Genomic DNA, 69,771 nt, shown 5'->3' on the forward strand with positions numbered 1-69,771 from the left:
TCTGTTGATGAAGACTGTGTCTGATGGTCCAAAGCTCCAAGGTAAGCAAGTAAGTGGACTTTGAGTTGAGACTGTTTTGTCATCTATTATGAACTCATTTTAGATAATACACCAAAATTTTGGTCTAACCTCTGCTGACTGAAAACTTAAAGTACAAGGCTGGTGATTTTCTATGTTTTTCTTATTGTCAACAAATCTCATGTTTGGAGCCAAACCAACGATGAACTGATCTACTAACAAGTATTATGTGTGTATCCAAAGACTGATATATCTTATTTCTCCGTTGTTATTAAAAACACATCAGTGAGTCACACCGCTGCACTGGGTGACATGTTCCTTTGCCACTGGACAGTGAAGACAGTGGATACCGTAGCTTGTTTAGAAATGTCTCCAAAGAATAACAACAGCTTCCTCATTCAAGTGTGTGTCCAAACTTTTGACTACTGGTACTGTATATAAATATATAAATTTTCTAATAGTTCTAAAGCTGAGGTTAATACAATCTTGCGACCAGTTCTTGACCTTTTACCAAAGGACAAATGAAAAAGTTAAGATATTTTCAACAAAAGAGGAATAAAAAATTAATATTGTACCCATTCCTGTCTCTATCTACTTCTTTGGATCTTGTTCAAAGGAGTTTTGTGCTTGTTGATAGTAGAGACACTGCTGAGCCTTTTTTACAATGGCAACAGCAGCGTCTCCACTGTCAATCTAAACTCAATCAGAGAAGTTCCCCTCCACTGAAAAACATGTTTTGCTTATTGATATGTACTTGGATTCAGTAACTTCTTTTATGCCTTGATTTACTGTACATACTGGCATATTCTGCATACAGATCTGTCTGTCACAGTACATGGGAAGGGCGGTATGGAAAAGCAGATGCTTCCTATCCTCCAGACCACATTAAATAACCAAACTTTAAGTTTTTGCCCCTGTGAGTTTCCTGCACAGTGAAATGAGTTAACTCAAAAAGAAAGATGAACGGCATTAAAACGGTTTAAATGTGAAAGACTGTCTGTCATGGCTGCCATCAACTAGTGTCAGGTTAAATCTGCTGCTCATTGCCACAGTACTTAGTGACTGAAATCCTACAGCTGTAAGCAACATGAACTTTGTCCTGCTAGAATGTCATCATACGGGTTCTGTCAGACAATTGTGCCTGTTGTTGACAGATTTAAAGATGCTCAAAGACAATTATCGATGTGGTAACAGGAAACTAAACACATGAAGGGATTATTTAGGATAGGTAGGAATGTCATAGAGACATCAAACCAAAACCGACTTATTCGTCTCATCAAGACCTACAAATCATACGCTGATATAGCCTGTCAATATAAGACTTTGCCTCAATTTTGGCCCTCGAACAAATGCTATCTCCTCTGAGGGCGTTAATGGTATCGGCTTCAAACTTAAATACATGACTTACGACACTGTGCTGAAATAAAGTTGTTAAAAACTTTGTAATAACTCGAACGGTTTGGATTTTATAAGCCCTGAAAGTTGCAGTGCCACATCACACCACATGTACCCCTTACAATGTGAAAGAATGGGGGAGGCATGGACTTTGTGTCAAACAGAGGCTTCTGACATCTAAACTATGAGTCTGACTACTTTCAAACCTGTATCAATGGATTCGTGACTAAAAAATGTGATTTTTAATGTAAGATTTGACCAAAGTCATTGGATTTATGAGGAGATTTCACAAGAAGAGTGACATTCTCCCCTCCAACTAAGAGGGAGAGACAGAGAATAGGAGGTGGGGTGGGTGTGGGGGTTGAATGCAGCTCATTTTTTTAGGACACAGCAGAAAGGTCTATATACATGCAGTACATTATATATAAACTTTGTATGAAGTTTGGTGTTATTATCCTTTATTTTACAATAATTATGAGTCTTATATGTATTATTCAGTAGTGGGGATGACCTATGACAGTGACAGTTTAGTGATAAAGTGCTGCAGAAAAATGAAATCATAACTAAAATTTGTAGCTCTGTACTGCAGTTTTTCCTTTATTAGGGCCCAAGCACCTAGCGCTTCGCTCACACTTTCCATTCAAATATATGAGTATTTGCTGCAGTATGAGCTGCAGTTACTTATTGTCTCTACACACCTGACAGTACACATTTCCATCAAACTTTGACCAGGTCATGTGGGTTAAAGGTCTTTAGTTTTCTAAAAATAGACTTGATGAAAATTAGGAAATTAATTTGTTTTACACACAAACTCATCAAGAGTTTTCAATTTACTAATTGAAATTCAAGTGAATGGGCCCAAAACTTGCATCATTTTGATGACACAGGTGTAAGCAAGACAGACATGTCTCACCCTGCAGAAAATTCTCATTCTCACACCGTTGAGATTTGATGTTTTGCCATGACAGAGGAAGTTGCTATAACTTTATTGTAAATGCTCCAGTCTGCACCAAACTTTACATGTTTGATAAGCCTGAACATGTCTACATGACAATATTCCATCAGTGATGCAAACTAGCTGAATAGCGCCCCCCACAAAATTTCAGCAAAGCAGCCCCAGCGGCAGGCAAAATAGTGGACAAAGGAAGTGATGTTTATCTCCGTCTTGCACTGTCTGAAAACAGCCTGGGTCTGAAGACATCTACATGCCCGTGACAGAAGCCCTTCGATTGCACCGCAGCCTGACGTGCGCGGAGGCATGAGGGCCTGTTCAACGCTGCTTACAGCTTTATTTTTTTCTCCTCTTTCACTAAAAAAATGTATTTTGCATATTTTTCCTCCATCTGGATGTCTGAACTTCCCTGTGTAGAAGAATGTATGTGCAGAGTTTGATGCTAAGAATTCTGTTTTCACATTCATCTACTGAAGTTGAGTTGGAACGTTTCTCGTAGCTCACCTTGTGTGTGTGTGTGTGTATATATATATATATACAATACTGTGCAAAAGTATTAGGCACTAAAAGTGAAGTGAGGATGCTTTAAGGATGCGTTAGGGTTTAGAGCCTCAGGGTTAGATAATTTGTCAGTATGTTTTGTTTTCGGGGAATGAGGAAATATTCAAAGAACAATTTGATGGACCATAAAAACATCAATTTCATGGGTGTGCTAGTTGATCCATCCAAGTTCAAACCTGGCTAGTCCTGTTCTTAACAGGAAAAAAATACCTAACCATGTAATCAAAGTAATTAAGTGCTCCCAAGTCCCGACTGACAAAAAAACAAAACAAAACAAAAAAACGTGGTGCAGGCACGAAAGATACTTCCAATCGAAATACATCAGTTTGAAAGTCGTGCCGTGATACTGGGTTATTGTGTTGTACAAGTGTAAGCAGCATGATCTTTGTCGTGCTAGAATGGCATCTTGCAGGTGTTTTCAGACTGCATTTGTGCTTGTCATGTTGATAGATTTGGCCCACATAACTGATCCATTTAAGTAACTTTCAATCTAAGGTGCTTATTAATGTGACAACATTAAATAAATACAGGGAGGTGTTCTATTTTATTCTATTGTACACTAGAGAAGTTAAAATTCCCCTCCGCTAAAGAATGTGTTTTGCTTGTTTCTTCACTCTTATGTTTGCACTTCCTTGTGCAGATTGATGTACGTGCAAACTTCAATACTGGAAGGAAAATGTTTCTCCGTGCTCACCTTAAACCTCAGTTTAAGGAGTGAACTTACAAGCCTGATTTTCAGATATTCCAACTAGTTTGGAAGCCAGTCGTGTCTGGTCAAGGTCTAAAATGCAACTTTCACGTGTGTGATGTGGAAACTTGAGACCATACATGATTATAATCTTGTGTCTCATAGAAAAAAAAAATATATCAGACACAAATAAACATTCAAAGCAGAGTAACTTTACGTGTTAAAACATCTTTAATTTGTTAGGGAGCAAACAGAATGTGCTTTAAATGCATATAAAACCATCAAGAATATATACAGATTTTTCACTCTAAATAAACTATTGAACTATTAATAATGTGGAGTTTATTATTGCCTAGAAGCAGGGCTTTTTAATTAGAGTGTAACTCCAGTCAAAGTTGTAAGATTTCAAGAAAATGGAACTCAAGCTGTGATTTCCTCGTTCCGATGTCGGCAACATGTATGACGTGAAACCTGTTGGGGGTCAGCCCTGTGTTCCCTCATGAATGTTTTTTCACATCCAGATTAGGCCCCATGTTCCCTCTGCATCACAGCTGGCCCTTCCATAACAGGCCCAAAGGTTGGGGGTTAGGGTTAGGGGTTAGGGTTTAGAGCGTTGGGGTTATATAAGATCAGTATGTTTTGTTTTCGGGGAATGAGGAAATATTCAAAGAACAATTTGATGGACCATGAAAACATCAATTTCATGGGTGAGCTAGTTGATCCGTCCAAGTTCACACCTGGCTAGTCTTGTTCTTAACAGGAAAGAAATATTAAACCATGTAATCAAAGTAACTTAATCATTTTAAGTCTGTGAGGTATGATTGTACTTTGTGCACATATCTGTGACGTCCAGCCACCGCCCTGACCTTCATGCCTTTTTATGCTGCGCGATAGAAAGGTCGCACAGGTTGGTAGTTTTCAGTTCAACTGCAGAAACTGTCAGTGTGAGAATGAAGATCTCTGTGTTTTTCCCGCTGTTGTTGCTGGTCTGCTCTGTCTCCACAGATCCGATTAAGAAGAAGGCAGATAATAAACTGATTGACAACCTGCATTACGAGCCTATTCCATATCACATCCATGCTGTGCTGATAGAGATGACCACCTCATTGGCTGAACAGAAGGTGGAGATGAGACACTTACAAAAAGATAATGAAGGTACAGTATTATGTCAAAAACATTTTGTCACTTTTTATTAGTTTTGTGTTGTTGTTAAAGATTTTATTACACATTGGTAATGGTCCTATATGATATTTTTCTCTGAGAATTACATTTGAAAAAGTATTTATCTTTCTTTCAATACTTTTTTTTATGAAAAAAAGTAACAAAACTAAACTTTTCAATCCCTCCAGGATTACACTGAGTTTTCTTGTAATTATTGCAGCCAAAAATGCATTTTGCAGTGGCTTCTCTCAAAAACTGCAATACAATTCGTGATGTTTTATGTGCTCTCTCTGTGGTAAAGTTGAGGGAATTGGGAAAAATTGAAAGCAAAAGAAAACTAACTTGAAATTTGTTGGGTTTAATAGTGTCGTCTCATATTTGAGGAGTAAATGATTACGTGTTCACAACATTAGATATGACTGTTGAATGGAGGTAGTTTGTAGACTGGTGAGTGTTTTCAAATGTGTTAGTGTGTCTCTTAGAGTTTGTGTTTTTTCGTTAGCTAAGTTTATCCTGCAGGAGATCCTGAAGGCTCGTGTAGCGTAATTTTTCCGCCGCAGAGTAAATAAATTCATGAAGACCAAAAACAAGTTCAAAGCATCTTCTGACGTCTTTACTGCAGAAACAGACTTTAGACTGAAATATGTCAAGCAGCCAAGAATTACTGCTGTCACAGATGATGAAGAGCTCAAAAAGACAGTCTGAAAATTAACTGTCAGAGAAAATAAATTTGACTGCTTCCAAGGGCCTGACAGGAGATCTTGTAAGTGTGTGACTGATAGACAAGATGCGTAAATGTGGGATTTACAGTCTGCTTTAATGTAAGTATTTCACTTTTACGAAAAAAAAAAAGGCTTCAAGGATGCTTTTGCTTGGATTAATATCTCAGAGAAATTTTCCCAAAAGGACAAGTGTAAAAGTGTGTTGTATCATCAAGTTTTTTTTTTCCAAAAACAGCTGTTGGAAAATGAGGGTTGTTTTATAATCAAGGTCATTTTATATTCGGGCCAATATAAAATCAAACTTACAACATTATTTTATTTTCAGCACAGACAGAAAAGCTGAAAGAACTGGACAAACTGCAGACTGAGGTGGACAAGCTGAAGCAACAGCTGCAAGGTATTGTGTGGAAATCATCATGGCTCTGATCATCTCTATAGACTACTGTATCTGTCCTCTGAAATTAGTGATTTGAAGTTAGTAAATGTGAAGTTAGCTGCCCTCTCCAAGAGAAGAGGAGGCAAAATATATAAAATGTTATTAAATCAAGAGCACAAATAATTATTAGTATTATTTTCCAATGATAACTCTCTGGCTCTGTAGAAAACTGTAGTTGCAATAATTTTATTTCATCCTGTCACCTAAAAATCAAGAGCTAATTATGTGATTATCTAGGGAGAACAATTTCAAAACAACTTTGCTGTCTGTTATAACGAAATAATTAACTTTTGATCTCCAGAAAGTTAATTAAATAACATTGTTGCAATCATGGCAGTTTTTTGGCTTACGCACTAATGATCGATTTAACTGTCAAACATTATTTTCACTCAAGATAAATGTTTGAGATAAATGTCAAAAGATACATTTCAGATAAATGTGTTTGTTTAAGACTTGTTCCAAGTTTTGTTCTTAACAGATGCTCGTAATGTTAAAAACTACATAAATAGTGGACAGCATGAAAATAATACTTCACATTGTTCTCTCTCTCTCAGCCCGGCAGGTGGCTTTCTCAGCCGCTCTAGTAGCTGAAGGTTCAAAAACTCTCGGCCCCTATGAGACACACTAATCTGGTCTTCGAATATGTCGCCACAAACATCGGACTCGCCTACAACTCAAACACAGGTACCTGAACTCACAAACTATAATAATAAATTTTGCTTTTTGGCAATGTTGATGTCAACCTGACTGACAGATGTTGCAACATTTCCATTTAAAATAACAAAAAGCCCCCAAATGTCTCACAGGTATTTTCACTGCACCGGTGAGAGGAGCCTATCACTTTGAGTTCTACATAGGTGTACGTGGAGATAATCATCATCCTTCAGCTGGTGCGTTGGTCATGAATCAAGATCATGTTTTTAGCGCATTTTAGAAACAAACGTCACATTATGGGAGTACCTCTAATGGTGGCACACTGATCCTGGAGGTTGGAGATCGGGTGTTTATCCGTTTGAATGCTGACGCAAGGATATATGACGGTCCCGGTCACCATTGCACCTTCAATGGTCATCTGCTTTTCGCCATGTGAGAGGGAAACAATCCCTGTTTTTCATCACCTTTATGATGCATGTTTTTGTTGTCTTTAGCCAATCTTGCACTTAACTGATCTTAAATGTAATCTGATTATCTTGAAACACTGTTTCTGATTCATTTTCCTGATTATGTTTTGAATTAAAGCATAAAAAGATAATTGCAATACTTTTTGTGGACATTTCTTCATTGTTGTTGCAATTAAGATAAAGATGTACTTCTTACATCTTGTTCCATAAGCAACATACAACATTTATTAATAATCTTACAACACAAGGATCCACAGTCATTATATTTAAACATGATTTTCTCTTTGTGTAACTGATAATTTTGTGCAAATAAAGAAAAGCAAGCAAGCAATCACTTTAATTATTGATAAGGGAAGAAACCAGTCTGCAAAGATGCCTAGGCATATAAGCATGTCCAGTAGGCTTCTGACAGAATGCATAAGCTACTATTTATACACCCCTGGAGACTTTTTCTATCCCAGTTTTGGCCCACATAACTGGTCCATTTTATCAATTTTCCGTCTCAGATGTTCATCAATGTGCTCACAGGAAATAGATACAGGAAGCTGTTCCATTTTTTTCTGTTGCATACTTGTTAAAATTCCCCTCCTCTCAAGAATGTCTTTTGCTTGTTTCTTCACTCTGATGTTCGCACTTCCTTGTGCACAATGATGTATGTACAAACTTTGACACTGGAAGACTGTTCTCACATTTATCTACTGGAAGGAAAATGTTTCTCTGTGCTCACCTTCAACCCCATTTTAAAGCCTGAACTGACAAACCTGATTTTTGATATTCCAACTACAGGCAGGTGACAAATGAAAGGAAAAACCAGTACAGGTCTGAATGTTTGACCCCTACAATGAGGGGATCTGGATGCTCTGTTATGCTTTGGGGGGCATTTTGCTGGCATGGTTTGGGTCCACTTGTCCCCTTAGAGGGAAGGATCACTGCAAATCAATACAAAGTTGTTCTGAGTGATCACCTTTATCCTATGATGAATCATTTCTATCCTGATAGGAGTGGTCTCTTCCAGGATGACAATGCCCCAATTCACAGGACACGAGGGGTCACTGAATGATTTGATGAGTATGTAAATGATGTGAATCATATGCTATGACCTTCACAGTCACCAGATCTCAACCCAGCTCAACACCAACGGGAAATTTTGGACCGACGTCTTAGACAACGCTCTCCAGCACCATCATCAAAACACCAAATGAGGGAATATCTTTATGAAGAATGCTGTTCCCTCCAGTAGAGTTCAGATACTGTAGAATCAATGCCAAGGTGTATTGAAGTTGTTCTGGCAGCACATGGTGGCCCAACACCTTATTAAGACACTTTATGTTGGTTTTTCCTTTAATTTGTCACCCGTCCGTAGTTTGAAAGCCAGTTTTGTCTGGTCATGGACTAAAATACAACTGACATGTTTTATGTGGAAACTTGAGATCATAAATGACTATAATCTTGTATCTTGTAGAAAAAACATATCAGACGCAAAGGCCGGTTAAAAGCCGAGTAATTTTATGTGTTAAAACATCTTTGATTCCTTACTCTAAATAAATAATTTAATTATAAATAATGTGGAATTTATTATTGCCCAGAAGCAGGGCTTTAAATGGGAGTGTAAATCTAGTCAGTTGTAAGATTTCAAGAAAATGGAAAAGTGCTCCTGTGAGAATAAAACTGTAATTATCTGTTAATGTCGGCACCATATATGACGTGAAACTTGTCAGTATGTTTTGTTTTTCGTGGAATGAGGAAATAGTCAAGGAAAAATAATGGACTCAGATAATCATGGGTGAGCTAGTTGATCCATCCAACTTCAAACCTGGCTAGTCCTGTTCTTTATCAGGAAGAAAAAAGTAAACCATGTAATCAATGCTGAAAATCTTCATACCTCTCTATGCCACATGGTATAAATGTCGCACAGGTTTGTAGATGACAGTTCAACTGCGTAAACTGTCAGTGTGAGAATGGAGATCGCTGTGTTTTTCCCGCTGGTGTTGCTGGTCTGCTCTGTCTCCACAGATCCAATTACGAAGACGGCAGACGATAAACTGAGTGAAAACCGGCCTTACGAGCCTATTCCGTATGACATCCATGCTGTGCTGAGAGAGATGACCGCCTCATTGGCTGCACAGAAGGTGGAGATGAGGCAATTACAAAAAGATACTGAAGGTACGGTATTATGTCAAAAACATTTTGATGTTTTTTGTTGTTCTCAAAGACTTCAAGAAAATTTCATTACACAAATACAGTAATGACCCTAGTATAAGATGATATTTTCTTTGAAAATTAAGTTTGAACAAGTATCAATACTTCTTTCAATCCTTTTTTCTGAAAAAAAGAACAAAACTAAAGTTTCCAATTTCTTCTGAATTTTTGAGTTTTTTTGTAATTATTGCTTCCAAAAATGTATTTTGCAGCAGTTTTTCTCAAAAACTGTGATATAATTTGTGATGTTTTAGGTGCTCTTTTTGGGTTAAATTGAGGGAATTGGGAAAAAATTTCTGGCAATGGAAAATAACGTGAACTACTACCAATGAAGATTCATATGTAATCACCTCCTGCGTGCTGCAATGATGTTAAGTTACATGCACATGCCGAATCAGGCATCTTTTCTTTGGTATTTCTTCAATGTAATTTATCAACTACTTCTGGTTGTCAGTGGATGTCCAGGTTATGGACTGATCAAACGTCTTTTCTCAACTGACTCACCTAACAAACTGTTCATCAGTAGATGTCAAGAAGTTGGCCTGGCTGAGTATCTTTTCTCATTGTTATTATTACACTACTTGTGGACTACAATGGACGTCCAGATTATAGCTTGTCAGAACATCTAATCTCAACTAATTCTGTTCATCAGTAGACATCCAGAAATTGGCCTGGCCGAACGTCTTTTCTCAATGTCATTTATCAACTAGAAAATTCTGCAATTTCTAAAGAAATTGCGTGTGGGAGCTGCAAACCGCCAGACGCAGCCGCTGCCACTGCTGCTATTGCTACTGTTGTTGCAAATTTCTGCTACAGCAGTTATTATTCAAAATTTTGTAGTGGTACCTACAGGTGAAATTGTATCAAATACCACACACTTATTCAGCATCCCCATCTGTACAATTTTGCTGAATTTGGTCACCATGGAATGTTGAATTTAAGAGATATTTAAATTAATAGATAGTTATCTGCTTCACAGCTCCCACACAACTAATTCTGGTAGTCATGTCCAGATTATGGCCTAAATGGAGGGATGTGATATCAACCTGTTTTGTATGTCCACAGATGTCATCTGCTCAGTGGGAAGTCTTTTTTAAAAAAGAAAGTTGTTGGAAAACAAGGGCTGTTTTATAATAAGGGTCATCTTATATTCGGGCCAATATAAAATCAATCTCACAATGTTATTTTATTTTTCAGCACAGGCAGAAAAGCTGAAAGAACTGGACAAACTGAAGACTGAGCTGGACAAGCAGAAGACTGAGGTGGACAAGCAGAAGACTGAGGTGGACAAGCAGAAGACTGAAGTGGACAAGGTGAAGCAACAGCTACAAGGTATTGTGTAGAAATCATCATGGCTCTGATCATCTCTATAGACTACTGTATCTGTCCTCTTAAATTAGTCATTTGTGTGCACAGATTTATTCTGTAGACGTATTTAACAGGATAACTTCTTTGTTGTCTTATACAAACTTTCAGCTGACTAAATGTGAAGTTAGTTGCCCTCTACAAGAGAGGAGGGAAAATATATAAAATGACATTAAGTCAAGAGTACATTTTTTTCTTTTTAATAACAACTCCGCGGCTCTGTAGAAAACTGTATGTAGTTGCAATAATTCTATTCCATCATATCACCTGATGATCAAGAGCTAATTATCTTGTTACAGAGGGAGAGAAATTTCTGTTTTCTCTTTGCAGATAAAAAACAAAACAACTGTCAGTAATAACTAAGTAATTAGCTTTTGATCTCTAGAAAGTTAATTAAAAGACATTTTTGCAATCACAACAGTTTTTGGTTTACACACTAATGATCAATTTAACTGTCAAACCTTATTTTCACTAGATATAAATGTGTTTGTTTGGAGAAGTTAAGACATTTTTTGTTCTTAACATATGCTCACAATTTTAAAAAACTACCTAAAATGGGGGACAGTATAAAAAAATAATTTACATCCATCTCTCTCTCTCAGCCCGACAGGTGGCTTTCTCAGCCGCTCTGTTAGCTGAAGGTTCAGCAGTGGTCGGACCTTTTAGAAGAGACACTACTCTGGTCTTCAAATATGTCGCCACAAACATCGGACGTGCCTACAACTCAAACTCAGGTACCTGAACTCAAATACTTAATATAAATAATTATAAATAAATTTCACTTTTCGGCAGTGTTGCTGTAAACCTGACTGACAGATGTTGCAATATTTCCATTTAAAATAACAAAATCTCCAAAATGTCTCACAGGTATTTTCACTGCACCAGTGAGAGGAGCCTACCACTTTGAGTTCTACATAGGTGGATATGTAGATAATCATCATCCTACAGCTGCTGTGTTGGTGAAGAATCAAGATCATGTTTTTAGCGCATATGCGAAACAGACGTCCTATTATGCAAGTACCTCTAATGGTGCCACACTGATCCTGGAGGTTGGAGATCATGTGTTTGTGCGTATGTACGCTAACACAAAGATGTACGACGATCACAATCGCTATTGCACCTTCAGTGGTCATCTGCTTTTCGCCATGTGAGAGGGAAACAGTCCCTCTTTATCACCTTTATAATGCATGTTTTTGTTGTCTTTAACTAATCTTAATTGATCTTAATTGATCTTAATTGTAATCTGATTATCTAGAAACACTGTTTATGATTAATTTTCCTGATTCTCTGTCATTTGAATTAAAGCATAAAAAAATAATTGCAATGTTTTTTGTGGACATTTCTTTATTGTTGTTGCCTCAAATTTATATATCAACATATTGAAAGCAGAAATTCAAATGCAACTTAATATTATGGGAAAAACTGGAGTATGTTAGACTTTGGTTCATAGAATAATATTTGAAAACACTTAGAGACTGGGGGCTCTATTTCAACCACACAGTGTGGAAGGTCTTGGGCACATGGACCATGTGGGCATCTCCATGTTCACCTGCTATTTTGGTTCATGTATGTGCAGCAATACAAAGTGCAAGAGGACCAGGTGAAAATGAATATAGTTTGAAAGATGTGGTGATAAATATACTCTTAGCCAGTCACATCACTGCTCAAATAGTTCTGAAACAACTGAGCCAATCACAGTGAAGCGTGTTAATGACAGCTCAACAAATGGAAAGCTTTTCTTCAGGAAATGTTTGGATGGTTCAGAGCACTACGACATGAACACACATCACCACAAATCTGCAGACAAAGACAGATGTAGTATGTTTTTTCATCAGTTAGTTACTCAAAAAAAAAAAATATATATATATATATATATTCATATATAAATATATATACTGTATATAATAAATATATATGGTGAAGCCGTTTGATTCTATCTGACGGACACTATTTCAGCCATAATTCTAATGTATCTCACCTCATAAATGGTCCCATAGTTTAGTATTAATGTTACACAACAGCGTTTGCACTGCAGTGTATTTCAAGAATGTCTCCAGACAGTCATTTAGTGCAAAAATGCATTTCAAAGTTGATATGAAGCTTATATGAGGCTTCAGCAGTCTGAGTTAGTCATATCAAGAGGATATCTGACAAATTTGCAGTCTTTTTAGCATGGATTTGCGTGGATTTTGTCCTCCATCACTTCCATTTTAAGTGCATTATGAAGGGATCTTCTAATGGTCAGTATGAACAGGAGGAATGATTAAAGCAAGAAAAAAGGGTTTAATGTTTATTTGGGCTCCTGACTGTTGGTTTAAGACACACTTGAATAATTATGAGCCTGTCCTTTAATTACTGAGACATAATTTCCAGTAACAAAATTTGAATATTATGTCTTATTTGTAGGGCTGGACAATACTACATATGATCACATTGTGACTAAATATTGATATGAATATGTTGTGCATAGCTTTTGAGCTGTTGAGGACATTTGTGTATTTGGAAGCATGACAAAAAAAAAAATCAAGGAATATAGCTTTAAACGGACTTAATAAGGTTTTTGTACCAAGAAAAGAGAAAATAAATAAATCCAAAATTAAAAATATTTTTTAATCCGTGGCAGTGTGCTAAAAGATTTACAGGAATTAAAACTGTTATTAAATTAAAAAATTAAAAAATGATAAAATCCATTAAAGCAAAATATCCACAGCAGATATTCAGTCTTTAACATATTTAACAGTCTTTATATTTTTTTAAATAAAATATCCAAAAAAATAAATAAAAAAAGAAAAATACATTTTTACACGAGTTCAACAACAATTGTAGCTCTGAGTCTTTGGCACAGATGTTAATAATCAGCAGCCAGTGAGTTCAGTCATTATGAAACTTCCACACTTCTTATATATCAAGAGATTTAAGAGCTTCTCTGTTTTGGCGTTTCAGTTGGTGGCAAACTTACATAAGATAAATATTTGAATATTTTCAGGTTTTAAGTCTAAACACCAGGCTGCACAGATAGTTATGTATGTTTGCTACTAAGAGTAAAAGAGAAACCAGTGCAATACACATCAGTGTTTTAAAAAGGCAAACATCAATAAACTGTAAACTGTTTCTGAAAAAAGACAATACTGTGGGAAATAGTGATTATTTTCACTGTTGATTAATTTTCTGATATTTTGTAGACCTAACAATCAATTATTGAAGAAAATGGTGAAAACATAATTTCCTAAAACATGGGCTGAAATATTAAATTACAGTTTCTTGTTTTGTTTTTGGTCCAAAACACACACACAAAAAATTAATTTACCATCATAGAAGACTAAAAAACAGGAAATATTTGCATTTGAGAGGCTGGGACCAGCAAATTTTTGCTTAAAAAAAAAAAAGAAAAAAAAAAAGGGTTGATTTATCAATTATCAAAATTGTTTCACACTAATTTTCTCCGAAGTGACTCATCTATTGATCAACCAGTTGTTTCAGCTTGTGTCTCACAGCTGTTGGTTTGACATCTCAAGCTTGTTGCTTTTGGCTTTTGTTCATTTTCACTGATTCACTCGTTTTCCTGTAGAAGCAGACTGGTTGAAAAATGATTTTCAGTTTTCAGTTGATGGTTGTGTCGACGGCGCGAACTGTGCTCCCATCAACAGAAACTTAAAAGTGGGAGAAAACAACAAACTCCTGGAAATCAGGAATTCATTCATCAACACATTTTATAACTGAAAAGGAAAAAATACTGAGCTGTACTTTAATACTGACTGGTGTGAATAGTTACATAGATATAAGTGGAAACAAACTCACTCATTATATCCGAATATGTTTCCAGTATTTAACGTTTCCAGTGTGTTAGTTTGGGCCGACAGGTGTGAAAAGCCTGTTTAAAAACACACAACTGATATTTTCTATCATTACTTTTTCTGTCCTCTGATAATTTAACTTTATCGCTATTTGACATGAATATTTTCAACAACAGTTGAAAAACTTCTCCCTTAAAATTAGGGTTGCATCCGACTTTAAGGTATTCATTTTTTGATCAACTCATGGATCATTTAGTTAATACATTTCCAAAGATACTGAAAAATATCTAAGTTAGCAGAACCCAAACTGACCGTTCACACTGTGAGATAACAGGTTAAACACTCCAAGGGATTTCATTTATAATATAGAAAATAGACAAAAAGCTGAAAATCCTCACAGAAGCTGGAAATATTTGAGTATGTTTTTTTAATTACTCTGATTAATTTGTTATCAAAGTATATTCACTTTAACAATTTAATTGCTCTACTTATTCATATCTACTCAACATTTTAAATAAACCTCATTGCCATTTTCAAACTTTTGTTTGCATTTTCTGTTCATTTTAATGATCATGCAGTTGTTGGAAGTCTTCACATACTTGTATATGACGTCTATTACAGCTGAGTATCCTGTGAAAATTTGTAGTTTTCAATATCAGTGCCAATACTGATACAAGTTCCGGTTCTGATACTGAAACTATACTTTTCAATTCTTTTGGGGTATATAAACATGTTTTAACCTTCTTCTTCCTCACTGCACGAGAGTTCAATACAGAACTTTCCCCAAATAAAATAAAGTCTGAAGTTACAGTAGAAAAGCTTCCTGATGCAGATCAGGAGTCACAAGATCAAATAATGAATAAACAAGACTAAGAATCTGACCAAGCAGCTCTCAATAGTTTGCACTCATGTTATTGGTACGCAAAGTATGAAGTTCGACATCCAGCTCAATTTTTAAGTAAATTCTTAAGAGTACAGAAAAAGCAACAATAGTGCCAGAAGGCTTTTTCTCTTGAATCTTGCAGTTTGGAGTCATTCAGGGCCTACAACTGTCAGAGGAAGACGTCCATGGTCTGTGTGATTGGCTGCCGGCAGAGCGGACAGCAGCGCTGCATGACGGGTCGGCGTTGAGTCAGGATGTCGGCACAGTGCCGGCAGAGACAGAGGTGACGGCAGGGCAGCAGCAGCACCGTCTTACTCAAGTCCTGACAGATGACACACTTCTTCCTCTCCTCCTGCTCCTTCAGCAGGCTGAGCAGCTCGCCGTCAGTCGGAGGGCCGCCGCCATCCTCTGGAGCCGAGCTTGGCGGGGACGCAATAGTCCTGTTGCTGTCCCTGGCCTCGCCGCTCACTGACTCGCTGTCCTGCAGAGCGTGGCGCTGCAGAGAGTCCGGTTGGCTCAGCTCATTCGCTGGCGGCAGGTCGGCCGCAGTGGGGATGATAAAAGCACCTCTGTCTGTGTTTGGGAACCTCATCTGACTCACTTCCTGTGCAGCCCCGGTGTGTACCGCCTGATAGGCCAGAGCTGGTTCTGCTATCACTGCGTACATCCTGCGAATGGTCATCTGTACGCCACGTGTTCCCGGCAGAGCGTTGACCAAGTGGCGGCTCAGTCGTCCAGCAAGGACAGGAAGCCTGGGGTTCAGTAACAACAGAGCCAGTGAGACAATGGCCGCTGTGATGAGCAGGCCGTGTGTGTCAACCATGAAGACGGTGATGAAGACGCGGCACAGTGCTCCCAGGAAGTCCAGCAGCAGCTGGCAGGGTGTCCACAGCAGCACGGAGAAACCGACCAGACAGCTGTACAGGAAGGTCAGCAGAGTCAGAGCCAGCTCCACAACTCTATGCACAGGGCCCGCCACGGCGTCCCAGGCGCCCGCCAGCACAGACAGACAATTCTGTGTGCCGATGAGGACGATGTTGACCACAGTGTTGACGAGATAGAGGACGAGGCTGAGTGCGATGCAGACACCTTCGCACGTCTGTCGCAGGATGCAGCTTGCTGAAATCAGCCCACGGTGCAGCAAATCTTTGGTGCGCCACGCCACGTGGCAGGAGAGGTGTCCCACCATCTTGAAACTCTCAAACACTCCTCCCAGCGTCTGCAGCCAGCCCTCCAGGGTGTGCAGGGCTCCATGGGTGGCGCTGGAGACGGCCTCCGTGGCAGTGAGGAAGGGGAAAAGAGCAAAGTTACAGTATTCAACCAGAGTGGAGCCGCTCAGGGCGACCAGTGTGCTGTGGAGGGAACTGCCCACGCTGGACAGGAAGCGAAGCAGCCAGCTGAACGTCCTGACAAGCAGGTCCAGCAGCAGACCGCAGGCGTCCACACATCTCCCGACGGCAAGAGAGACCAAGTTCACTTCATCCATATTAAGCTGAAGAGAAGACAGAGTCACAAGTGGAGTTAGAGCTGCTCAGTATATCTGGCGGCACATCTGCACCAGAATAAATATTTTACACCGGAAGCAATATCAAAATTATCTTGTGTTGATTTACTTTGTGAATGTGGATAACATTTGAATGGATGAAGCTCATATCTGACTTAAACAAGTCTATGATGACCTCTGGTGGCATTTAGGTGACTCATACAGGACACAGCAACTGGGTTTAAACTAAACCACAGGTGAAGATTATACTGAAGACAACGCAGGTTTAAACCTGTTTTAAACCTTAAACTGCAGCTAAGTTGATGACAGCAAAAGCCCCTCAAAGCTCATTGTTGATGATGTTGAATTTGACATTTTGACCTTTTTTTGTGGTAGTTGACGGTTTAGAGACAGTCACAGACAAACATGAAGAGAAAAGGCATGCACCTAAGGTCATGCGGTTAACATAAGGCTAGGAAGGGAGGATACGACGGATTTTCCACATAATAAATTAGTGGAACATATGAGACATAACTTTGCCATTAGTCTTGATAAAATAACAGTTTACTGGTGAGTCAATGTGTAAACCAGTGCTCCCAATTTAAACATCAGTTTATTAATATGATGCTGAGGAAAGATCAGGGAGTGAAAATAAAACACTACATGCAGAACTTACAAATCCCAAAAAGTGTAAACTATTTACCTAAATGTATAACCTATAAATGACACGTTTTTCAGTATCAGAATTGCTTTATTACTACAAGTATGCAGCAGACAGAGAATGTGTCTTTGCTCCCACAAGCGCAACACAGAATAAAATAGAACAAAAGTAAGGTAGTAATAATAATAATAATAATAAACAAAGTGATATGTAAATTAAATGTTAAATCTACCTACAGAATGTAATAACAATAGTTTTGAAATGAGATATAAAACTCGAAATGAAATATTGACTGTACAAAGGAAATATGAACTGTGCTATGTACAAAGAAATGAAGTGTATGAAATATATAAAGGTGACAAGAGCAAAAATTAAATGTGACATGTAACGTATGTGATTAATTTATGTAACAGTGGAGGTTGTCAAATCCAGTTTGTTGACATATTATATGAGGGATGTGAAAAGTAAAGTTTGATAATATATTAATTTTGCATAAATGGCAACAGGAAAGAGGCTGCTGACCAACGTCCAATCAAATTGTAAATAAATGATCAACATATAGTACACCATTTGTTTTAAACATATTTTAAACAGGTTCTCTCTGCTCAATAATTCCCACATGTGGTGCGTTATTTTAGTGGATAGAAACTGTGGACACAAGTGACAACCAGACCATATATTTAGGTTAAATATCAGTTTAAACTTGTGCTGCTGTGTGTAGTGTGTATGCCGAATTTAAGAGACACTATTGCTGATTCAGAGGAAGCATTTAAATCACACTTTGGGTGTTTGTATACTCTCGTAAACGTAAAGTTTACACTTTTTTGAATGAAGTTTGGTGATAAAACGTCACAGCAACGTAACCGAGCTCCTTAAAAAACGCCAGTCTGTTGATAAACGGCAGACACTTACAACACCGTACAAACGTCAGTAAAGAAACTAAATCAGCAATTGTTATATCAAAATGTACATTTTATGTGTGAAGCGTTCAGTGTCTTTGTCAGCAGCGACATGCTAACGCGGCTAACGTTGCCTAGCAGACCACACCCATTAACATTAGCCAGCAAGGTAATTAAACATAAATACAAACCAAATACAAGCTGTCGGGAAAGAATCGGTTGATTTTAAGTGAACGTGACTCACCGTCGCAACATGGCGCGGAAAGCTTCAAAACTTGTACATGTTTATAGAGATACACAAGTGTTAGCCATGATTTTAGCATGTTGCCATCCTTCTTCTTCTGCTGCTTCTGCTGCTTCTTCTGCTTCTTCTTCTTCTTCTTCTTCTTCTTCTTCTTCTTCTTCTGCTTCTTCTCTTTAATGACGAGTAGCAACAAACGTTAAGGGACATTACCGCCACCCACCATGTTGGAGTTATTACCGCCAAACACCAAAATGTATTCATCCAGCTTCTCTAAAATAAATTACTAATAAACTGCTAATAAATTTCGATAATTTACCCATCAATAATGATGGAATTAAGGAATTTAGTAATGAGTTTTTAAAGGGATAATTAATGGATTGAAATAAAGTTAAAGGTGCAGTGTAAAGAATTTAGTAGTGGAACAGACTTGGCAGAAATGGAATATAGTATTCATAAGTATGTTTTAATTAGTTTATAATCATCTAAAAATAAGAATTGTTTTGTTTTCGTTACCTTAGAATGAGCCCTTTACATCTACATACGGAGTGGGTCCAATGGAGCTGGATAGGGCTCCGTCACTCAGCCTTGCAGCCAATTTTCCCTAGTGGTCACTTGCACAACGCAGATGTAAACCCAGAAGCTAAAAATTGTTTTTTGGTGTATGTGACAGGCATGGATGTAGTATATGAGCTGAGTACCGGCTCAAAAATGGTGCCCATACAATCCGATGAGAATTGCTCAGCTGGCGCATAGGCCAAAAAAGTTCTTAGCTTCTGGGTTTGCTTCCACATTGTGCTCCACTGAACATCAACTGCTGGTCCTGCCCTGCCTCGGCTCGAGGAAAGTTTTACAAATATAAAACTTCCATGGGTAAAAAATTCATAACAGAAAGAGTTATAATTGATCTTGTCTGCAGTTCAAGGTGTCCTGTTTACAGTTTTACAGACGTCTGTTTAACAACAGTGGTCTATGGGGAAAATGCTTTTTGGGCAGCAGCTTCAGTTTGTTGCAATCTGCAACCTCCCCGGCCAGATGCCACTAAAGCCTACACACTGGTACTTTAAGGGGATAATTAATGGATTGGAATAAATTTAATGGATTATTTGCACTGTCTAAGGCTTTTTTTTAAAAAAACCAAAAGCCATTAAAACGAGCCTTTAATTTCTACTTTAAAATGCCTTAATTCACTAATAAAGGGGAAATTTCCATTTTAACTGATTCTTGTTTCATAGTGTATAATAATAATAATACATTTATTCAATTGCTTTATTTTGAGGGATGGGCAAATTGCTACAACAGTAAACGACACTTAGAAACTCAACCTACTAATGTGAGTTTTTAAAAAGTCAAAAAAGCGGTGATTTCTTCTCGCTTCAGTCACTTTGTGTAGTTCATCAACATTAATGTGCACAGCAGATGAAAGTTTTTCTTTTGTTCTTTAGCTCACTTCCAACAGTTAAGTTTAGAAAAAAGATAAGCAGTACCATTATTACCATTAAACATCAAAAATTATATTTTATACACACACACACACACATATATATATATATATATATAAATTCAGTTTCTCTCAAATAAACTACTAATAATTAATAATATTCCACTATGCCAAAATTGAATAGGGGTTTTCTATACAACTATGAATCAATAACTGGAATATCCTTATGCTCATACCACATATAACAAGAACGGACAAACATGATTTAGTAACTGAGAGCTTGTATCCTCATTCATATAATCATCTTTTGATATCCTGCAAACTTCCTGGAATATTTTTGATCACATCGTTAATATTTTACCCTCTTTTCCAGATTTCTCCATCTTCTGCATCTAATGAAACTCTTACATTTCTATTTACATCCCTAAAAATATCATCCATCATGGTGTTGAAAAGGATAGGACTGTTTCCTTGAGGATTTCAATTTTCAGTATCAAAAACCTTAAAAACCAACTTTAATCCCTAAATGTACAGCCAGATAAAAGAAAACTTAAAACACCCCTTAATTTATGCTTTAAATCTTTTTTTGTCCTTGTATCACATTGTATAATAATAATAATTATTATTATTTAATATAAGGATGGACAGATTGCTGCAGCAGGAAACAACACTTAAACTCATCCTACTCATTTTTTGTGTAGTTCATCAACATTGATGTGCACAGCAGATTTATTAAAGTTTTTCATCTTTAACTTTTTAAATATACTTTATTAAGTTTTTGCACGAAAAAAATACATAAAGGTAAAGAGAACAGTTTCAATAAAATACATAATTAACAATAACAGTCATAATACAATCATCAATCTTCATCAACATAATAATACATCATCAGCAATAATAAATACAGAGCGTAAATTACAATGTTAGCAAGGTGTTTGCTTTCACTTGTTTTGCACAGAGTGAAATTATACATACATAAAGTAAGAAAACAGCTTCATTAAAACACACAACACTGACTGCCAGCAGTTACGAAAACACGTGGGCGGCGTCACAGAGTTTGGCGCGTCACAGCAGCGCTCGCGCCACCTGTCCTCTCTTACGTCCGCAAACACGCTTTAAATACAGAAGCTCTGAAGCCATGATTCATATTCGTCTTTTAACTTGTTAAAGAGAAGATCATCAAAAATGAGTGGAAGAGGCAAGGGAGGCAAAGGACTCGGTAAAGGAGGCGCCAAGCGTCACCGTAAAGTTCTCCGTGATAACATCCAGGGAATCACCAAACCCGCCATCCGCCGTCTGGCTCGCCGCGGTGGAGTCAAGCGTATCTCCGGTCTGATCTACGAGGAGACCCGGGGTGTGCTGAAGGTGTTCCTGGAGAACGTGATCCGTGATGCCGTCACCTACACCGAGCACGCTAAGAGGAAGACCGTGACCGCCATGGACGTGGTTTACGCGCTCAAGAGGCAAGGCCGCACCCTGTACGGCTTCGGAGGTTAAACCTGATCCTGACCCGCTGATACCGAAACACAAAGGCTCTTTTAAGAGCCGCCCACCTTCTCTAAGCGCTATCCTGATATTGTTAAACTATATTAGCTGTATGCAAAATAATACATAAAGTTGTCCTGCTATGCTATACAAGGTATTTTCAGTAACGCAGTTCTCTCAAGGACTCCTGGTCTTCAGATCCCAGTCTAGGTCTTCTAAACACTAGACAGCTAAACTACAACACATCACTCTGTAATCATAATGTAGCCAGAGTCTGTTTAAGTGCTCATTCATATGTGCAACCAAAATGAGAGCACACATTTGCACAGTTGTATTTATTGTTACAGCATCACAATTCATACAATTGCTGAGTTGAAATTACTTTTTTTTTGGGGGGGGGCTACTTTGCTTTCTATTTGAAGGTGACAGGTTAATACTTTATTTGTAACTCTTACTCTAATGTAGCTAGCATGCCTACATAATGAAACACACAGTTTCTGTCCAACTGTTAATGTTTATAAATTGTTTAAATAAAGGAGTGCATCCTGGATGGAATTTGTGGTTTTACTGTGGTAGCAAATCCGGTATTGAGAGTAGTGAAACTTCAGTGGTAATTCTAGTATGGTGACATCACTAGTATATACTGTAAGTGTTATACAATTTATTGATGACCTTTTTAGAGAAATGTTCTATTGCGGTTGTGATTTGGCCGATTTTAGGTGCGTAAGATGTGATTGGTTGAATCTCCCAGCTGGACGGCTCGATCCTACACTTTCTGGTGAGAGGCCAGCATGTATGAGTTTGGCCGCTGAACGGGAGCGCTTGGAAAGATTAAGTTTGCCTCCTGAAGTAGTTCACAGAATTCAGGGTGTGAGAGCTTCATCTACTACAGCCTGTTAATGCTTTCACACTGTGACCATTCACACAGGGCCTGGAGCAGGAGGTCCATGATGCAGTTTAAGTGATTTTATCTTTATTGTGTTATCTTTAGGCTACGTGTGATATACTGTATCTCTTCTAAATATACAGATTATATAACCTTATTTAAAAGCAGTTTGAAAGTATTACAATTAAATTTTGCGCTTTATTTTGAAATCCCCTACAAAGCGGAAGCCTTGTAGACACGAGACAGGAGCTTTTCTCTGATTGGGCGATTATATTCACGTTCACTCTGACCAATGAGCGAGCGCTGGCTGCTTTATATAGCCGGTTCTCATTGTACATGAACTTATTCTCTATTTTCTCGAAGATAAGGAAGAAAAATGTCTGGACGTGGAAAGGGTGCCGGTAAGGCTAGAGCAAAGGCAAAGACCCGCTCCTCCAGGGCCGGGCTTCAGTTCCCCGTCGGCCGTGTTCACAGGCTGCTGAGGAAGGGTAACTATGCCGAGCGTGTCGGTGCCGGAGCCCCCGTCTACCTGGCGGCTGTGCTGGAGTACCTGACCGCTGAGATCCTGGAGTTGGCTGGAAACGCTGCCCGCGACAACAAGAAGACCAGGATCATCCCCCGTCACCTGCAGCTGGCTGTCCGCAACGACGAGGAGCTCAACAAGCTGCTGGGCGGAGTGACCATCGCTCAGGGTGGCGTGCTGCCCAACATCCAGGCTGTCCTGCTGCCCAAGAAGACCGAGAAGCCCGCCAAGAAGTAAACCGGCTCCTCGAAACAACACAACGGCTCTTTTAAGAGCCACAACCGACATCTAAAGATCATGTTCTATCAACTGCTGGCTCATAATTATACACATTAATTTTAGTCTGAGAACGTAAAAGTTGTTGCCTCTTCAGTGATGAGGAACTGTTTTTTTGTGTATTCTATCTATTGGGACAGTATACAGTTTTTAACAAATACACTACCAGATTTAGCTTCAAACTAATTCTCATCTGCCGTCCCTTACAATTAAAATAGCTCAATAACGAACAGTACAAAGCACAGAACACGTTATATGAAATAAAAAGCTACACACAATAGCACATCACATAAAACCTACAATGTAAACTAGAAATGAATAATGCAAACTTGTCAAAGTAAAAAGATTATTTGTTAATGAGAAGACCATCTGTCACCACAGTTTTTCTGAATTTGCATTTAACTCATTTTATTGTGAAAATGTATTTGAGCAGAATAACATTTCATCTATACAATGTTATTTGAAAACAATCAATTAACAGCGAGCTTCACACTGACAGCTGAAGAACTATTAATGTTGATATTCACATCATTTCTACACTTAATTATATACAACAAATCACAGTTTCAAATACTGAAGCTATAAACACTAAATAAGCAGGAGCTTTCTCATCGGAGTGACGAAGCTACAGATTTTCACTGAACTTAATTCACATTCAGCTTTATTTATGCAGAATTATTTGTCCATATTTCAGGTTTACTCTGTTTCCTTCTATCTGAGCACCTGTAAAGCACATCTGAAATCCAAGGAACTGATATTCAGAAAGAGCAGATAAATCGTGAAGCTTGTTATGTACAGCTTTACTCATTTATACAAACAGCCTTTTCCGAACAACTGTGAATACAGTCATTTGTTTGATACCAAGACAGTATATATATATATATATTCTATATAAAATAAAATAAGTGTCCAATTTTCACAAAACATGACATGTACTCTTCCATCATTTAAAATTCCAGCATCTTCTAATATGAAAATATTTTAATTTCAGAAATTCATAACTGTATATATAACAGTATATGTATATGCAGCTCGACACAATTCTGTGTTTTAGTGTTGTGATGATTCTTAAATCCGAGTACAGCTTGCATGTTACTGTGTATTATAGGTAATATCTACTTATGCTATATATAATTCACTGTAGCCATCTATGAGTGTGATTCTGTCCATAATGCATTTTAAACTGCAGAATGAAATCTGGGACAGAATATATAAATATTGGGACAGTTATGCAATTTTGTTCTACCTTTGATCCTGCAGGAAAGTGTTTTTCATTAGACTATACAGTGATTTCAAATAAATATATGATTTAGCAGCTAAAACCTGAACATTAATCAACAGGACTTGATTTACCACAATATTATATGTGTCTGGATGTTTGGTTATCCTGTGGATAATGAGTGATATTTGGGCTGAAATCTGAGGTTAAATTTATGTATCTATATATATAGTTAAGGACCATGTTGCTTCTACTACATGACAGGTTGTACAGATATGAGTGTGTAACTATTATGAATTACTTCTCATTGAGAGCCTACTTGGGTTATTCTACCAGAGACTGTTAATGTTTACAGCTCTTTACACACTTATCCAAGCAGCCACCAACAGAAGTTTAGTCTCATCATAGCTCTGGTTATGTATTAAGACAATCTCACTGTAATATGATGAGATGATTAAACACAAATGTAAGTTAATAAGAGTAATATCAGTAGGACGTGTTGTTCTGTTAGTGAATTAGTGGCTCTTAAAAGAGCCGTTGTGGTTGGTGGATCAGCAGACAGTTTAAGCTCTCTCTCCACGGATGCGGCGAGCCAGCTGGATGTCTTTGGGCATGATGGTGACCCTCTTGGCGTGGATGGCGCACAGGTTGGTGTCCTCGAACAGACCGACCAGGTAAGCCTCGCTGGCCTCCTGCAGAGCCATGACAGCGGAGCTCTGGAAGCGCAGGTCGGTCTTGAAGTCCTGAGCGATCTCCCTCACCAGGCGCTGGAAGGGCAGCTTGCGGATCAGCAGCTCGGTGGACTTCTGGTAGCGACGGATCTCTCTCAGAGCCACGGTACCGGGCCTGTAACGGTGAGGCTTCTTGACGCCGCCGGTGGCCGGGGCGCTCTTACGGGCAGCCTTGGTGGCCAGCTGCTTTCTGGGGGCTTTGCCTCCGGTGGATTTACGAGCGGTCTGCTTGGTTCTTGCCATCGCTTCTTCTTTCTCTAATCAGGAGAAAATAATAGTGAGCAGAAGAGTCACGCTGCTCTTAAAGTGTCGGAGCGGCTGCGTAACTGTGACGCTACTTCAGACCTCCGGATCCTGATTGGTGAGCGGCTCTTCCTGGAGCTCAGCACCGCCTAGAGGAGCGACCCACCGCCTGAACCTCCGCTCCTTATTGGGGGAAAAGCTTCATAGCGGGCTGCGCTGCTGGAGCCTCTTTTCTGGTTGGTCCGGCGTCAACCGTCCCGCGCTACGCGGACATATAAAGGAGGATTTTCACCGGTTGGCTCATATTTTCTTTGAGATCAAACTCGAGAAGAACTTAAAAATGAGTGGCAGAGGAAAAACCGGAGGCAAAGCCCGCGCTAAGGCAAAGACCCGCTCCTCCAGGGCCGGGCTCCAGTTCCCCGTCGGCCGTGTTCACAGGCTGCTGCGCAAAGGCAACTATGCCGAGCGTGTCGGTGCCGGAGCCCCCGTCTACCTGGCGGCTGTGCTGGAGTACCTGACCGCTGAGATCCTGGAGCTGGCTGGAAACGCTGCCCGCGACAACAAGAAGACCAGGATCATCCCCCGTCACCTGCAGCTGGCTGTCCGCAACGACGAGGAGCTTAACAAGCTGCTTGGCGGAGTGACCATCGCTCAGGGAGGCGTGCTGCCCAACATCCAGGCTGTCCTGCTGCCCAAGAAGACCGAGAAGCCCGCCAAGAAGTAAAGCGGCTCCTCTAAATAACACAACGGCTCTTTTAAGAGCCACACACTCCTGATAAAGAACAATCATCCTCATATGATACTGTAATTAAAACATTACCTAGTACTTAATACTGTTCATGATATACACAAAATATTGATTAATGTTAATATGTAGAAATATAAACTGCATTCAAAACAGTGACTGATATTAGGTAATGTTAAACTTAAGTAACAAACACTTAACAATGGTTAATCTATATACCAGCCTATGTGAAACTTCATCATAATTGATAACCTGGAGATTTGCTGACCAGCTCCAAAAAAGTCTCTTTAAGAGACACTCAGCTCTGAAACAGTGATTCTGATCAAAACAGGTAAAATGATTGAGAAAGGAGGGTAGGTTGTACAGTAATAATAAAGTTAAATATCACATCAAGAGGAAATCATTTTGGTTTGTCTCAATTTCAGTTATTGTTACGGTGTTATCTTCATCCAACATATTAATCATACTTTAATTGTCACAATTGTCACATTGAGTTATTTTCTGTTGCTGCTCATTGCAGAACATGTTCACACTTTAGACTGGATTTAAAAAAAAAATGACATTTATATAAGAAAATGAAGAGTAAACTATTTGTCATTAAATGGTACTGAGTACGAGATTAAATGAACAGAATATGACTATGAATTGATAAAATCTTAATAACTGCAGTTACTATTTTAACTCATGATAATTTAACAAATTAATTTCATCAATTAACGTAGTTTATAGAATATGTTCTAATTGGGATGATGCTCTTTAGAGAAGTTGTGTGGCTCTTAAAAGAGCCTTTGATCAGGTTCACATGTTCAGATTGATGACAGCTCACTTCTTCTTGGGTGCTGCCTTCTTGGCTTTGGGTTTGGCCACCTTCTTTGCGGGAGCTTTCTTGGCTGCAGGAGCCTTTTTCACCACTTTCTTGGGGCTCTTGGCGGCCTTCTTGGGGCTCTTGGCTGCTTTCTTGGCCGCTGCGGGCTTCTTGACCTTCTTGGGGGATTTCTTAGCGGCTGCTGTCTTCTTGGCTGCCGCTGTCTTGGGCTTCTTAGCTGCGGGTTTCTTGGGGCTCTTGGCGGGCTTCTTGGCTTTAGGAGCGGCTTTCTTTGCGGGCTTCTTGGCCTTTGTCTCAACCTTCTTGCTCATCTTGAAGGATCCGGAGGCGCCGATCCCCTTGGTCTGGACCAGAGTCCCCTTGGCCACCAGGCTCTTAATGGCGGTCTTGACGCGGGCCTTGTTCTTCTCCACATCGTAGCCTCCGGCAGCCAGAGCCTTCTTCAGGGCGGCTGCAGACACGCCGCTCCGCTCCTTGGACGCGGCCACAGTCTTCACGATCAGCTCGCTGACGCTGGGGCCAGTCTTCTTCGGCTTGGAAACCTTCTTCTTGACGACTTTAGCCGGAGCGGCGGCTGCGGGAGCTGGAGCAACTTCGGCCATTATTTCCTCTGAGTTCAGATCCGACACGAAACAAACTGAGAGTCTGAGTTGACTGTTGGAGAGTCTGAGGCAGCAGGCTGCACTTAAACACACCATGAGAACCGTGGAGACTCAGTCCTGCTGCTGCCTTACTCTGTGCAGCGTCAATGTCTGACACTTGTGTTTTCTCTTAGTGATAAAAGACTGAAAAATCAGTGTGAGACGAGTGTTGAAGGCTGACAGTGAAGGCAGCAGATAGCGGACATGTGTCTCTTCATATTGAAGTCATGTAGAGCTCTGATGCTCTCTGCTTTTTCTTTGAGGAGCGAACAAACCTCACCTGATCACCGCCGTGGACAGCGCTGCTCAGCGTCTTTTCTCTCTCATTTCTCTCCTAAAATGCTGTAAAATACATCAGAGCTCCACCAAAAATAATTTTCCCGCTGTCTAACATGTTTGTTCACAGACTCAAAGTAAAAACATCCTTCTGTTGATCATCAGTTTGTAATAAAATGAAGCGATTCTGGTCGCAGCAAACACACTGACGAGGCTCCTGATGCAGTTTAGCCAGACTTCCTGTCAGAGCTGCTCTGTGGCTGCGAACATTTCTTCTCTTATTCCGAGGACTATTGTTAATAGAAATAATCTGCAACACTGTTCTCTGAAGTCGGTGCTATTTGTGTGTATCATACTTTCTATTAATGTTACACTAATAGAGTTTTAGCGGCACGTAACACTGAACTGTTTCACCTCACATTGTTGTAGCGTTTGCTATCACATATCAGGCAGTAGCAGCTTTAGTAGTGATTGTTTGCTGGCAAGATACTTACCCTCAATACACACTAATGCACAAAGATCAGTTTGTTAGGTCAGTTATATGTCGCAGTGTCTGATTTAACTCCTCATTACGTTCACGGCGCTGCCGCACAGCACAGAGAGAGAGGCAGATGAAGACAGATATGTTTTTAATGTAAGTTTTTAATAGAATAACGGAAGACATTACGAAGAGTTTCAATGGCCTCATTTAGGTGATAATTAATTATCCCAAGAACAACAAAGTGTTTGGATGTATTAAAGCGTTTTATGCAGTTAAGAGCATTACTGGCCAGGCCTGCAGGCATCAGATAAATAAAAAAACTATTAGTGCATCCTAATATGCTCCAACTGCATTGAGTAAAATAAACACATTATGCAATACAGATGTAAACAAAGATTTAATCCCACCACCAAAATTAAAATACTAACTTGGAAGTTATTACACCATCAAACTGATCAATAAGTGATTTAAACCACTAACCTATAAAACACTGGTATGGAATATACTACATCTATTTTTGACTAGAATCTGACATACAAACATACTGAATGTAAGTCTTTAAGTGATGTGTCTGGACGGATCTCTAAGATTTATGGTCATCTCAGGGCACTTTTCACATAGACAGTTCTCTTGAATTTACAGAGACCCAACAATTCCCCCATGAGCAGCACTTGGCGACAGCGTTAAGGAAAAACTCCCCTTTAATGGGTAGAAACCCCAAGCAAAACCCGGCTCTTGGTGGGCGGCGGATGGCCATTTAATAAAATAAATTATTTTCAATATGGTGGATTTATAAATTATAAAAAATAAATATTAATGAGAGCACAGAGGTGATAAAAAATCTAAAATTTAAGAATCTGTCAGAGCATTAGACATGTCCAGTGGCTGATATCTGTGGGGAGACTTCCTGTTAGAGCTGTTATGTTACCACAAAAAAATGTCCAATGATCTTTTGCAATGATGATGAGACACAGCAGCATCTATTAATGGACTGTTACAGAGCTCAGGAAGTCTGGGACAAACTGAAAGCTGTTGGTGTAAACTTTAATTTAGGTTATAAATCTGTTATGTATTGTATTGTTGATGATGAACTGCCATCTAAACATACTGAACTGATACAATTAATTATTTGTGTTGTATGTTCAAAATTGTGGAAAACCAGATGTGCCATGATAATACAACAGACTGTGATTGACAGTGACTCAGTCTCAGCACCTCCCCTGGAACATACTGGACTTATGAACTGACAGCACTTTATATAAAATTACTGGATTTTTTGCACTTTATTCATGTTTTTGCACTTTGGCACTGGATGCACTTTATTGTTAATGTAAATTATTTTGTTCTTGTAAATTTTAATTATGTGAAATTCAATAAAGATCTTTGGAAAAAAAAAGTAAATACGAGTATGAATTGTAGAATTAATCTGACTTATAATAATATATAACTGCAAACTGAGAACCACCACACCTGTGTTGGGTTTCTCACTAAAGTCTTGTGTTAAACCGTCAAGGCTGTGAAGCTTACAGGCCGCCTGCCTCGTGTTTGGTAATCTGCTGACAGAATCTGGAAAGCGACTCTGGTGCAGTGGTGGACAGGGCAGCGCTGCTCTCTCATAGAGTCTTTGGTGACGTGGAGTAGTCCTCCTTCAGAGACTCCATCAGGGCTGATGCATATGCTGGAGGAGATAAAAATATTTAGATCACATTCAGTGATATGATAATTAATACAATAAAGATCTTTTTTTTTTAAAAATAGTGCCACTGACTCAAATAATAAGTTATATTAAATGACTGAAATCGCTAACTGTACAACAGCTTGGCCTTGATGGGGTGAACTATCCGGGAACCTTTGCAGAACCTTGTGTAGCAAACTGTAGAACACACCTCTCCTTCACTGGTGCTCGTTACCTCTCAGCTACTATTATAGTTGTCGTGCAGTGCTGCCAGGAGAAGCAACAGATGATGCGGGTCATAAGTTGAAACTGTTTTAGATTCAGCTTTATGGCCATTTTAGAGGATGCAGTTTGTGGTGCTGTTGAACAGTAATTCTTTATACTGAGCGATGTTTCTTTTATTTGTCCATCCCATTTATATCAATGAGGGCAGGGTTGCTTTCTTAAACTGGATTTTTAGTGGCACTAATTCTTAAAAGATCACACAATAGTCACCTGCTGTACATCTCAAGAAAGGAGAAGCCAGCGTGCTTTGGTACATCCGAACATCCTTCGCCAGTGCTGTTCTGGTAGCTACACTCTCCAGTTTAAAGGCTCCTGTAGACTCTGCATAAAAAATATTTTATAAGATTTATTTACAAATATTATTTATTCATACATGATGGAGCTGCAGAATGTGATGTACTTCAATATCAACTTTGGTGTGTTGTCTTTACAAAATAACAAAAGTGATTCATAGCATTGTATATTGATAGTTAAGGACATTCTCCCGCAGATTATTTTCTGGCTGGAACACATTGGAACCAGTACAGATAAAGCATGAACCAGCACCACTGAAGATTAGACCTCTGATCATATTCAGCCTCATATTGTACACAGTATCCTGTACCTGGTTTCGGCCACTCCTTTGTTTGGTGCTTCTCCCCCCAGAGGTGGATGTGAGCAGCAGGGAAATGCAGGCATGGTTCACTTTGCTTTGCCACTTGGCCTCCATCACATCTGAATCTCTTTTAGGAGTGGAAGCCAGTACAGTCCAGTACAGGTGGTTGATGATGGCTGGCCTCCACATGCCTGCATCCAAAGCCTCCTTGGACCTGTTTCAGAACAGAAACACTATGTTGGAAAGAAAATGTTAGACATAAAAAACAGCTGACTTAAACTAAACTACAAATATCAGAGTACAAACTTTTACCTACATGCCAGGCATTAAAGAAATGGTTTGTTCCTTCTGGACACAACACTATTTAAAAAAGATGCAGGATATCAAAGGAACTGAAGTTGTTTAAATGATTTTGAGACGTCATCAGATGCTGCTGAGCAATCAGCTGGTGTTCTGACAATTTCTGCAGCCTTGTCAAAAAATGCTAGCATAGTGCAAAACCATAGTAGAGTATTTTCCATAAAACTGGCCGAATGACTTTATTAAATATGCTGCACGCCATTATAATCTAATTTCTACATTCTGCATCAAAGCCAGTGTGTATATGCAAATAAAACGCACTTACAGATCAAAAAGCGCAATGAAAAAATTATTTTTAAGATATTGCTCACCATCATCCTTAGATTGCATGTGCAGAACTGCTAAGTACCACATCTGGGTAGGTATCATATATGGAGGAACATCTACACACCTGGTTTTAATCAGCTGTTTCCTGACACCTCTACCTGCTCCTGAAGATGATTTAAAAGTTACACAGAAAGCTTGAAACTACCTGCATATCTCCTTTTTGAGAGGAACTTTTATTTTACATAACAGTGCAACGTCATATATAAACTATTATGCTGCAGGTCAATCATTAATAACTGTGTGATATAGAACAAATGCAGCTAATGTTAGATATGAGAGAAACCACCACTCATTACTGCAGCATCTCCCAAAACCTCACAGCACAGCTACATAACACTACCTGAGAGTTAAGATTACAAATGTTTTAGCTGAGCAAACAGAAAGTCACCAAGATACCAGATACTAGATACCAGGATCCTGTGTTAGATGACAGAAGTCAATAATTAACGTCATGCGTGTCAATGCTAACAGTGTTAGCTAACGTTAGCATTATCCCTCATCATCAACTGGTGGTTTTACAGGTTAATTACGCTGCCTAACAACAATAAACACACATCAGACGTTACTTCTCAGTTCAAGCCAACATGCTGACTGATTTGGAAGTTAAAAACATTAGAAACAAGGACTTACCAGAACAGTTCATGTCTTCGTGGAGCTGAGTCTCTCCGGTCGGCGCTGAGCTGCTGCTGAAGGCGGAGCTGATGAGGCAGCTGTGTTTACCGGAGGAACCGCACCAGCTATCAGCCTCACACAGTCCTGGCTTCAACATCCCATCCTGAACTTCACCATATCACAAATCACATAACCCTCCTGTCTAAAATGAGCCCGCACACAACCGTGTTCTCCCGTCAAAGAAGCAGCAGTGAAGACAGTGAAGCCTTCAACCTGCATAAAACTCAGCCAGACACGAAAACTAGCTGCTGCTTTTCCTGCGAGGAAAGTGGACTTCAGGTCCTCAGAGGCTGGGATTTGTGCTGCACAAACGCAATTATTCACGATGTTGAAAAAAATATAAAATGCAAAACAAAACGAATGATGACGGCTCAGACTCATTGGTACTTAGTACCGCACAGTGTACTGCAGCTGGGACGAGAAAGCGACTCCCTTATGTGACGTAATATGACGCGCTGTTGGGAAAAAAAAAGCTAGTTTTAAGGGCGCTGCTCAAAATGTTAACCTTTCTGTCTTAATTTCTGCCTTTATGTCTCTTAAACTAATAAAATCATACATTAATCATTCACAGGATAATTTTCATGATACGTTAACTGTAAATCCAGCAAAAAAAAAAAAAAACAACCTGCAAAATGCTCTTTAACAATGAAAATGCATATTGATAGACATGGCTGTAAATGTGCCAGCTAGTCAAGAGGACATTTTTCATTTGTTGTCCCTGGAACAAAACAATATATGAACAAATTGAACAAATAATAAGCAATATTAAAAGAGAATAGAATATTAATATTAGTTTAAAAATAGCATGTAGCACATTATACTACATTGTCAGCTCCTATTTAAAATATGTGACACAAAAAATACATAATACAAGACATGCAAAGCAAAAAATTGGGGAATAATAATATTCATAGAAAGTTAGACACTAACATGAAACATGCAAAAGAGAGGCACGGACATGAAAAGCTCAAACAGTTCATAAGATACGAAAATCACTGTGACTGAATTGAACATCAACTTGTAATAGTCAAACTAAAATAACCATTCATCATATAACAACACTTGCATGACTAAAATCAAACTTTACAAACCATCAGATTAATATAGTCATCAATCACCTTTTAATATTTAATATTATTTGATATTCACAACAAAGTAAAATGTTTCCTTACATCACTTCCTGTTTTGTCAATCATGCTGCTCTTCTGTCATGTCTTAATCTCTTATCTCGAAGTGTATTTATCAGAAGTTGACATTTATTGGTTACCTCTTTGCTTTGAGATTTAAGTTGCCTAATTTTGTTTGTGGTATTCTCATTGTGTGCGTAACACAAAATTAGGTGATAAATCATCTTTCTGTTCCCTCTGTTTGGAGAGTTTGAGATAAAGAAGTTGTTAATTACCAATTCTGATAAAAGCAGATGCTGTAAGTTTTTAGTTGCCTTTAAATCACAATGTTTGTGTTAGTTACAGATTTTGAAGTACTTTTACGTATACAATATATATATAGTGAAGTTATTGGAACTGATTTGCTGTTTTTTTGCCATAATTGCACTAAACTATTATGATGCACAGTGAATGGTGAGACAAGGAACTGTATGACATGCAGATGTTACCAATGAAGGCTCGGTGTGCATGTTATCTTTATTAATAAAGTTAAATAACATATTTTTGTTAAATCTACCATAGAGCTAATAGTTGTTGTACATGTCAATTTCTCTTTATGCTGTGCATAGTAGTAATGAAAGATAGTTTCTTATAATTGTTATATAATTTGATTTGTACTGGTTGAACTACTCTTTGCTGTTTTTCATCACTATGGCTGATAAGTTAAATTAGTGATCATTTCCTTAATAACGTCATAGGAGTATTATTATTTGCTGTTGTTTCAGATGCTAAAAAGGAAAAAAAATGCCCTTAAAAGGACTTTTGGTTTGTTGTAATGATCAGATGAAGTTAACCCTTTGCTGCGTGTTTAGTCTATGAATGTGCAGACAATGTTAAGCACTTTGTAAACAATGTTTTTACAACTATAAATGAACATATTATTACTAATATGTTTATATATATATGTTTATATATATATATATATATATATATATAATCCTGCACAAAACACAATATTTTCTGCTTGATATTACAGCAATGGGAACAACATCTGTATAGTCAATCAGAGATTATGGTCTAAATCAAAGTTAATATTTGTCTTATCGTAGTTATTGTCTGTTACTTGTTCTTGTTGTTTGTATTTTGTCTTTTCTATCTTTCTATAGATCTTCACCAAAGAAAAAAAAGACATTTATAGATTTAATATAACAATGTATCACCATCACAAAATATTAAAAAGTGAGTGGAGGTTAAATGTAGTATCAAACGTAAAAAGGTTTGTAGAACATTATATTGTTACTGATTAATTCTCTCAGTTTTGATAAAGATCACTTGACAGTTATAAAGCTGTAGTTATTGTATAAACAGTATAATATGTGAGAAATTAATGATGCAGTGAGTTAAGGAGAGATGAGCAGGAGATGCAGTTTTGCAGATGTGGTGTCTCTTAAAAGAGCCTTTTGGTGCTATTTTTGTTTGGCTGTAATTGAAAGTCACTTGTGGATGATATGTGCTGTTATTTGCTTTTGTGTCCTTGAAATGTGGTTGGGATGACCTTTTCTTGCTTACCTTACTTGTATTCTTCTTCCCTAGTGTGTGGGGGTACAGGTTGAAGATGGGTTGTGATTTATGTGTCAATAAAAATGATATAAACGTAAAATATGTATGAATAGACTATGAGTTGATTACTAACTGTAGAGACCATTTTTATACATAAGAAAAAAACAAAATTAAGTTTTTCAACTAATATAGTGAATGAGAAAACACTACATATTTACACATATTATAATCAGGATGATGCTCTTTAGATAAATTGTGTGGCTCTTAAAAGAGCCTTTGATCAGGTTCAGATGATGAGACTGATGACAGCTCACTTCTTCTTGGGTGCTGCCTTCTTGGCTTTGGGTTTGGGTTTGGCCACCTTCTTTGCAGGAGCTTTCTTAGCTGCAGGAGCCTTTTTAGCCACTTTCTTGGGGCTCTTGGCGGCCTTCTTGGGGCTCTTGGCTGCTTTCTTGGCTGCTGCGGGCTTCTTGACCTTCTTGGGGGATTTCTTTGCGGCTGCTGTCTTCTTAGCTGCCGCTGTCTTGGGCTTCTTAGCTGCGGGTTTCTTGGCTGCAGGTTTCTTGGCTTTAGGAGCAGCTTTCTTCTTCACCACTTTCTTGACCGGCTTGGCGGGTTTGGTCTCCTTGGCGAGCTTGAAGGATCCGGAGGCCCCTGTCCCTTTAGTCTGGGTCAGGGTACCTTTTGTCACCAGCTTAGTGACCGTGGTGTTGATACGTTTGTTGGCCTTCACGACATCGACGCCTTTGGTAGCCAGAATCTTCTTGAGCGCCGCCACCGACAGCCCTTTACGCTCCTTGGACTCCGCCACAGCGCCGATGATCAGCTTATTGAGGCTGGGTCCGTCCTTCTTGGGCCGGGGAGCGCTCTTCTTCTTCGGGGCTTTCGGCGCGGCTTTCGCCGGGGCCGCTGCGGGTACTTCTTCTGCCATCTTTGTGTGTGTAGTCTCTTGTTTGTCTCGCGGACAGTCTGTCCGAGCAAAGGGCACAAGGCGGGACTTATAAAGCACATGAGAACCGTGGAGAAGCAACACTCAGAGCCGCTCTGCCTGCCGCCTCAAATCAGATGAAACTTGTGTTTTCTCCTCCACATTTTGGGGGTAAAACACACAGAAAACCAACGTTTTAAAACACTTTTGTTATCGCAGTAGTGAGGAAACGTTCCTCCCTTCAGACTGAGCTCATTTTTGGCGTCCAGGACTCATTTCTTTCTTTCTGGGAGGCTTCAAACCTCGCTGATACACCGTCACTTTGTGCGGAGCGCAGCGAGTTTTCTTCACAAATCGTCTCCTAAAACGTCTTAAAGTGGTTTGTATTAAATGTGACAGTGGTGTTCTAGTAAGAAGAGAGGTCAGAGGACACAATAAACCCGAAACCAGTGTAGTGACGTGATTTATTAGTTTTTAATCAGACACGTTTTCGGTGGAGGTAAACACACGGTTACTGTCGGTGGCTCAGCTCGGTTACACAGACGGTCACTGATGGATCCGCTGGAAAAGACTTCCTGTCTCCACTAAATGTTAGATTGAACATGAACGGGACTGAAAACACACTTTTATAGTAATCATCAGATTGAAGATTGAAATAAAATAACGTGTTTGTCTTCAGGAAGTTGTGATATCAGCTTCAGTTTGTCTAGAAACACTAGGCACACTGTAAAAAAAAAAAAAAAAAAAAGGTAAAAAGTCTGGCAGCAAAAGTTGCCAAACACTTACCGTCAAATAACAGTATAAAACCTTTAGTTATTCTACAGAGATTTATTTTAAAAATACGGATATTTACTTTGGACATTGTCTACATTTTTACAGTCCAACCATTGTAAATAAAAAGAAAATCTCGTTATAAAACATTGCTAGAATGTTAAACAAATGTATAAATCTGCACAAAAAATGAAAAAGATTGCAGAACTACCTTAAAATTACCTAATTTAAATGAAGACTCTTGTTTTCATACAGTAATCTTTGGTAAATTCATAGGATTATCCAATCCATCCACAAGAACTCCCCATCAAAGTACAGATTTCTGGATGTAAAACACAGAAAAATGATGTAAAATTACATTCAAATTACCCTCCTTTAACGCCCATTAATGGTATCTTGAGAGTTTTAAGCTTTTATTTTATATGATTATCCAATCTATTTACAGTAGATCCCTGGTAAATGTTGGTTTTATACTGTACAAAAAATAAGATCATGTGATAATAGTTTGCAAAAACATAATTTTAATAATCATTTCTTTACTAACATTATTTGATAGTATTTAAAAGCAACTATCAAATATATCTACATTAATAGATACGTCAACTTTATATAAACATTATTTAACAGTAATTAAAAGCAGCTCTCCAATATATTTTCAGGCTTTTCCCATAAATGTATGGAGTATACATGATATAAACATTTTTGACAGAAATTAAAATCAACTCTCCAATCTATTTACAGGCTGTTCCCATAAATGTATGGAGTATACATTATATAAACATTTTTGACAGTAATTAAAATCAACTCTCCAATATATTTACAGGCTTTTCCCATTAATATATAGGGTTTACTTTATATAAACATTATTTGACAGTAATTGCAAGCAACTCCCCAATATATCTACAGACATTTCACATTAATACATGGAGTTCTGAATGTACAAAAACCAGAAGGTCTATATGATGAGTGAGCTAGTGCACACACCTGGTAAACAGATAGTAGGCCTGGGTCATGCAGTGTAACACCCAGAGGCAGTTCCTTAAACTCCACTTGGCTTTCCCCTGGCTGAGAACGCCCTCCTGCAGGGTGGTGAGGCTGGGTATGACCATGGGGATGTTGAGACCCAGAACCTTCCAATAACTATGCAGGCCGTATGTGAAGGCTGTGCCTGGGAAAACCATGCCAGCGATGCAAAACAACTCAGGAAGAGGCTGGGGGATACAAAGTTCAAATAATTATCATGATTAAAATACTTATTTTATCAATAAATTTGTGACACATTGATATACTAACATTACATTACAACATACATATATTGAGGTGTTCTATTATTTTCCAAGTGTATTACAACTGTATTTCTAACCCCAACTACGGATTGTTTCAGCTTCTGCCATCTGGTAAACGGTACCGCAGCCTCAAAGCCCTGACCAGCAGGCTCCGAGATGGTTTTCCACCAGACAACCAGGCTTATGAAAAATTAACACTAATTGCCTGTCTGCACAGTACACACACACACACACACACACACACACACACACACACTTACACAGCACTTTACACACACCACACTCATTTCACTACCACACTGTAAATCTTACTGCATTGTGTTTCATTGTATGTTCTTCACACCAACACTAACTTAGTCGGTAGACAGCAGGTTACTGGTAATGTATTTACTAGCAGTAAATAGGAGCAGCTGGGCGGTCTGATGTTTCTTTAATAAATAATATTAGTAACTTATCATGCTAACTGGCTAAACCTATTAACACTAGCATACTAGCTGTTACTTAAAGTCTTTCTCAGGTCACAACTTGCCACAGCCTTTTATTTAATGTTTGCAGGGCAGGTGTTAGCTCAACTCATTACAAGTTCAGTTTATATCTCTCTTTATACGAAACTTCATATTATGGAGAAAAAGAAAATGATTACCTTACCTTTACTGAGAGCTGAATGTGAATCATCATCTTCAAATCAACAGTCTTGGGAAATGACTTGCATTACTTTATCCAGAGAAATTTTCTCTCTGTAGTCTCTGCGCTTCGGGCAGAGATCAACAAAGTGCGCGAAAATGCAAACAATTGAATGTTATGCAGTCATTGGATGAATCACGCCGGGAGGACCAACCCCGAGAACTCAAACAATATCATTGGTCAGATCATCTCCCCACAGCCTGATTCATCCAATGATTGTACAACATTCATTTGAATCTGCTCACATTTTCTTGATCTGTTTGAAGCCAGAGACTATAGAGACATTTTATATGTTTTTTCAACTATTTTAAGGTCTTACATCCCTTCACCCATATTATCAAAGCTCAAGCCTTGCTTGAACTGTTGAGTCCTAGCATCAAATCCCAGTCTTTCACACATCTCTCACCTATTGCTAAAAAAAAATAAAGTAAGCCATTGTAAAGCTTTACTCATATTGAGGTCTCTCTTTATTCACCTTATAGTATCTCTGCTTTTTGCTCTTGTTTCCTATGACCTGTAGAAAAGTTGGAGTGACCTAATGATTAGAGGGAACAGTAGGACTGCAATGAGGGCCTTGAATTTTGTTGAAAATGGACTGACCGACTCACTTTGGGTCTTAATGTTTAGAGAAGACAAACTAGATCTACAAATGACACCTTCACAGGGAAAAAATGCATGGATGCTACATATGCAATTTCAAGTTGTGGTCTAAAAAAATGTATTGGGAGACAGCCTCCAATATTTTAAGGTGAATTTACAGCCTTTATTATAGCTACCTAAATAATTTGAAATGAAATTACTTATCTTTTTTAAAATAAGCATGTGTTGCACATGTCAATATGTATGATAACAAAAAACACTGTCATGGCAGCATCTCACAAAAAAAACAAAAAAACAAAAGAAGTTGTCAGCCCTCACAAATAAGTGTATATCACTTTTTTAATGATGCACAGCAGCAAAAAAGGGTTTCAGCCCTAGGCTTTCCTCAGCATTAGGATGGAACATAGGATACAACAAACATACATTTTTATCATCATTTGATTTGATATGTAGCCTCAACACCAATATGTTGTGCATCAAGACCTAAATACAATAGCTCTCTGTAGCCTCAAGCACACTATAAGTGGCAGGTTCTGAAGAATGATGGTAGTGTACACACAATATATAAGAAATATGCCTCTGAAGAAGAGTGTCAGATGGATATGTTGGATAGGTGCTTGTAATTACTGTCAAATACTATTTATATACAGTAAATCTCATACATTAATTGGAAAAGTCTGTAGACAGTTGCATGTAATTACTTTCAAATAATGTTTATATGAAGTAATGATTATTGAACTTATGTTTTTGTATGCCATTTTCACATGATCCTATTTTTTGTACTGTATAAAACCAGTATTTACCAGGAATTTACTGTAAATAGATGAGACAATCACATACAATTAAGCCTAAAGCTCTCAAGATACCTTTAATGGGTGTTCAAGGAGGGTGATTTGAATATAATTTTACGTAATTTTTTTGTGTTTTACATCTGGTAATCTGTGCTTTGATTGGGCGGCCTTAAGCATAAATTGGATAATTCTATGAATTTACAAAAGAATACTGTATAAAACAGGCCTTTATTTAAATTAGGTAATTTAAAAGTATTTCTTCAATGTTTTTCATTTTTTTTGTGCACATTTATACATGTATTCAGCAATCTGGCAATATTTTATATATTTTTTGTTTCTATTTTACAACAGTTGGACTGTAAAAATGCAGATAATGTCTACAGTAAATATCTGTATTTTAAAAAAATATATTCTTTGTAGAATAACTAAAGGGTTTTTTTTACCAATATTTGACGGTAAGTGTTTTTTTTACTTTTTTAATTTTTTTTTTTTTACATTAAATTTAAAGTAAAAAAACAGAAAGTTGCCTGAATTTCACATTCAGTAATAGGATGTGTATTATTTGTATTTTTACATAGAATTCAATGTAATGTAACATTCAAGACCATTAAGTAATTGAAAAATCCTGTTAAAAAACTATAATATTCCATTATATTAATTTACACATTTTTAATAAAAAATAATTTACTGTGTTTTTATGGCATTTACACTTAATGTAGAAAAAATACTGATAATAATACAGTAAATTTCTGTGAAATAACTTTTTCTTTTTACAGTGCAGCCTGTTGCTGCCAACATGTAATTTTACAATAAACCTTTCTTGTTGTCGCAATATATAAATACATAAGAATAAACACAGTTTGCCTGGAGACATCTCACAGCCAATGAAAGATTAATTAAAAGTTTTTTAAATTCACTAAACATGCACACATGTATTCAGGACTTGTTTGGTTGATATGATCAATCAATTATGTTATATATCTTGTTTTGTTTTTTTTTTTAGCATGAATTAACACCAAATACCAGCATTTATAGCCTAAACTTGCAATGACCGTCACTAGATGAGCCTTTGAAACAGTCTCAACTAAATGTTAGATTGAAAATGAACGAGACTGAAAACACAATTTAACAGTAAATAATCATCTTTTAAAGATTACAATAATTGTTCTGATGTACAGGAACATAACTTACTGATCAATGTAATTAGCTTCAGTGTGTCTGCAACACGATGTGATCAGCTCCTCCCTGAAGTAAATCTGATTAATAACATTTTTATTTGATATTTAAACATGATGTAAAACATTGTTTCTACTGTATTTGTATTTTCTTTCTCTGGGAACCTGAAGTGCATTTTATATCTTATTATTTAAGTTACATATAATTGATTTCTTTAAAGGCAAATGTAGATTTTTCTTTTTTTTTAGACTCTGTGTTATTAAATTCAACTATTTTTTTTATTAAACATGGGAGAAAATAGCCTCATAACCTCAAGATGAGGTGACAAAACCACAGATGATTATTTTATAATTGATGATCATTTTTTTGTAACAGTAAAGTCTTTAAACAAGACACCTGAAAAAATCAGAAAACTCCATTATGGAGTTATTATTTCATCAATGTTCCCATTTTCAATAAAGGGAGACAAAGTTCTGATTTATAATTCGGTGAAAGCCGTCTTTTAACAACACTGATGTTTTCACATTTTATGATCATTTGGGTTAATATTCAGTATTCTGGTATAAATAACTACATTTATATTTATTAGAGTCAAAAGAGAGAAAATACAGGAGGCCCTTGTTCTTCTTCAAATAACACTTAAACTGAAAAAGTCAATTACATGTTCATAGACTGGAGAAAATAATTTAAGCACAAAATAATTTAATATTTTTCCCAATGAAGAACAACATTGAAAACCTTTTTTTCCCCCATTTTGCCACAGTAATTACAGTGTGAACTACTACTACAAGGTGGAGAGCGCAAACTTAGTTTGACCCACAATTTCACAACAACTACTGTAGCGGCCATTTGTCAAGAATCACAATCAGACTTACAATCAAAGAGCCACTTGTGCACCATGGGAACAAGATGTACGCAGACTAAAGAAGTCCAGTGTCCATGCAAAGTTTTGTGTTTCATAATGTTTATTCCTCAAAAACTTCTTCTTGTTTATTGGCGGATCGCAAACCAACTTTAAAAGTGCAAACAAAAAAACAATTTAAAAAAACCTAAACAAAGCACAAATGACAAAAAAATAAATCACACCCTATTTCCCTGTATTATATAACCTTTCAACTCCCTTCTAATTTCCCTGAAGCCCTGTCCTGTGTTCAGTATTGATTTTTTAACTTAATTCCTGCCTTGTCTCATGTATCATATTTCTTAATTTCTCCCTCTCTGAATATTATTTACTACAACCTTAATAGTATAATGATTTCCTGCTGCCTGTCATGCTCTACCTACCTGTATAACCTTAGGAGCCCACAGTGTTAGCCAATTTACAAAACAAAATAAAAACAATTAACAATAATACTATATGCTAAACAAGCAAATTATTAAACAAAACAAACAATTATCAACAAAAAATACTCTCAGAATCTGATTTAGATAAAGTTAATATCTACAGTCGTCAGACAATACAAATTCTAAATCAAATAACAACCAGACTAACAAATAGCGCCAACATTCCCATTCCGGGGAAACTTTAAATTATCCAGAACTGCCCTTTAATGCAGCTTTCCTCGTTAGTATAGTGGACAGTATCTCCGCCTGTCACGCGGAAGACCGGGGTTCGATTCCCCGACGGGGAGGTTCAATACTTTTATGAAGTTACCTGACCTCAGACCCGGATATGAATAAACTGACTAACTCACATGTTTATAACCCGGGATCACATGTTCCTGACTCACGTATTTCTCTGTAATAAATCACTGTAGTTTGTGCGGAAACTGACTTGTCTTGGTTGGTTTTAAACGTTGTGCTTTGCAGTTGTTGTATTTCATATTTGTTAATGTCAGCAACGACTTTTCCCCAAATAAGATATACTATATAAACATATGCCTAACATTTACTTCAACCCATATTAACCGTCAAAAAGGGTTCATAATTATGTGAGTTTAATCCCAGAAGTCAAATGAGAAATACAGCCTGCATCTGTTCCTCATGTTGCTCATATTGACTGGCAGGAACATAAACATATGATGTGTTTGTATTAAATGTTGAGGGCAACATCCCATAATATTAGTAAACTGAGTAGGACAACAGCGGCTTTATTTGGACTGTAAATGACGAAAAATTTAACACCTCTGCAGCAAGTAAGAGGAAGCCGTAAGAAGAAACTTGAACTTCACATATTAAACAGGACTTAAACTCTCAGGTGAAGGCGTGGGTGGTCCTGAAAAGGACCTTTGAGTTGTTGCCATTAACAGCAGGTTTACTTGGAGCTGGTGTACTTGGTAACGGTCTTGGTGCCTTCAGACACAGCGTGTTTGGCCAGCTCACCGGGCAGCAGCAGGCAGACGGCGATCTGGATCATGATGTGCGCACAGTTTTATAAATCTGATTTTTTTTTTGGTGCTCGCCCTTCCCGGTTTTTGAGTACACGTACATTTGTGGTATGAATCCTAAGGACTGTTTTATAAATGAGGCCGCTCGACTTTAGTGAAAAAAGTAAATAAAGGATGTGAACATATAATTGTATATGAGCAGAAATTACTGAAATCTTGTCATAAATATAAACTTGTCTTCTTTGTTTTCTTCTTTCTTCCGGAGCCGTTAGTCAGCTGGTGTGGGGGCGGGGTTTACTTTGAATTTCTTGTCCAATAGTAGATGAGCCGGGCGCGCGCTCCTCCCGGCCTGGACCAATGAGCGGCGCCGCGACTCCGGCAGCTCCTTTATAAAGACGCAACTCGCAGACAGGCGGCATTCATTGTGTTTCTGTTGGAACAGAAGAACAACATAGAAAAATGGCAAGAACAAAGCAGACCGCCCGTAAATCCACCGGAGGCAAAGCCCCCAGAAAGCAGCTGGCCACCAAGGCTGCCCGTAAGAGCGCCCCGGCCACCGGCGGCGTCAAGAAGCCCCATCGTTACAGGCCCGGTACCGTGGCTCTGAGAGAGATCCGTCGCTACCAGAAGTCCACCGAGCTGCTGATCCGCAAGCTGCCCTTCCAGCGCCTGGTGAGGGAGATCGCTCAGGACTTCAAGACCGACCTGCGCTTCCAGAGCTCCGCTGTCATGGCTCTGCAGGAGGCCAGCGAGGCTTACCTGGTCGGCCTGTTCGAGGACACCAACCTGTGCGCCATCCACGCCAAGAGGGTCACCATCATGCCCAAAGACATCCAGCTGGCTCGCCGCATCCGTGGAGAGAGAGCTTAAACTGTCTGCTGCTCCACCAACCACAACGGCTCTTTTAAGAGCCACATCACCCTCTGAAAGAGCAGCATGCCCTATTAGCTTATTTTATATTTACATATCTATCATGTTTTTATTACAGTGAGAATATTGAAAAACATCTCTGTAATACTTTTCTGAAGTGAATCCATTCAAAAGTTTTAATAACAATTGTCATGATTGGAAAATTTCATTGATCCAGAGAGATTATGATATAAAATGTGGATAATATCAGCATTACTAGTCCTTCAACTGTAGGTGTGCATCTGTTCAATTACTAGAATTACTGTTGCCCAGTACTATCTCCGTTTCCTTGTACAATTTGGTCACATGGTCCCAGTTGTGTTTTAACTATGTAGTGTTTCATAAGGTACACTAATTGATAAAACTGACTTTTATGTACTTATGTTAAAGATAAATAATTATTTGCATGACCCCCGTTTGGCAGAAGAGGGAGCTCCTTTATTAGGCGGTTATGTGTAAGAAATGGTGACTGCAGTTATTAACATGGTCTGAACTGAGCAGCATCAAATACAGAAAATCACTCAGGGTGACATTGAACTGTAAATGTATTATGATAACATGATGATAGATTTATTATTACTACTGCTGTTCCCCTTCCATTACATCTTAGTTAATGTTCAGATATCCTGGTAAAATAACTGATTTGGAAAATCAAAAAGATTTCCTCTTAATGTGTTTATTATGACTGGTAAAAGGTATAAAATGACACAATGATATGAATGAGAATAGAAAGGAGGGCAGTTGTTTTTTGGGGCTTTTGGGGGCTTTTTGGGGCTGGTCAGCAAATCTCCAGGTTAATAATTATTATTTGTTATAATTATTAACTAGTATAATTAGTTTCAAAATGATGTCTAAATGTCATGTAGGCTAATGTATAGACTGGCCATTCTTATATTATAAGCATGATTTCTACACATAATGACTAGATTATCTTCTATTAAATGTTGATTTCTGATTATGTTGGTAACACAACCAACAACCATTGGAACAAGCGTGTTTGTTTTGTTTTGGGTTTTTTTCTCAGTAACAAACAAAAAAAAAACCTTAAATCTAGAGAGTCAACAGTCTTTGAAATCTTTTCTTGTATTGATATGAAGAATATTTGAAAATGTATTTTGGTCACATTCAGGCAAATATTTCAGCATTTATGAAACAAAAGAACAAAATGGCAGAAATACCAATTGCTTGGACTGATAATAAATATTAAAACAAAATCTAAACAAATCTTATGCAGTAAAAAGCAGTTACGGTACATATTTTTTTAAATAAAAAAAACAGGATACTTGCCTGATCTTATTGATTTCTCTGAACATTTCTCTGATCACTAACACCCACAGTAATGTTGACATAATAACTGTTTGACATATTCGATTTCACAGACGGCTCCTCTTGCGGTCTCGTGATTTTGAAAAGTAATTTTCTAGATGCATTTTATAGCTGACAGAAGCTGCTGTCTGGTCTTCAGCCTGATACGATCTGAACAAAAAACTGTACACCTTGTATCTTTGTCATAGCCTTCACATTATTTGACTCCACAGGTGTGCTGTGACTGTATGCTCAGTCTGAACCAAACATCACTTTATATAGTATTGTGATTTTATTATATTTTTATATGTGTATTAAACATATAAGCTGACATTTGCTGCTTATATGAAAATATTTCAGCCTGTAAATTGAATTAATCAGGCAGAAATTAAACTCACGGTCACACATGCAAACTTTATAGTATAACAGCAGCGACACCTTGTGGTCAAAATACATAGTGCATCAGTATTTAGTCGAATGGACGCCTGTGAATCTTTTCACCATAGACCGTATAAAAGATCTAATTACAGATTTATTGCCCACATTGACACACACAAATATAACCTAAAATCTACCCCAGATTAATTTTGCAGATCATTTAAATACAGTAACAAAACCAGTGTTACACTACACTAAAACCATACCAGTAGTCTATAAAATCATGACATGTTAAGATTTGTTTTATTGAGCTCCACATGGCTGCACCAAAACATTCACTTCCATCATTAAAATATGACATAATGACACAATGAAGAAAAAAAAAAAAACCTAATTGACAAGTTATCATACCAAGTGTGAAGTGGAGACTAAAAACCTTTGGTCCGACTATTTGTATAGTTTGGTCAAACATTAAGCAAAACGCTGATATGTTAAAATACAACAATACTTATCAGTAGAGAAAACTGAACACATTTAGAAGGAGTAAAGCTCTCTGTTGAAGTTGTGGGTGGTCCTGAAAAGGACCTTTGTGTTGTTGGTACAGACAGCGGATTTACTTGGAGCTGGTGTACTTGGTGACGGCCTTGGTGCCCTCAGACACAGCGTGTTTGGCCAGCTCACCGGGCAGCAGCAGACGGACGGCGGTCTGGATCTCCCTGGAGGTGATGGTGGAGCGCTTGTTGTAGTGAGCCAGGCGGGAAGCCTCACCGGCGATGCGCTCAAAGATGTCCCCCACAAAGGAGTTCATGATGCCCATAGCCTTGGAGGAGATGCCGGTATCGGGGTGGACCTGCTTCAGCACTTTGTACACGTAGATAGCATAGCTCTCCTTGCGGGTCTTTCTCTTCTTCTTGCCGGTCTTGGTGGCTTTGGACACGGCCTTCTTGGAGCCTTTCTTCGGGGCTTTCACTGGATCAGGCATGGTTGGTCGTTGAATTTCCTCAAACGAATAATTATCACATTTCCAAACGGCCTCTATATATCCATCTGATGCAAATTCGACTGCGCCGTTGCTCGAACAGGATTGGTTGACTTCTTGTTAGCTAGACTGAGCATGCGCAACACAAGACACCGTCCCAACCTCTGAAGAACGATCTGACCGCCTTTTTACTTAAAAACCCACCTCATCTGAAAAGTGTCCACTGTTTATTATATAATATGCTGTACAAAAACCCATAACTATAGAGAAATAAACACATTGTATTTAGATTTAGTATCCTCTAAGCTGATATGTTTTATTGATCTATGATAAAAAATAATAATAATAAAACCTATGGATAGATTTTATTTCATCAAGTTTTTGGTGCTGTTCTCTGTGGAATAACAGTACTTTCCAAAAATGATGTTAATATGAATTCTATTGATTCTCCTGTGCTGAACCCAGCTGACACATGAAGATCATGTAACCCCAATTATCATCTCAAAACACCTCAGATTTGTTTTGAGAAGTTTTCACAACCTAGTCACCTGAAAATAAAGCTTATTAATAACTTTCAATTATGTTCAAAGCACCAGTAAATGATTTGTCATTAATTTCTTCATCTTTATGGTGAGTTGGAGCATGAGCACAAGTAGAGAGAAACATTGAAATCATTATATACAAAAGCTACGTACACATATATGTAATCACTAACTTCTTTTGTAACTCCATAAATCATCTTAGATTTATTCTGAAAGAAAGGAGGGTGTTTTCACAACCTGGTCACCTAAAAACTAAGCCTATTAATAGTTTGTAGTTATATACAGAAAGTGCCTAATGATTTTAGCCCTTAATTGCTTATGTACTGAGTTAGAGCATGAACATAAATTGCAGGAATAATTGTTATATACAAAGGCTTCAATTGTTAATAAATTGTAACAGGACATCTCTTTGAGGAGGTGGGCGGCTCTTAAAAGAGCCTTTGTGTTTCGGTATCAGCGGGTCAGGGTCTGGTTTAACCTCCGAAGCCGTACAGGGTGCGGCCCTGCCTCTTCAGTGCGTACACCACGTCCATGGCGGTCACGGTCTTTCTCTTGGCGTGCTCGGTGTAGGTGACGGCATCACGGATCACGTTCTCCAGGAACACCTTCAGCACACCGCGGGTCTCCTCGTAGATCAGACCGGAGATACGCTTGACTCCACCGCGGCGAGCCAGACGACGGATGGCGGGTTTGGTGATTCCCTGGATGTTATCACGGAGAACTTTACGGTGACGCTTGGCGCCTCCTTTACCGAGTCCTTTACCTCCCTTGCCTCTTCCACTCATGTTTTCTGTATTTGACTAGACGTTGACTAAGTCGACTCTGCTGCTAACTGTCTGACACGCGCTATTTAAAGATCATCTGCGGACGTAAAAGAAGTCGGTAGGCGCGCGAGCTCTGCTGGGAGGCGCCAAACTCTGCGGTACCGCCCACATGTTTTCTAAATTGTTGGCAGTGAGCTAAAGAGGATAAACTTTGATGAAATTAACTTTAATAAATCTGCTGTGAATGTTAATGTTGATGAACTACAGAAAGTGACCGAAGCGAGGAGAAAACACAACTTTTCTTACATGTCCTTTTAAAAAAAAATTGTTATTACTGTTGTGATAATCAGCCCATCATTAAATTAAATACATGTTAAATACATTTCTTTTATTTGACTACATATCAGGATTCAAGTTGGTTCAGATACTTAAGATGAGTTTAATATTGGCCTCCAGGAGGTGTAATTAGTCATACCCTTTTCAACATCATGATTAATGATATTTTTAGAGAAGTAAATAGAGATGTAAGTGTTTCATTAAATGCAGATGATGGAGCAATCCGGGAAAGAGGGTGAAATATTAACTATGTGATTAAAAATATTCCAGAAGATTTACAGAATATGAAACAACGATTATATGAATGGGGATACAAGGTCTTAGTTACTAAATCAAATTATATGTGGTATGAGTGGAAGAATATTCCAGTTATTGATTCATGTTTGTATAGACAACCTTTAGAAAACCCCTATTCAATCTTGGAACAATGAAATGTTATTAATTATTAGTAGTTTATTTGAGAGGAACTGGATTAATAAAAATAGGCTAATTGGGAAGTTCAGTGATAATAAAGGTCCATTTTTTCTAAGTTTAGCTGCTGGAAGTGAGCTAAAGATCTGGAATGTTCTGCCAAGTCTGTTCTGCCAGATGTCACTAAAATCTACATACTGCACCTCACCATAACCCATTAATACATTCCTTAATTCCATCATTATCAGCATTATGTAAATTATCAGCATTTATTAGCACTTAATTTGAGAGAAGCTGGATGAATAACTATAATTTTGGTGTTTGGTGGTAGTAGCTCCAACACGGTGGGTGGCAGTCTCTCACTGAGTAAACCACTCGAGTCTATTTATAAATGTTGGTATTGTGTAATAAAATCTCCATAAAATAGTCAATAAAAAGGGCCATGTCTGGTTTTGCCTCATCTTATTTTCCATATGGAGAGATCTCCAACTCTAATCCATAATGGAAAAATGTGTTTCAGGAAACACTTTAAATGATTTTATTCCATCATTTCCTCTTAAAATAAACACGTTTTCAATATTTAACTTTCAGAAATATACAAATATGAATTTTATATTATGTATATTAAACAGTGCCAGATAGTTTGTCTCAGGTCGGTAGAGTCTCTGTAAAACACTGTTGTACTCGAAGTTCTGAATGAGGTTAATATGAATTTCACTGACTAAATAAAAAGATTCACACTGTATAAATAAGAAGTGTAATACACTTCTTGTTTGTTGCACTAAATTCAGAAAAAAGTGTTATTTCTATTAAAAATAGTCCTCAGAATAAGAGAAGAAATGTTGACAGAGCAGCTCTGACAGGAAGTCTGGCTAAACGGCATCAGGAGCCTCGTCAGTGTGTTTGCTGCGACCAGAAACGCTTCATTTTATAACAAACTGATGATCAACAGAAGGATGTTTTTACTTTGAGTCTGTGAACAAACATGTGGACCAGCTGGAAAACTGTTTTTGGTGGAGTTCTGATGTATTTTACAGCATTTTAGGAGAGAAATGAGAGCAAAAAGCCGCTGAGCAGCGCTGTCCACGGCGGTGATCAGGTGAGGTTTGTTCGCTCCTCAAAGAAAAAGCAGAGAACATCAGAGCTCTACATGACTTCAATATGAAGAGACACAAGTCCGCTATCTGCTGCCTTCACTGTCAGCCTTCAACACTTCTCACACACTGATTTTTCAGTCTTTTATCACTAAGAGAAAACACAAGTGTCAGACATTGACGCTGCACAGAGGAGGCAGCAGCAGGACTGAGTCTCCACGGTTCTCATGGTGTGTTTAAGTACAGCCTGCTGCCTCAGACTCTCCAACAGTCAACTCAGACTCTCAGATTGTTTCGTGTCGGATCTGAACTCAGAGGAAATAATGGCCGAAGTTGCTCCAGCTCCCGCCGCCACCGCTCCGGCTAAAGTGGCCAAGAAGAAGGTCTCCAAGCCGAAGAAGACTGGCCCCAGCGTCAGCGAGCTGATCGTGAAGACTGTGGCCGCGTCCAAGGAGCGGAGCGGCGTGTCTGCAGCCGCCCTGAAGAAGGCTCTGGCTGCCGGAGGCTACGATGTGGAGAAGAACAAGGCCCGCGTTAAGACCGCCATCAAGAGCCTGGTGGCCAAGGGGACTCTGGTCCAGACTAAGGGGATCGGCGCCTCCGGATCCTTCAAGATGAGCAAGAAGGTTGAGACCAAGGCCAAGAAACCCGCAAAGAAAGCTGCTCCTAAAGCCAAGAAGCCCACCAAGAGCCCCAAGAAACCCGCAGCGGCTAAGAAGCCCAAAACAGCGGCAGCCAAGAAGACTGCAGCCGCTAAGAAATCCCCCAAGAAGGTCAAGAAGCCCGCAGCGGCCAAGAAAGCAGCCAAGAGCCCCAAGAAGGCCGCCAAGAGCCCCAAGAAAGTGGTTAAAAAGGCTCCTGCAGCCAAGAAAGCTCCCGCAAAGAAGGTCGCCAAACCCAAAGCCAAGAAGGCAGCACCCAAGAAGAAGTGAGCTGTCATCAGTCTGAACATGTGAACCTGATCAAAGGCTCTTTTAAGAGCCACACAACTTCTCTAAAGAGCAGCATCCTGATTAAAATTAGTTTAACCATGTAGTGTTTTATAAGCTACAGTAGTTCAGAAAAAGTGACTCCTTATGTTATGTAGTGAGTGGCTGCAGTTCTTAATATTGTAGTCATAGACCTTTAATTCAATCTCATACTCAAATAAAACAGAAAAAACTCAGGATGACACTGAACGGTAAGTAAATTGTCTTGAGAATTTGATTATATGTTGAATGGACAGATCACACACATAATAATAATAATAATAATAATAATAATAATAATAATAATAATTGATTTGGAAAGAGATCAAAATTATTTCCCTTGTGTTTTAAAGCAAAGCCCCTTAAAATATTTAACCTTATAACTGTACAACTACCCTCCTTTCTAAATCACTGTTGGATTTTACCTCCTTTTATGAGTTTTTATTACAATCACTGTTTCATAGCTGAGTGTCTCCTAATGAGGCTTTTGGAGCTGGTCAGCAAATCTCCAGATTAATAATTATAAATTGTAATTAATGGCAACTAGTATATTTAGTTTCCAATGATGTGTGTAAGTTTCATGTTGGCTAATATATACAATAACCATTGTTAAGTGTGATTTCTACACATAAAGACTATTTCTTATTTTAAATGTTGACCGTTGATCTTGTATCAACAACATAACCAATATTTTTTTTAATATATCAACCATCAGTGTTTTGAATGCAGCTTATATTTTTACACATTAACTCTAGCCATCAACATTTTGTGTATGAACACAATTTGTGTTTTATCTGAAGTGTGTGACTCTTAAAAGAGCCTTTGGTTGTTTTCCAGCAGTCAGGCGGGCTCCAGGTTTACTTCTTGCATAACTTCTGACTGACTCACTGAGTACTCTGTAACAACTGAGTATTCCCAAATTCCTGCCAGAATAAATCATTATAGCATAGGCTAAAGTAGCCTGCATTATAAGATATTTGATTGTGAGTTTATAGTCAATTACTGGCTACTAGTTGCATTACTTTCACAGTAAGTTATTGTGACACTTTCACAATAAATTATTGTAATGACAATTATATACTGTGACTTCAGTCTGTTGTGCCATCAAATTATTGTGATATAGCAGTATGTTGCTGTAGCATTACTGTAATGCACTGACTTTACAGTAAAATGCACAGCAAATTACTGTAATATCACAATATGCTGCTTACTGTTTTGAACTGTGATTTCACAGTAAAAATGTCCACATTATTACTGTGATATAGCAGTATACAGTTATATAATTACAGTATATACTGTAAAAGTAATGCAACTCAGTAGCAAGTAATTTACTGCTAATTTACACTAAAATAAAATTGAAAAATACTGCAAAATTTGACCTGTTCACATTTTTTTCTGTTAACTCTTAACAAACCTATAACATAAAAAGATTAGACTCAAATAAAGACACTAGCTAGAGATCATTTTCCAAGACTTTCAATGATGTTCTAGCTGGTATGAAAGACGGATTTCACTATACACTTATATGTTTCCCTAACCATAGACATGCAGTCTAAAGTTATAAATTATCTATGAAATCATCTCTTACATGCTTAGAAATTATGACAAATTGATCATAGAATAATGCAAACACACCTGCAGATGTACAGCGCTTCACTTTATTAGTATAACCAAGTTACAATGATGGCTTGAGCAATTCTCACCTCAGCTTTCTCTCCTCTCTCTTTCTCTAAAAAATAAAAATTAAGCTAAGAAAAAAATAAAGAGCCAGCAAAAGTATCTGGCACCTGCCTTACTCCTAAATAAATAAATACATAAATAAAAATGATAATATCAGGATGATCAGTGCATAGCCTAAACATAAAATGGCCTAAGTAGAACTGAATAACATCCAGATGTTTGTGGCCACAAATGTTCATTTTTAAGTAACTCAAAATATACCTGCTGTATCATGGATATTCATCCCGCAGTGGTCAGTATAAAATAAAGCAAATGTCTCATTCAAATAAAAATGTTCATTGAGTTTAGTGTAGTCTCTTGACACTCTCCTGCAGGTTTTCCAGAGTTTTTGCTAGAGCTGCCAGCTCTTCCCTTTTCTCTATAACACTTTTGCAGTAGGCATTTGATTTTGACAGTAATGTAAAGTCCTGTTTTTTATCTGCCCTGACTGCCATTTTGTCTGCTTCTTTCTTCATTGTCCAGCGCTTTGCATTATTCTTTGCTGTTTTGCTTTGATATTTGCCATTTCATGGTGGAGGTCTTCCTTTTCTTCTCATTAGCAGTTTGGTCTTTTTCTTCTTTTCATCCCCCACATACTGCACATACCTCTTCCTTGCTCCTTTGCAGTGTTGAATAAGGTCTTTTGGCGGGGCTTCATCTATTGCATGCCCAGCCGTTGCATCCTGGACCAAGCGCGATGCTACTAGAATCCTCTTCTTCAGGTTTTCTACAAGCATATCCTTGTTGATAGAGTATCCTACTGCAGCTTGTCCATGAGACAGTGTGAGGAGATGTTCCATTAGGTCCCACAGTGCTAAATGAAAAGGTAAACTTCAGCATGAAAATACAATGTACCATAGTTTTATGTAACATAACATACCCCCTTTGAACATTTTCAGGACTGAGTATGTTTTGGTAATCATGCATCATATGACTATTATACATACAATTTTGCATTTTTTTGAACCACTATAACAGATGTAGCCCATCTAAAAAAAAAGTTTTCAATCAACCAAAAACACACTATTTGAATGTTTTGTAGAGAAGAAGTCAAAGGATGGATACAAAAGTAATGTATCACTAGTAGGGTTATACCCAACTCAGAATTTTGTCAGTCAAATTGGATTTGGCCATTCAATACAAATATTCAACTATTTGTTCCTTTTTTATGTACCTGGCAATCATCAGAAAATCAACTGACATGAGTTTCAGTGATGATTTCAAACACATTAACATAGTCAAATGCAACAGAGTCATGGGAACATATTTTTGAGCATTTAAAAATCAAAATCAAAAAGTTGTCTCTTGCCTGTATAATTTTAATTTGCTCATATTTAATTGGATGCCATTTCCCTTTGTTTGCTGTCTTGAAGACCTATCTGAAGTTATGGAAAGCAACTCAGGGGAGTCATCTGAAGATGAATATCATACAGCTGTTCCAACAGGCATGTCTGTGCTTCAAAATGGTGTGCTCTGCGGCCTCCCTACTTCCCATCCATCGGTGCGAGTTAGTGGAGGTTTCTCGCCATGGCATGAATCAGATTCAGAGTCTGGGTGCGCCGATGCTGACGCACACGCTGCCACGCATCCTCCCACGCAGCCCTTTCATTCCTGCCCTCCCATGGGCTGTGTCGAGCGAGCACTCGACTCACACAGCGGCGGCGAGGGCGCTACGATGGCTGACAGAAATGTCCACAAAGGCTCCACAGATGTTTGCACGCCCGCTGTCAGAGCGCTGCTCAGTGTGGCGAAGTCTGCTTTCCATGAACGAATGGATGGAAAGATTAATTACACAGGGTTACACTCTCCAGTTCGCCAGCCCTCCCCCTCCGTTCAACGGAGTGTTGGAGACTGTCATGTTATCTCAGACAGATATAGCTGCCCTGATGACAGAGTTGTCGGAGCTCCTGGAAAAGGGAGCTATTTCCCGAGTTCCCCCAGGCGAGGAGAACGAGGGTTATTACTCCCGTTACTTCCTAGTGCCAAAGAAAACAGTCGGAATGAGACCGATTCTCCACCTATCTCTCTTCAACAAATCCATAATGAAGAGACCATTTCACATGTTAACCATAAAACATGCTGGAATGTGTGCATCCCAGCGATTGGTTCACATCCATCGACCTAAAAGACGCCTATTTTCATGTGCCCATCATCCCCAGGCACAGGAAATTCCTGCGCTTCTCCTTCAGAGGAGTACAGTATCAATACAACCGGTTGCCTTTCGGTTATTCTCTGGCTCCGCGCACTTTTTCCAAATGTGTGGAAAAAGCCCTGGAGCCATTACGCAGGAGAGGCATCAGACCTTTATTTTATCTGGACGACCTGATAGTGATGGCATCCTCCAGAGAGAGCGCAGCGCTCCACACAGTGGAGCTCGTGAAACACCTGTCTTTGCTGGGTTTTGCCATTCACTGGCAGAAGTGCTCTCCCCTCCCAGTCGATAATTTACCTGGGAGTGCATTTGGATTCCTCCATCATGAGAGCGAAGCTGTCTCCAGCCAGGCTGGAAGCACTCTGCTCTCTCTTGTCATGCATCACGCCTCGCAAAGTGGTTACAGCTCTGTCTGTGATGCGCCTGCTGGGCATGATGTAAGCCAGTCATGTGGTGGTTCCTCTGGGTCTTCTTCACATGAGAAAACTCCAGAGATGGTTTGGCCGTCTTCGCCTCGATCCGATACGTCACAGAAGACGCATGATAACCGTTCCTCCCTCCCTGCAGTCGGACCTTATATATTGGAAAACCCCTCGTGTTCTGTCAGCAGGGGTTCCCCTCTGGAGAGCTACGTCACACATCTCAGTGTACACAGACACATCTCTCTTCGGGTAGGGAGGAATGTGTCAATCTCATGTGGTAGGGGGAAAATGGCTAGAGCAGCCATTCCTCCACATAAACTGCCTGGAGCTGTCCACGGTGCTGAAAGTGCTTAAACACTTTGCTCCACTGTTGAGAGACAAACATGTAGCAGTGAGAACAGACAACATGACCACAGCGGCGTATATAAATCACCAGGGTGGTGTTCGTTCAGCTCAGCTGTTGGAAATAGCCAGAAGCCTCCTGCTGTGGTGTCACACGAACCTGCGCTCCATCAGAGCAGTTTACCGAGTGCTCATGAATCCCGAGCTTTTCCCACTCATACCACCCACACCCACTCACTGTTATCGTAGGGCATTGCTCACACTGCCTGCCTACGTGCTACAGTGGTGAAGTCTCTCAAAACATGAATGAGCACCGATGAATGAGCGGGAATCATTGTCTCGAACAAGCTCGTCAGCGAGTGACTCGAGTCGAGACAGCCTGGCAGCTACTCACTGAATGAGATCAAATGAACCGTTCTCTCGAACTAGGTATGAGTGAACGAGGAGTGATTTCATCGGACTCGAGTCGAGACAGATGGCAGGTTAAATTGAACGAGACTAAACAAACTGCTGCTCTCTCAAACTAGGAGGTCTGCTACCTGCCCCTCAAAAAGACCGACAGATCGTTGGCCAGTGTCACATCACATTTCCGTAACATCGCATTGAGCTTATATAGCCTACCTACATACAAGTGTGATGCTGAATCAATGCATTTAAATTAATATTTTATCTTTATTAATGTAAACTTATACATGAGAAATATTGTGGGGCAGGCAGCACTAGCTGTCGAATGTGCATGAACTATAACTGAGTGTCACGGAGAGTCTGACAGCATATTTTGCAAAAAGTATCAAAACTCAAAACTGTGAAAAGAATCAGTCTGCCCATTACTACTCTGGAGAGAACTAGAGAAAGGTAAAGAGAAAGAGAGGGCCGTCACAATACAGTAAAAACACTGCACAATTACAATCCAGCACTGAAATGTAATTATCTGCAGCCCGATACAGGAAAGAACGACTTCGGGAGTCGATACAACACCATTGTTGCCAAAGCATTGATGTGGACGGAGAGCCAAATGAGTACTTCTGCAAAAGCTTAATGCATCACATCAGCCAATATTACCATCCACATGCTGCATTGTGGACTGGCATAATGCTGGGTTAGCACCATTACCATCCATACTTGTAGTATTAGGATCATATCTGACACACTATGATGTGTTATGCTGTTACATTGACTACATTTATATGCACAAAATATTCCAGTTTTTGCCCTTATTCCGAAAATGACAGTATTCCTAGTAAATTGTTTGCATGGCTAATGAAAATGAATATTCCACTAACATTCCTGTTTACATGCAGAGTGTTTTCAAGGTTTCCCTCTGCTCCAGTGGGAACAGGAATCACAATATCTCTATGTAATATGTCATTTTGCCTGCGCAGGGGTGCATCACCCACAACCAGCCGGTCATGTATCTCTATCCCAGCCTCGCAAACTGTTGGCTAGTTGGTTTGATTACAACACAAAGAGCTGACTGTAAACAGGCAAGAAGCCATGTGTCACAAACTCCGGTAAAAACCCCAATTAAGACTCATATTCCAGATGTACTTTATACATGTCCAAAGAATTCTCCTAAAACCCGAATAATATCGGCATATCCCACATCTTAGTCAGAAAATGCTTCATTCGGAATAAGGCCTAATTCGAAATATCCAAACTTAATATGCTGTTTACATGACCCGTATCAAATTCAGAATATTGTCATATTCGGAATAATAGTGGAATATTAGTGTGCATGTAAACATAGTCATTGTAATCACAAGTAACATGCACAAATGTCTACATGCATTTCAAGGTGATCTTGGACGGCATGGTGTGGCCCCTCCATATCAAGCCTATCGAAAGGAATTTGATCAGCTGAAGAAGTTGTCCACACAGGTTCTTCATATAATGTCCTGATATGAACTTGAGGAGTTGTCATCACTCAAACATGCACTGTAGTTGCTCTGATATATGTTTTTTGATTCTTCTTTTTAGAATGTCACAAAACATAAGGCATCACGGAGAAGAGCCAGTGGGGCCTGAAAAACATTAGGTTTGGATCCAGGAGGCTCACCAGACTTCACGACTATCAAACAACCTACACTGCATTACTCAAGGAGTACACTGACTCCCAAAAACTTTATCGCAGGAAGGTTTTTAAATGACTATTTTTTAACAATTGACAGTATGTATTATGTCTAATTGTATTTACTGTCTGACTTTCAAAAACTGCTCATATTGTTTCCTGTCATTATGGCAGGAAACACATGGAAAAATAAGTAAAAAAAGTAAGAACATTACTATTGTGAGGACAAAATGAGGGATTAATTGCATAAAAAGGCAGTTGGTAATATTGAGATGAGCCCTGTCATCTTGTGGATGCTGCATGAGACACCTGTCTGTCTGCTCTCTGCAGGTGCTCGTTATCTAACCTGTAACACCTGAGGGACCCGGTGTGTTTCCAGGTTATTGAAGTCCTAGCTGCAGCACTGGGGGGTGTCACATCAAGCTGGCTAACGGGATAGCCTAGCTTATTTCGATAAGCCTCCCTTCCATCACTGTGGCTTATATGAGTCCCAGCTCAGTAACCATGGTAACTTAGTCAACAGAACTAGCTAACGGTCAACTTAACGGTCAATGTCCGACAGACGGAAACAGACTCTCAAAAGACACTTCCATCAAGTGTCTTTTCGCGCTTGTATCACTTGTCCATGTTCGGAAACATAAAACAGAAGAACTGTGAGGGACTTTTACAAAAATAATTAAGTAAATCCTCATTTTATTCGTGGTCACTTCTGTGTTTGAGTGAACCCTTTTATTTAAAAGCTTAGCGTTATTTTGAAGTTATTTATTTATTCATTCACTCATTTTGTTCAAGCTGTGAAAACAAAAAGTAAATTAAATAAAGTCCAAACCGTGTCCTTCTGCTGTGTTTAAATGTATACAGTGGTAACTGCTTATAGTGATCAGGCGTTTATATGGATCAAAAAACTCAGACAGAATCATTCAAAGACAAAATTTATGCTGTTCTGTTTATGCCAAGTCATCTACTTCACCTTGTTAATTGTAGCAGTTTTGTCCTTTTTGGTGAAAACTCCTTTATATTCTTCATATAGTTTCATCAGCAGGTTTGTTCTGCTGCGGAGAAGAACTCCGCTCTAGTTTTCTCTTCTTTTTGCGACATGGTATCGACTGTTCTGGGCTGCTTGTGTACTCCGTGCACGCGCACACTGCAAGCTTATCCCAGTCTGGCTAGACTAAGCGTTGACCAGACACGGCTAAGCGGCGTTAGTGGAACAGCTTGACCCTCAAATGAAAGTTGATTCTAGTCAGGCTTTTTCAAGTAAGCGCAGCTTTCTTTAGCTGCGTTGATGGAACACCCCTCTGCTGCTGCAGCTTTGCTCATCTCCTTTTTGATTTGGTTACGTTGGTTTAGTTGTTTAACCTTGCTTTCATGCGCCTTTCCACACACACACACAAACACAGATCCCGCAAACTTCCATGCCTTATATTCTAAATATTCAGTTATCTCTTAAATTTGCTTAAATAAATATCTTTTGTGGAAGCTTTATCATGGTGTGTCTCCCTTTTGTTGTGGCCACTTGAGCCACATGACATGATGAACGGGGGCTCGTCCATTTAGGTTGTTTTGTTAAAAAGTTTGTTTGTGCCTCAGGTAGCAGTGGATGCATGGTGTTGACTGTGCACTGAATGGGTGATTTAGTTCAGCTGTGTGCTGGTTTTTGGGCTGCGTGTTTTGTGGCCAGGGCTGTTTTGGTCTTTGGTTTTGCTTTGGTGTAGCTCTAGTTTTCGATATATCCGTAGGACCAATATTGAAGCAAAGTACTTTTCTCAAGGATTATCCTGGAGGTTGCTGAAATAGGTGTCAAAAATTCTTCCTGTTAGTCATTGCACTGAAGAGGCAGAATCACTTTGATTTTTTTTAATGTACATACCATGACATAATGCCTTGACATAGTATTACTGACAAAACATGTATGTAATTACTTTTTGATGGAGAGAAGCGTGCAAACCACCGTTAATTCAGTTTAATCAGAATTGTTGTCAGTGCTTTTGCACATTTTCATTGGTGAGTGTTTTTCAGCAGAATCAAATAAAGGATATATATCATATCATAAAATAGCCCACCTTTCTTAAAGGCGCAATGTGTAAAATTTAGAGGCATCTAGAGAAATGGATCTGGCAGAAATGTAACATAATATTCATGAGTATCTTTCAATTAGTGTATAAAACCATGAAAATAAGTCTTTTTGTTACCTTAGATTGAGCCCTTTGTATCTACATCATGAGTAGGTCCTCTTCCATGGAGCCCACCATGTTGCACCGCCATGTTTCTACAGTAGCCCAGAATGGACAAACCAAACATTGGCTCTAGAGAGGACCGTTCATGTTTTTCACAGGTTTCGTGGCCAACGTAGGTTCTCCTACATGCTTGGAAGGGGAAGGGTGTTCAGTTGGTCGCAATCTGCAACCTCACCGCTAGATACCACTAAATCCTTCACATCAGTCTTTAATACTTTTACAAGGAGTTATGCATCAATATTTCTAACTGTGTAACTATGTGGCTTTTTCAATCTATATACTAGAAATTGCTCAGTTAGAATTTACAGGGAATCCAACCCTGCAACAAACATTTTGAATCATTATACAGAAATAGTCAAACTCTCTTGCCAATGATCTTGCTTCACTATTCTGAAGACGAAACGTATCCAAGAGCACCCAGAAAGCCATCTTAAAGCAACATTATGCAACTATTTTACCTTAAAATAACAGCTTCAAAATCATTTTGATGGTACACTGACGTGTAATAGGGAGAATGGCCCCTCTTTCATTCCCACTCCGCGCCCCAAACACCTGTTCTTGCACTGTAACTTGGGTTGAATGGGTGCGATCACCCGTAAGATATAGTAGTAACCTGGATGTAACTCCTGCTCTTCCTGTAATTTCCTGCTGCCTCATAATGCCTCATAAGGATTTTATCATGAAGAACTTATCGGAAATTAAATTTCAAGTCAAGTGTTTAAATGTGTATATAACTGCAGGATTTATTCTTCAATAAAAACAAGTCGATACAAGATTTGGAGATATTTGTTCAGCGGATCAGAAACAGCTACAGTGAGATGTTTGATGAAGAGCTGCAGACGACAGGCTCTTTTTCAGCAAACAGCACATCTCCAACAGTTAGCCTGAACAACTTACAGCAACTTATTGCAGTGAGGGTATCGTACTGTTGTCACATGTGGGAACACTATTTGGAGGGGAACAGACATTAACACTTAATAACGTCCCTCGCTGTGCTTCTGGCTGATCTTATTTCGGTGATGTCAACATCTGAACCCACAGCAGCTGTGTGCTAAAACGTAGTTGCTAATAGCTAACGTTATACTGACTGACTTACATTATGATGCACATCATCTTCACACATCACGGAAAATACAGTCTGGTAACTGCTAGGATGTATCTTAGTCATATATTGGCTGTGATTTTAATGTGGTGAATTACAAAGGATCGTAATTCACCGAAGGGTTCATCAGGTGGGTCAGTTGTCACTTATTAGCCAAGGAATCATAGAAATGTTTTCATCAGCGGTAACAACACAGCTCCGATACGGCTGAAAGTAATCAGGAAGCAGTAAAATAAGGCTGATATCTGAAAGTACAAACAGGAACACAGAAGAGAAATTTCAGGCTTATCGGTGTGAACAATGAAAATGTTCACTTGCACTTGAAAGATTTTTGGTCAAAGAAAAAAAAAAAATCGACAGAATTAAATGTACCAGCGTCCTGTAATTACCACTTGAGGCAGCAGAGGCTGCAAATTACCAAAGAATTGCCTATAAATTGGAAAAGAAACTATCTGAACTGGTGACATCATCTGTGAGGTAATGCTACAGTCATATAATTGGTCGATATCACTGAGGACTGTGACTTTTTTTTTTGGAGCCTTTAAACTGAAGCTGCAGGAGGCAGCTGTAACAACCACAGCAGACACAAAACATTATCAAATATTAAACAGAAAAGAAAAAGATCTTAACTCAAACCATTTAATCTTTCCATAAAAAGATATTCTTTATTAAAACCACATGCAAATTCCATTATTCCTGGACCAGGTCATTCAGTGGCAGAGAAAGAGTTGACGTTGCAAAAGAGATCATCAGTCAGAGTGAGACATAATCAGAGCATGGCTTCTCGGTTGAGGCTCGTTCAGTCGACAGGAGCAGCCAGTACGGTGTCCAGGGCGCTCTGAGCCTCTTTAATCTGCTGCTGCAGTCTCTGCTTCATGGCCTCATTCTGGGCCTTCTTCAGCATGTCCTGCATGTCCCTGATGGCTGCTCGGTAGCCCGGGGCGTTGTGAAACACTCGGATGGCCTTGTCGCCGCTGCATGCCAAGAAGCGCCCGCTAATGTCAAATCTAAGGTCGGTGATCTCCTCGCTGTGGACGCCATGTAGCTCCTCCTCCAGCTGGCCACTGGCAGCGTTGTACAAAGCCACGTTACAGCCGTCACTGATGGCCACCACCCGGCCGTCAGGAGACAACGCCACCAGGCTTCCTTCAGATGATGCACAGGAAACTGTCTTCAGGAGGTAGGGATCCTGCTGCTTTTTGTACTCCACATCTGTATTCCACAGCTTCCACGTACCGTCTTTGGAGACGGTGACCATTCTGAGAAATAAGATTAAAACAATTACATGTCAGTGTTGTGCAGCGAAACAAGACGGACGCTGAGGACACAGATTCTACTAAATATACTGACCTTACATTACATCAACTCACAAATTAAACACATTATATCTCGTTTGTTTACTCCATACACAAACAAAAGTGTAAAAATAAGTTGTGGTTTTACGAAGGGTCACGTGCTGGAACTATTCTTGGCTACTGGAGTCTGATAAAACAAACTAGACACATTAACTTGTCAGCTTTAAAAAAGTGTTTTAAGGTGCATATTTGTACTTTGTACAGAACCAGCCATTTCCCCTTGTTTACAGCCTTTATGCAAAGATAAGCTAACATCTGCTGGCTCTAGCTATATAACATACAGACGAGTATCAATCTTCTCATCTAACTCTTAGCAAGAGAGCGATGAGTGTATTTTCCCCAAATATCAACAAGATTCATTACCTGTGAGAGTCATTGGAAAAGGCGAATGCGTGAACTCCTGCGGAGTGGCCCTTCAGGTCAAAAGCTCGTGCCACCTCTTTGAACTCTCCTCCCTTCCCGAAGCAAACCTCCCACACCTTCACGTCAGGAGTGAAGCCACAGGACGCTACAAACCTGAGCACAGAGACGGGACAGCACAGACCATTACATCTCCACCTAAACCCCTGTGGATTTCAATCAGTGTTTTTCTGTTGTTTGCATAATTTTAACTAATGATCCTCATACATATGCAGAAATGACTCACTTGAGCATCTGTTACATTCATCCATTTACTAACAGGATACAACACAAACAAGAAATATGATACCTGGACTTTATTTAAGAGAAAAAAATGCATCTAAAACCTGTAAGACGTGTGTAGGGAATATGACACGTTATTAAAAAATAAAATATTTACTCTGTCAGCATGAAATAATTACAGAAGTGATGTTTCAGTCATAGACCTTCTTCATGAGGCATTATGACAGAACAATAACAGCAACTTAAGACATAAAACATAAAATTACAGCAAAAATCAATGATTACTTTCAATAAATATGTTCTTTCTTTTACATCTGGTATTGAGAAATTTCTTGAAATTACAAAATACTTCTCACAAATCGTTTTCCCTTTGTGGAAACTGGCAATGGAAACGGCTATGGAAACGTTCGTCATGTATCATCACTGCATGAAAAAATGAAGCCCACTCTTTATTTAAATCAGACCATTGTGTTGGAGGGCAAAAAAAAAAAAAACAACTCAGTGTTCAAGAAAAACAAGTTGAAACTGACTCAACTTTGGCCAGAAGGTTCAGTCTGGGGAGTGAATACTTTTTTAAGAGCTCCCTATTTGATCTTTCAGGTTGAAGGGTTGCAGTGTTGGAGGGGTGGGACTGACCTGCCACACGGAGAGACGGCAGCATAAGAATTGGTAATCTGGTTAGTGTTGATAGAGGCCAGTACCTCTCCTTTCAGGTCCCAGATGTGGATGCTGGTGTCAGTGGAGGCGCTCATGATGAACTTGCCTGAAGAGAGAAAACACTCAGTCAGCTTGACGCAACAAGTCTGTTACACCACAGACCACTTAAAGTAAAAGGATCAATTAGAGCTGCGACTAAACGATTATTTTCATCATCGATGATTATTTGTTCGACTGATCATTTTGTCTATAAAATGTGAAGAAAAATGTTGTTCACAATTACTCAGAGCGCACGGGGATGTCTTCAATTTGCTTGATTCATCTGAACAACAATAAAAATAAAGATTTTTAATTTACTGTCACATATGACAAAGAAAAGCAGCAAATCTTCACATCTGAGAAGCTGAAATCAGTGAATATTTGGTGTTTTCGCTTAAAAAAAAATTGACTGAAATGATTATTTGATTATCAAAATGATTGCAGATTAATTTTCTGTCTATCAACTAACCGATGCAGCTCTAAAGACTATAATCAATATTTTTATATTAGCAATGTCTGAAGTCACTATGTGTATGTGGAAGGGGTCACTTGTAGTGACAAACCCAGAGAATGATCACCTACCACCACTCTACAGTGTGTTAACACCTTGTTTTGGGGTTTTGGCCCATTATTTTACTCTTCTAGCTTTAAACGATGAGCTGGTGAACGTAGCGAAGCATTTAGAGGCTAAAAGCAACACATTATTTTCTCAGGAGTTGGTGGAAATCTAAATGGAGCTTTAACGAGAGTGAATATTGGACTTACATTCATCAGGCGGCTGTAAATACAAGTCAAAATAAAAGTGACTGTTGCTGCGTGTCTGCCGAACATGTAAATAGAGTATTTCTGCTAACACATTAACTATATCAGCTAACGTCACAGGTCAAATTCAAACGCTGCTGCAACTTGTGTGTAGCTTATTCACATGATAAACAGCTCTGGGTGCAACTAGAGTCAATTTAAGAAAGATGATTGTACTATTTTTTTGTTTGTTGATGTTAAAAAAAAAGTTAGATTGAGGAGAAACATGCAAACAAGCTGAAAGCACAAGTGATTGAGACCGAAAGGGAGGGAGCGGCAATCAAGGAAGCTCAAGATCAAGTTAACGACATCAACAAATTGTTATCTTATTGTTTTATTGCGGTTATGTACTAAAGCAGAAATAAACTTTAAACACTTTCCTAAAACGTTTGTTTTCTGTTGTCCTCAGGTCATAGTGCAACACATCACTCTAAATAAATTCAATCCCATAATTTGTGTTTACCACTAAAAACATTAAGATAAATGATTAACAGTATTTGAGCTCTTTTCTGTGATATGAGTATATTAACTTTATGAAACAGAGGATTTGAGTTTTTGTCTGAGATATGTAAATATTAACTTGTATTTCTCTCCACAGGTTATTTGGACTCTTAGGGAGAGATGAGCCACTAGGTTCCCATTCAGTGATGTAGAGGACGGCTGTAGGACCTGTAGTCCGTTCTGCTCATCCTGTTCAGTCAGTATGAAGTTTAATTATATAAAATGGTGTAATTACTGTAACTTTGTGTAACATCAATCACGTCATGTTTTTTTGTAATATGTATATTTTCATTTTTGTGCCCTTTGTAAAATGTTCACTTTGAGAAAATGAAGACTGTGATAATGAGTCATGTGACTCAGATGTGTTTACTGAGCGAACCTGAAGAAGCTGCAGACGAAACACGTTGTTCGCTCTTAATAAAGTCACAGTAAAGTCGTTACAGTGTGCAGTGGTTCATTTTGATTTTCACATTAAGAGAAATTCCTTTTGCATTCTTAGTGCATTAAACATATAATAATAATAATAATAATAATAATAATAATAATAATACTAGAAAATAAAAACTATAAATTCACACGTGTCTTAAGAACAGGTCATGTGCTTTGTACCTGTCTCTGCGATGCCGATGTTGAGGATGCTGGCTTTGTGTTTCTGTGGGAAGTCTTCAGGAGCAGCTTTGAAGCTTAAAGAACCGTCTTCCTTTTTGATCATTTTGAAGATTCGTATAGTGTCTCCATTAGCCAACCAGGTGATAAACGCCCTGCAGTGAAAAGGTGAGAATCAGTTACTAGACAAATACAGATTTCTGCTCTGGTTACCTTCATTATATTACTGGTATGTAACGGGGATATTAAAACGTGAGTTTTAATATTAAAGGCCGACACACAACATCCTGGTACAGAGGATAATCTGTAAGTGTTTGTCAGGATTAACTCATAATAGGAGGACAACAATAAACAACTAGTCTCAAACAGTGAACCGCTCACTGTCTCCGTCTGTCGCCCATTTAAATCCCTGCTGAATTCAAGTCCACCTAATTATTAATATAATAACATTTTTATTTTTTCTTTTAGTTGTTTATCTATTTATTCTAATTATTTAAAGTCATCTGTTGTTTTTAAATGTGCTCTATTAAAAAAAAAAAAAAAAAAAAAAAGGTAAAATGTTTAAGACTCTACTTTTGGGTCTTAAACCCGTCAGACCTGATTTACTTTACAACTAAACCTCTGATCATTGTTTGGCTGAGTATTAATGCTGAAACAATTAGCCGATTCATTGATTGACAGTAGATTTGCCAGCTGACTAATCTTCGAGTCATTTATCAAACAAACAACATTAAAAATGATTTGATTCAAATGTGACGAGTAATCATTGTAAATTAATTATTTTTGTGTTTTGTTGCTCAGACAAAAGATATTTGAAGACTTCTCCTTTGGCTCTAAGAAACTGTGAACGATTTTCAAACCCACAATCTAGATTTTATCCTTCAACGATACAAGGAGATAAATGTTGATAAATGTATTATATTGAATAGTACCGTTCACTATATGTATACTTGTGTTTGTTCAGTTTAACTGAGACCTGCAGACTTGACACTGACTTCAGAACAGATATTAATATTAATATTAATCAATAAGGACAGTGGTTGTTAGTTGTAGCTCTATCTCACTGTGTGTTTGATTAAGTCACATAAGGTCATTCTGTCATCGCTTCACTAAACTTTTCTTATTTTCTAAGTGCTGCTTGAGGTGTTGGACCTGGTTTAAAGGTTTAAATGAGACTCAGGTCTCATAGTTCTGATCTTCTTGGGGGTTTTTTTGGCGACGCTTTACATCAGTGATGCACATTTAAAGTAAGAGATAGAGGAGGAGACCTGGAGTCCGGGCTGAAGCGAACCAGCGTTGCATGATCCAGCTCCACATTAGCCCTCAGACACTTGTGTTCTCGCTCCAGGAAGTCTTTGGTGCTCCAGATCCGGACGGTGCGGTCGTCAGCGCAGGACGCCAGGTACTTCCCGTTACTGCTGAAATCAAGGCACGTCACGTTCCCGCTGTGGCTCTGAGAAGCACATGCCGTACAAATTACACACTTATTCGAAGAATGGCTTTGGGGAAGGAGCCAAATTGAGGCATTGTTTTGTTTGACTGGGATGATGAAGCAGAAAGAAAAGAGAACAAGAACAACGAAAGAACAAGATTGTGCATCATCAGACATATCCATTAAGGCTTATTTCTCATGTTAAATAGCAACTCCTCCTTCTACTACTGTCTGCACAAAAAGCCACTTTAGTAGATCAGGTACTCAGGAAGATGGAGAGGTTTTACAGAGTCAGCGTGTGTTCCAGTTTACCTTCAGTGAGGCTGCCAGCAGCGGATGGCTGAAGCTATGCTGCGAGGCTTTCTCTTTACGGCTGCGCTGCTTCTCCTGCTTCGGCTTCTTGGACGCAGGGCCCTTCGCAACGTTGCCTTCGGCTGAAAGACAAAACACAGTGCGACTGAAGAAACTTTTCATTCTTGATACAACGGCAATGACCAAAAGTCTCAAGGATTCCTTATTTTTCACTGTTGTAGAAAGTCTCTGATAGGACAACACATAGTAGGTGATGGAAGCAGCAAAAATATGGATGTTACAGTTACCTGAGCTCTAAGATCAAGATAAAACTGCATTTTTTTTTTCACACGTTTGTTCTGTTTGTTTTGTGCCAATAAGAAATTAAAGTTAAACTGTTTCACAGTTTCTACACACAAAAAAAAAAACACCCAAGGCTCTTCTCTCCTGATTTATCATATTTTGAATGTCAAAACTCTGCCCATCTTGTTGTTTGAATATATTTTATTCTTACTTTCTCAACTAAATTAAGCAGCTTTATGGAGAGAGACCCAACATAGTTCAAACAGCTGACGTAGGGTTATCGACAACGAAACTGAGTGTACAACACCCCACTCGGAGATTAACGTGCTCTTCAAAATATGTCCATGTGAAACATATTACACTGATAGAATAAAGCTTTCATAATTAAATGCATTAAACTGAATCTTGGTAGCTTTCCCAGCATCAGAGCATTCTTGTATATGAATTTGAAGTGATCTTTTTTGGGTCAGAATCAGTTTTATTGGCCATTTAAGCATACAAGGACTTTTACTCCACACAAGAACTCTTCAGAAAGATATAGATGGAAACAAAGATAATTCAACATAAACATCTCAGTCAACACATACACACTCGCACTCATAAACGTCCTTCATTAAATGTATTTCTTGCTCAATTTTAAGACGTATTTCCTTTATCAATGGGACATTCTCACTCCAGGAGCACTCTGCCTTGTGCAGACCATGTTTTGAATTACTTTTTTTCTTCCTAGTATGTATTTTTCTTTTATTGTGTATGTTAAGTTTTGTGCAAAGTGCAAACATATTTCCCTCTGGGATTAAAATAAAGTTAATCTTAATCTCATACATATAGAAACAAGAAGAGGACAACATACAATGCCTATATATAAAAAGGTGAAACCGTTTCTGCAGACTGGAAACAGGATACAAATAGTGCAAGGAGTGCTGAAATACATATTGAATGGGTAGTTACTGTATACAAATACAGCAGGTGATTATGTATACAGCCTACTCAAATATATATTCAACATTTAATGGATGATATGTAAAGTTGTTATTGCACATTTTGTATTTTAAACTAAAATAAATGTATATAATCTGAAGGTACGGATGATGTTTTAGTGTGTCTTGTGAGGAGTGGTAGCTCAGAGAGGTCAAACTAAGACTGTCAATATCTAATCAATTTTTAATCCATGTTTTCATAATTAATAGCCAATTACTAGTCAAGAAGCGGTGATCCTATTGGTCTGTTAATGTAACCTTTGCTGATTGGCCAATGACAGGTAACAGTAGACGAAAAGTTGCTTCAGTTTCTACTATTCGCTCTGTTTGCGTGAATGAGCACTACTCACCTGTTCACACTTTGTTATTAATGAATGAATGAATGAATGTATGTGTGCGTGAGTGTGTGTGAGAGATAGAGAGAGAGTGTGTGTGTGTTGGTGAGTCACCGCTTCACTGGTTAGCTACAGTTTGCGTTAGCTTGTGTTACTCTTACCGGCAAACTCCGCCGCCTGTTCCGTTTCCTCTCTCAGTTCATCTTTCCGTCTTCCCACCGCGATGGCAACCAGGATAACCAGTGCACCCAGTAATAAAGTCAACGCTGCCAGGGCGGATACATCCATATCGAAAGTTTTGTGCCACGTCTTTTGCACCGCTAACGTCTACTTGGTTGCCACACTACTGGGGCAGTGCGCATGCGCCAAGACTTAAAGGCGGCTTAGAGGCGCATTATCGCCACCTACTGGACTGGAGTTTGGAGCAGTATGTAGGCAAAAAATAAAAACTAAAGTCTCTCTGCTAAATCTATTTCTTTTTAAGTGCTTAAATGACTATAAACTTTCCAAGCGGATTGCTTAAAGATCCAGGCATGTTTAAGATATATAAAAATATTCTGCTTGGAATAATAATTTGTGTTCAGTATGGTTTTTCCACACAAAAAA

The 69,771-nt window shown here is 38.7% G+C and overlaps 12 protein-coding genes, 1 long non-coding RNA gene and 1 other non-coding gene across 16 annotated transcripts; 7 read left to right on the top strand and 7 right to left on the bottom strand.

Moving 5' to 3' along the window:
* The first annotated feature begins 2,773 nt into the window (after positions 1-2,773).
* LOC137195042 (uncharacterized) lies at positions 2,774-7,185 on the top strand. 3 transcript variants are annotated; one of them, XR_010931064.1, is made up of 4 exons: positions 2,774-5,596; positions 5,823-5,894; positions 6,488-6,617; positions 6,740-7,185. It is a non-coding gene; the product is annotated as an uncharacterized lncRNA (long non-coding RNA). The 3 variants fall into 3 exon arrangements; XR_010931063.1 differs by having other exon boundaries at positions 2,774-4,521; positions 4,620-5,894; XR_010931062.1 differs by having other exon boundaries at positions 2,777-5,894.
* Positions 7,186-8,375: 1,190 nt separating this feature from the next.
* LOC137195974 (complement C1q tumor necrosis factor-related protein 3-like) lies at positions 8,376-12,074 on the top strand. The gene is made up of 4 exons (XM_067608711.1): positions 8,376-9,217; positions 10,451-10,585; positions 11,221-11,352; positions 11,486-12,074. Exons 1-4 carry the CDS (start codon positions 9,013-9,015, stop codon positions 11,767-11,769), a joined length of 756 nt encoding a protein of 251 aa, XP_067464812.1. The 5' UTR covers positions 8,376-9,012; the 3' UTR covers positions 11,770-12,074.
* Positions 12,075-13,203: 1,129 nt separating this feature from the next.
* On the bottom strand, positions 13,204-18,717 carry LOC137195973 (E3 ubiquitin-protein ligase RNF26-like). Its single transcript, XM_067608709.1, has 2 exons — positions 18,583-18,717; positions 13,204-16,787 (listed from the first exon to the last, which is right to left on the bottom strand). The coding sequence occupies exon 2, from the start codon at positions 16,779-16,781 to the stop codon at positions 15,465-15,467; it is 1,317 nt and encodes a 438-aa protein (XP_067464810.1). The 5' UTR covers positions 16,782-16,787; positions 18,583-18,717; the 3' UTR covers positions 13,204-15,464.
* A 2,464-nt stretch (positions 18,718-21,181) lies between these two features.
* Positions 21,182-22,060, top strand: LOC137195976 (histone H4). Its single transcript, XM_067608713.1, has one exon. The coding sequence runs from the start codon at positions 21,206-21,208 to the stop codon at positions 21,515-21,517; it is 312 nt and encodes a 103-aa protein (XP_067464814.1). The 5' UTR covers positions 21,182-21,205; the 3' UTR covers positions 21,518-22,060.
* Positions 22,061-22,731: 671 nt separating this feature from the next.
* Positions 22,732-26,307, top strand: LOC137195977 (uncharacterized). The gene is made up of 3 exons (XM_067608714.1): positions 22,732-23,147; positions 24,451-24,454; positions 25,700-26,307. Exons 1-3 carry the CDS (start codon positions 22,768-22,770, stop codon positions 26,105-26,107), a joined length of 792 nt encoding a protein of 263 aa, XP_067464815.1. The 5' UTR covers positions 22,732-22,767; the 3' UTR covers positions 26,108-26,307.
* LOC137195975 (histone H3) lies at positions 24,925-25,713 on the bottom strand. Its single transcript, XM_067608712.1, has one exon. The coding sequence runs from the start codon at positions 25,381-25,383 to the stop codon at positions 24,973-24,975; it is 411 nt and encodes a 136-aa protein (XP_067464813.1). The 5' UTR covers positions 25,384-25,713; the 3' UTR covers positions 24,925-24,972.
* A 595-nt stretch (positions 26,308-26,902) lies between the features above and the next one.
* LOC137195043 (histone H1-like) lies at positions 26,903-27,621 on the bottom strand. Its single transcript, XM_067607116.1, has one exon. It carries the CDS (start codon positions 27,554-27,556, stop codon positions 26,951-26,953), a length of 606 nt encoding a protein of 201 aa, XP_067463217.1. The 5' UTR covers positions 27,557-27,621; the 3' UTR covers positions 26,903-26,950.
* A 5,038-nt stretch (positions 27,622-32,659) lies between these two features.
* LOC137195979 (histone H1-like) lies at positions 32,660-36,750 on the bottom strand. The gene has a single exon (XM_067608715.1). The coding sequence runs from the start codon at positions 35,861-35,863 to the stop codon at positions 35,243-35,245; it is 621 nt and encodes a 206-aa protein (XP_067464816.1). The 5' UTR covers positions 35,864-36,750; the 3' UTR covers positions 32,660-35,242.
* A 5,977-nt stretch (positions 36,751-42,727) lies between these two features.
* trnad-guc (transfer RNA aspartic acid (anticodon GUC)) lies at positions 42,728-42,799 on the top strand. The gene has a single exon. It is a non-coding gene; the product is annotated as a tRNA-Asp (tRNA).
* A 1,144-nt stretch (positions 42,800-43,943) lies between these two features.
* LOC137195044 (histone H3) lies at positions 43,944-44,443 on the top strand. The gene has a single exon (XM_067607117.1). It carries the CDS (start codon positions 43,955-43,957, stop codon positions 44,363-44,365), a length of 411 nt encoding a protein of 136 aa, XP_067463218.1. The 5' UTR covers positions 43,944-43,954; the 3' UTR covers positions 44,366-44,443.
* Positions 44,444-46,541: 2,098 nt separating this feature from the next.
* On the bottom strand, positions 46,542-47,252 carry LOC137195980 (histone H2B 3-like). The gene has a single exon (XM_067608716.1). The coding sequence runs from the start codon at positions 47,067-47,069 to the stop codon at positions 46,701-46,703; it is 369 nt and encodes a 122-aa protein (XP_067464817.1). The 5' UTR covers positions 47,070-47,252; the 3' UTR covers positions 46,542-46,700.
* Positions 47,253-48,028: 776 nt separating this feature from the next.
* On the bottom strand, positions 48,029-48,428 carry LOC137195045 (histone H4). The gene has a single exon (XM_067607118.1). It carries the CDS (start codon positions 48,391-48,393, stop codon positions 48,082-48,084), a length of 312 nt encoding a protein of 103 aa, XP_067463219.1. The 5' UTR covers positions 48,394-48,428; the 3' UTR covers positions 48,029-48,081.
* A 1,674-nt stretch (positions 48,429-50,102) lies between these two features.
* LOC137195046 (histone H1-like) lies at positions 50,103-51,449 on the top strand. Its single transcript, XM_067607120.1, has one exon. It carries the CDS (start codon positions 50,441-50,443, stop codon positions 51,143-51,145), a length of 705 nt encoding a protein of 234 aa, XP_067463221.1. The 5' UTR covers positions 50,103-50,440; the 3' UTR covers positions 51,146-51,449.
* A 10,412-nt stretch (positions 51,450-61,861) lies between these two features.
* tbl2 (transducin beta like 2) lies at positions 61,862-69,532 on the bottom strand. The gene is made up of 7 exons (XM_067608717.1): positions 69,327-69,532; positions 67,569-67,690; positions 67,093-67,277; positions 65,828-65,979; positions 63,857-63,983; positions 62,942-63,094; positions 61,862-62,482 (listed from the first exon to the last, which is right to left on the bottom strand). Exons 1-7 carry the CDS (start codon positions 69,451-69,453, stop codon positions 62,023-62,025), a joined length of 1,326 nt encoding a protein of 441 aa, XP_067464818.1. The 5' UTR covers positions 69,454-69,532; the 3' UTR covers positions 61,862-62,022.
* Positions 69,533-69,771: the final 239 nt, after the last annotated feature.

This window comes from Thunnus thynnus, chromosome 13, assembly GCF_963924715.1.
Source record: "Thunnus thynnus chromosome 13, fThuThy2.1, whole genome shotgun sequence".
Classification (NCBI taxonomy): domain Eukaryota; kingdom Metazoa; phylum Chordata; class Actinopteri; order Scombriformes; family Scombridae; genus Thunnus; species Thunnus thynnus.

Coding starts and splice junctions, on each gene's coding strand:
- LOC137195974 (XM_067608711.1), top strand. CDS start 9,013: ATGGAGATCGCTGTGTTTTTCCCGCTGGTGTTGCTGGTCTGCTCTGTC. Junction 9,218..10,450: donor ATTACAAAAAGATACTGAAG/GTACGGTATTAT, acceptor TTTATTTTTCAG/CACAGGCAGAAAAGCTGAAA. Junction 11,353..11,485: donor TGCCTACAACTCAAACTCAG/GTACCTGAACTC, acceptor AATGTCTCACAG/GTATTTTCACTGCACCAGTG.
- LOC137195973 (XM_067608709.1), bottom strand. CDS start 16,781: ATGGATGAAGTGAACTTGGTCTCTCTTGCCGTCGGGAGATGTGTGGAC.
- LOC137195976 (XM_067608713.1), top strand. CDS start 21,206: ATGAGTGGAAGAGGCAAGGGAGGCAAAGGACTCGGTAAAGGAGGCGCC.
- LOC137195977 (XM_067608714.1), top strand. CDS start 22,768: ATGTCTGGACGTGGAAAGGGTGCCGGTAAGGCTAGAGCAAAGGCAAAG.
- LOC137195975 (XM_067608712.1), bottom strand. CDS start 25,383: ATGGCAAGAACCAAGCAGACCGCTCGTAAATCCACCGGAGGCAAAGCC.
- LOC137195043 (XM_067607116.1), bottom strand. CDS start 27,556: ATGGCCGAAGTTGCTCCAGCTCCCGCAGCCGCCGCTCCGGCTAAAGTC.
- LOC137195979 (XM_067608715.1), bottom strand. CDS start 35,863: ATGGCAGAAGAAGTACCCGCAGCGGCCCCGGCGAAAGCCGCGCCGAAA.
- LOC137195044 (XM_067607117.1), top strand. CDS start 43,955: ATGGCAAGAACAAAGCAGACCGCCCGTAAATCCACCGGAGGCAAAGCC.
- LOC137195980 (XM_067608716.1), bottom strand. CDS start 47,069: ATGCCTGATCCAGTGAAAGCCCCGAAGAAAGGCTCCAAGAAGGCCGTG.
- LOC137195045 (XM_067607118.1), bottom strand. CDS start 48,393: ATGAGTGGAAGAGGCAAGGGAGGTAAAGGACTCGGTAAAGGAGGCGCC.
- LOC137195046 (XM_067607120.1), top strand. CDS start 50,441: ATGGTGTGTTTAAGTACAGCCTGCTGCCTCAGACTCTCCAACAGTCAA.
- tbl2 (XM_067608717.1), bottom strand. CDS start 69,453: ATGGATGTATCCGCCCTGGCAGCGTTGACTTTATTACTGGGTGCACTG. Junction 63,095..63,856: donor GCCGTCTCTCCGTGTGGCAG/GTCAGTCCCACC, acceptor CTCTGTGCTCAG/GTTTGTAGCGTCCTGTGGCT. Junction 62,483..62,941: donor TTTTCCAATGACTCTCACAG/GTAATGAATCTT, acceptor CTTATTTCTCAG/AATGGTCACCGTCTCCAAAG.